The following is a 72,089-nucleotide window of genomic DNA, read 5'->3' as shown; positions in this document are numbered from 1 at the left end:
TTCTCTTCTCTGCAACTCCCGCTACTGTGGGTGTGGAGGTCATGAACAAGAGATAGTCCTGTAGAGTAGTGGTCCCCCACAGGCCAGATTCACAAAGCACCCTCTCACACCTGCCTGTGCACACACTCAGCTCAGTCTCCATTCTACTTGCCACAGCCAGAACTGTTCAGCCGGAAAACACCTGAGCCTCCTCTTTTGCCTAGCAATTACAACCTCCCCATTGGTGTCTGCTTTCACAGGTGTTCCAGCCTGGATTTCCTGTCCTCTTAGTTGCTCCATTTAGATAGCCCTGCAGTGACTCAAATTTGTCAGAAGAGACAAATCTCATTCTCTCTGCCCCACTTCTCTGTCTCTCTGGGGATGCTTATCATCTTTGGGCTTGTCAACAAATCATCCCTTCCCTTCACGCCCCACCACCAAGCTGTTGCCAAATTCTGATTATTCCTCCTTCACTTCCCTCAGTGTGTCGCACTCTCCACCTCCCCTTGAATCCATTAACCCCAATCAGGACATCAATGAACACAGGTTATGGAAAATTACTCCAGCTTCTGATCACTGTCAAGTTCACTGTTCCTTCCTTGGATTCAATGAGCATATTCGAGGCTTACAAAAATCTCCTGCCCTGTTCCACCCCACCTCAAGTCCCCCTAATAGAGTTTAGAAGAGAAAATATCCCTGGATGGAGAAGCAGGCAGAAGTGAATGCTGGGCTCAGCTGCTTTTGCCACATAGACTTGCTGAACATGTGGAAAGAGGAAAGCCAGGACACAGGGTGATGTTACTGGATGCAGATGGGCCAATGTAGCCAAAACCCCATCCACCAAGGAGATCCTCTGATAACATGGTGAGCTCCTCAGGTCTGCTGTCAATTCCACAAGGCAGCATGCTGACAAGTCCCCATTAACCACCCACAGCATCCTTCCAATTCCACGAATTTGCTTTTGAGTTCCCAAGGGAATTCCTAACAGGTGTGATCGCTCAATCTTACCTATAATTCTTAGCGACAGAAATCCCTAAGGATCACTGTCTCCATTTTAAGATTCAGAATATGTTGTGACAGCTAGCCACACGTGCTTTAGGCCTCAGAGAAGACCTATTCCCTCAAATTCCTCCTCACCCCTCTTTCTGGCACTGCCTCTTGCTCCTAGGTCAGAGTGATAACTATAGCCACTATAGACAGTAGGTCTCAGGCTTTGCTTGAGCGGATGCCCTGAGTACTTGCCTATTGACACATAGCTTGTGGCCATCAGCAATTCTCTCTCCTCCATGTGCAATGAGTAGAAAATGAAAGGAAGGAAGGAAGGAAGGAAGGAAGGAAGGAAGGAAGGAAGGAAGGAAGGAAGGAAGGAAGGAAGGAAGGAGAGAGAAAGAAAAAGAAAGAAGGAAAGAAAGAAAGAAAGAAAGAAAGAAAGAAAGAAAGAAAGAAAGAAAGAGAGAGAGAGAGAGAGAGAAAGGAAGGAGAGAGGGAAGGAGGGAGGGAAGGTAGGGAGGGAGGGAAACAAGAAAGAAAATATAAAGAACATGATCTTAGGGAAAGTTTGATGATTCATGCTTATAATTCCAATGACTCAGGAGACAGAGATTGTGAGGATTATTGTTCGAGGCCAGTCTAGGCAAAAAGTTAGTTAGACCCATACCTATCAAGCCAAAACATGAGATCCTACCTGAAGAAAACCTAAGCATACAATGGGTGATGGTGGCATGGCCTAAGTGGTAAATCACAGCCCTGCTCCCCACTCCCACCCTCGCCCCCAGTAAGCACTAGGCCTTGATTCCAAACCCCATACTGCAAAACAAATAAAACAAAACAAAACAAACCTATCCTGCCCTAAAAGAAGCTTCCTGAAGGATGTGATGATTAAATTGAGACTTCAAAGATGAATATGATACAGATAGCAGAAGCACATGAGTGTTTCTGGTGCAGGAAAAATGAGCAAACACCGCAAATTAAAAAAAAAAAAAAAAAAAAAAAAAAGTAGAGCTGGGAAGGTGGCTCAGTGGTAGAGCGCTTGCCTTGCATGCCTGAGGCCCTGGGTTCGATTCCTCAGCACCACATAAGAAAAAAGAAAAAAGCCGGAAAGTGGCGCTGTGGCTCAAGTGGTAGAGTGCTAGCCTTGAGCTGAAGAGCTGAGGGACAGCGCCCAGGCCCAGAGTTCAGGCCCCACCACTGGAACCAAAAAAAAAAAAGTATGAAATTACATCTAGGAGGGCAGGGAAGTTGGCTCAGTGGTAGAGTGCTTGCCTCGCATGCATGAAGCCCTGGGTTCGATTCCTCAGCACCACATAAGCAGAAAAAAGCCAGAAGTGGTGCTGTGGCTCAAGTGGTAAGGTGCTAGCCTTGAGCTGAAGAGCTGAGGGACAGCGCCCAGGCCCAGAGTTCAGCCCCCACGACAGACAAAAAAAAAAGAAAAAAGAAATTACATCTAGGATGATTTCATTAATGTAGAGGAAAGAGGGAGAAAGTACACTGGGAGAACAGGTCTAAATCCCTCAGCAAGCCAAAAGTGATGGAAAAGAGCAACGCAGGTCAGCCCTGTAGTGTGACAGGCAGTGGAATGTGAGCTAGAAAGGCTAGGTGGTGGGGTGAGGGATGCCAGTAACTTGTACCAGAAGAGCCTGGGTAATACTTTAAAAATGAGGACTGACAAGAGGTTTTGTTCTTTGTTGCTGTCTTCTTTTTTCTTTTTGTCTTGTTTGTTCCTTAAACTGTCTTTGAGAGGGTAAGCGGGACAAAAATGGAGGGATAGAGGGTGAAAAAATAAAGCAGTGGTACTCACTAGACGATATGTTGAAAATGAACTATACAACTTGTGGATGAGATGGGAGGGGAAAACTGAGAGTGGAAAAAAGAAATGTCCCAAAAGAAGTGTACTGTTTGCCTGACATGTAAACATAACTGCTCTGTATATCACTTTTATAACAATTTTAAAGAAAAGAAAATGAGGAATGTAGTTGGGCCTGGTGGCTCGAGCCTGTCATCCAAGCTATGGGATAGGCAGAAATCAGAGGCTAGAAGTTGGCAGTCAGCCTGTGCAAGGGAAACCCAAATAGGGGAAGACCTGGTTTGCTAGGGCATAAAGTAAGACCCTATCTCTAACAATAACCAACACAAATACGGTTTGTAGAATGACTGAAGTAGTAGAGGGCCTGCAGGTCATCTAAATAAAATAAAAGTAAGTTTAAAATTAAAAAAAAACAAAAAACAATGGTCTGGGAAGGTGGCTTAGTGGTAGAGTGCTTGTGTAGCATACATGAAGCCCTGGGTTCCATTCCTCAGTACCACATAAACAGAAAAAGCCAGAAGTGGTGCTGTGGTTCAAGTGGTAGAGTGCTAGTCTTGAGCATAAAAGAGACTCAGGGACAGTGCCCAGGCCCTGAGTTCAAGCCCCAGGGTCCCCCCCCCCGAAAAAATATTAATAAAGGAATAGGGCAGTGGAGTCTTGGAAGGAAGAAGAGGTCCCCTTTGTGCATATTGATTTTAAGTCATACAATAGTGTGGAGCTAAACCTCCCACTCTTCCTCAAATGTGTCCCTGGCCACAGGAATCCTCTTACCTACATTTTTCTAAGGAGTACAGAACAAGGTTGAAAAATCCCAGTATAAACCATCCTAACTGCTCACCCATCCTCCATACCTGTCATTCTGACAAAAGGAAATTAGATTCATCAGATCAGCTTTTTCACCAAGTAATGGATAATTATCCAGTGCTCTGTGGTCTTCTAGATGTTTGCAAATTGATTTGGGGATCATTTGTTCCAGTGATTTTCCAAGTATTCAGTGTTTTTCCAAACTATTCAGATTTAGAAAGTGGGTAAGCTACAAATCATACCTGCCTTCCCTTCCCTGGAATAATATGAAATTTCCATGTTACAATTATTTAGGATGTTCATATGCAACATTCGACATGCTCTGAGAGCACATACGCAGGAATGTATATGAGTGTAGGTCTGCTTGCTGAAGGGTTAAAAGCAATCTTCACACAGAGTTTATAGCGTAGAGTTTATAGCTGTGTGCAGAACAAGGCATGGAGACATATGGTTAGTTCAAATACCCCAAATCAATTTAGTTCTCCACTCACTAGAAATGTTTATGTGGTGAACTGAAAAAAAAAAATCTCTCTCAAACAGGAAGAGTACTTCTGTGTACAATAGCTATACTGTGAACACTGATCCAAAGTAAAATACAACAGACTTTAAAACTCATCTCTGGCTGGGCACTGGTGGCTCACACCTATAATCCTGGCTACTCAGGAGACTGAGATCTGTGGATCATAGTTTGAAGCCAACCTGGGCAAAGTCCATGAGACTCTTATCTCCAATTAAACACACACACACACACACACACACACACACACACACACACACACACACACACACACACACACACACACACACACACACACACACACACACACACACACACACACACACACACACACACACACACACACACACACACCACTTGAGGAACATTATCAGTCAGCACAAAACCTTAGGGATAGTGCCCAGGCCCAGAGGTCAAGCCCTGGGACCAGCAAAAAACAAAACAAAAACCCCTCATCATCTCTGTAGTCAAATATGCAGAAATTCAATATTTTTAGTATATAATCTGCTGTAGTTTGAGGTGTCCCCCAAGGATTCATGTGTTACATAATCCCCGCTATTAACAGGACCACCTTGTGTAGATGTTTGGCTTCGGGAGTGATCAGTTTTAGAGAAAGTCATCAGGGTAGAGCTCTAGGATACACAGCTTTAGAAGAAGAGGGACATTTACAGGAAGGACCTGTGTATCCTATTCTTTTGTCATGAGGGTCTTGCATCTCTTTGACACTGTGCTGGCAAGACAGCCATTCAGACTTTGCTAAAGATCAAATCAATGAAGCTGCTGCACATTTTTGAACTTTTTTCTTCATTTGTTATAGCAAATCTAAAGTGCAACCTGAGACAATCAGAGCAGAAAAAAGTAGACTTTTCATGGGCAAAATAAAGGTTCAGTTAAATAATGCCAAGAGCCTTTACAGCTCAAAAATTCCAATACTCTAGAGAAATGATGATGAAGATAATTAATGAAAATTATGATGATTAATGAAAATTATGGCAAAAGATTCTGCAAAAAAATGAAAGGTCACAAAAATGCCAAATAGAACTTAAATCACTGGGTGGGTGCCAGTGGCTCACACCTGTAATCATAGACACACAAGAGGCTAAATCTGAGGATCATGGTTTGAAGCCAGTCAGGGAAGGAAAGTCTGTGAGATTCTTCAATTAACTCCAAAAAAAAAAAAAAAAAAAAAAAAATCTGGAAGTGGAGCTATGGCTCAAGTGGTAGAATGCTAGACTTGAGCAAAAAAGCTCAGGAACAGCATCCAGGTCTTGAGTTCAAACCCCAGTACTGGCACAAAAAGCAAACAAATAAAAAATGAACTTAAATAACCACCTCTCCACAAAGTGAAAACTCTGAATGCATTAAATACTTTAGGAGCTTGAGCCCCTTGAATATTACAAGCATTTAAAGAAGAGCTTTGAAAAATCCAAGAGACCAAAAATGTATTTTGTGAAAATGAATGATGGGTAGATGTGATAGATTTCATTTGAATGGAATTGCCCCCACCATTTGAAAGTAGCAAGCTTTAAAACAAAAACCACACAGTTCCTGACTCGCAGTTCTGACTATCATGGTGGCGAGCGACCTTTGCTGCCCCAGAGCCCTGAGGGCTGTTTCCCCTTGCTCTCCTACACTCTAAAAAAAACCCTTAAAATTCTTTTTATTGAGCACTCTGCTACTAGTGTGTCATCAGGCTCCTACCAGGTCCTGTTACAGGGGTGATGATGTTACCTAACAATAAAATAAGGGCTACATTGAAAAAGGTGTATAAAATGCTTAGCCTCATTCCTAAAAGCTGAAATAAATAATGCCTATTATGTTTAAGGATTTCTTTTATATTTTCTAATCAATTCTTCCCTGCTTGGTTCAATACAGACAGAACACCTGATGGTTAGCCAACTTCCCCTCCTGGCTCTGCATCAGGACTTGTGAATCACATGGAGCTTGCCTCACACCTTCTTCATGAAGATGGCCTTTGTGTCCTTGACACTCAGAGCCTTTGACAGAGCAAACTTCGAAGCCACACCGACGCCAGTGTCCTTGTCAGAGGCGCTTTTCGGTGTTCAAAGCGGGGTAGCGTCCTGAGAAAGGACACCAGGCCTCCAGAGGCTCTTCGCCAGTCTGGAGAGGCGGCACCATAAAGGGCTGGAGCCCACAAAGCACTCATTGGGGGGACCCCGAGCAACTGTCACAGAGAAGACTGTGGTTCTACCTGTCGTGCGATAGCACATGAATTCTGGAAGCCCGGGGTTTGGGGAGGGGAAGCGGGGGTATCTGTAACAACCCCATTCTCTTCCTCCTCCTCCAGCCGCCGGAACGGCGAGGGCCGCGTGGAGATCAGCGCACCGCAGGCCCGTCGGGCCTTTCCGGAAAACCCTGCTCCCTTCCGGGCCAAGGCTCAGCAGCAGTGGCTCGGCCTGCACGCGTTCCCAAGTCGCACCGCTCACTTTTAAACAGGAGCACCTTCGGACACTGGCTCCACGTTCCCAGTAGCAGGTGAAGGGCCGTGAGCAAGAAACGGCTCGCTTTCACCTGCTGAGATTCCAGCCCCCTCCGCCTGGACTTCACGGCCGGGTCGGCCGTGCCTGCTGCACCAGGCGGAGGCCGGAGCGCGCTCCCCGGCGCATCTGCCGCGGGCGTCTGGCCGCTCTTGGAAAGCATTGTAACTTTTTCTAAAAATTCTTCTTTTGCCGTTAAAGGAAAGCTAAGTGTTAAAAAGGTGGCGTTCCCACACCGGGAGTCGAACCCGGGCCGCCTGGGTGAAAACCAGGAATCCTAACCGCTAGACCATGTGGGAGACGACGAGCTCACGGAGACGCTTAGGCAAATTGAGTCTCTATCGCCAGCTTCCGCTCGTCCAACCTGGTCTAGTCCCGCCCACCGCCAGCTCGAAACCTCCTCCTGCGCGTGCGCGTCCTCTGGGGCTTAACCCTTTCCGCTCCACGCTCAGTTCCCTCCGCCCGTACCGAGCCCCTTGAACTCTCCTCCGGCCTACACCCTCGCCTTTTGTGTTCTTTATTGGCCAGTCGGCGGTACGGACCACGTGGACGCTAGGTTGGGTGGACCACTGCTGGTGCTTCCCACCTCGAACTCCTGCAGAGCATCGAAGACCCGGTGTGTGGAGTTAAGAGGGTTCTGAAGCAGGAACGCGCTGGAGAAGCCCTAAAGCCTCGGCCAGGGAGGCCAAAGTGACCGGCGGGTGCCACCCACCCAGCCTGCGCGAGGGGCGCCCTCCCCGCCGCCCTCCCACCCTCCCCTCCTTCCCACTCCTCCCCCGTCCCCCACCCTCCCTCCCGCCCTCCTCCCTCACCCCCGCCTCTCCTCTCCCTCCTCTGTCCCCTCCACACTCAGGATCGAGGCTGGCCACACACACACCACCCAGGTCTCTGTAAAGAAACAGAAACCGGAATGAAGACGGGCCTGGAACATTCCAGATTCTGTTGACTCAACGGCTGAAGGCTGGACTCGTGTCACTGAAAGCAGGCTGGGGTGGTCTGTCAATGGAGTTAAAAAAAAAAAAAAAAAAAACCCAACACCCAGCACTGAGCGCGATCCTCACTGCACACATTCACTGGCGACGGGTGAGGGTCCCAGGCGGGGCGCAAAGCCCTTCCACGCGAGGCAGCGAGCAGCTCCCCGGCAGCAGGAGGTGCCTTAGCCCAGCGTCGCGTTTGGACAAGGGCAGCACAAAGAGCCAGTTGTTGGGGGTGGCCAGTGTGGGGTTGCTGAGGCTCCAGCTTGAGCTGAGCGGTTGGCTATGCCTGCGGCAGACACTTCGCCTATTGAAAAACTCAAATCTCTCCTGGCACCTCTCCTGACTCTGATGGGGACTTAAAAGGTCCCTCTGACTGTGGCGAAGGCTTCAGTTGTGACACTCATCAGCAAGGAAGGGGTGCTGAGAGCCCCAAGTTAACTGCATTCATGATGGCCACAGAGTGTATATAATCCAACAGAATTACAAGGGAAAACTGACTGCAAGCCTACTATGCATATCAGATGCGTTTAATACTAATGGTATAGCTATGAGGTAGGTCTTGTAGTCACTTCAGATGCTTCTTTTGATACTTTTTCTGGGTGTTATTGGGGTTTGAACGCCAGGACTGGTGCTTATTGTGCATACACTCTACCACCTGAGCCAAGCACCCAGTCTTCTCTCTACTGTCTTTGAGCAGTCTCATTTGTTTTGTTTTTTAATCAGTGACACAGCTGCTTCCCTTCTGAAAGCACCTGCTTTGGAACAACAAAGAACATCTAGCAAACCAACCTTATCTCCAGAAGTCCTTGCCTCAACACTTGTTAGTTTGGGGAGGCCAGAGATTTCATGTGTCCTTTGCAATTTTATAGGCCCTCATGTTGATAATGATATTTTAATAGTATTTATTTTATTGTAAGGTGAGGTACAGAGGGGTTACAGTCACATACGTAAGGTTTCTGTTGAACAGTGTTGTCCTCTCCCCTGTTTTCTCCCTTCCCCCATCCCTTTTCCCCCCAAGTTGTAAAGTTCATTTCCAGTGTCCTGTAAGTATCGCACGCAGTTGCATTGATTCACCCTTTGTCCTTTGTCTCACCATTTTGTTATGCCTCTTCCCTTCCCCAAATCAGATAAACATTTACAAGTCACAGGGCACCAAAATAAAAAACAATGACAACAGGGGATAAACCAAAGGGGGGAAAAAAGAAATAACTTCACAGAGTACATTAAAAAAAACCCTCGTTTCCATATCTTGGAGTTCATTTCAATTAGCATTTTATATGGTCATATGTACATAGCTATCGAGCTATAAAAGCACCTATGGAAGCTGGGTACCAGTGGCTCATGCCTGTAATCCTAGCTACTCAGGAGGCTGAGATCTGAGGATCACAGTTCAAACCCAACCCAGGCAGGAAACTCTGTGAGACTCTTATCTCCAATGAACCACTAAAAAACCGGAAGTGGCGCTGTAGCTCAAGCAGTAGGGCGCTCACCTGAGCTGAAGAGCTGAGGAACGTGCTCAGGCCCAGAGTTCAAGCCCCACAACTGACAAAAAAAAAAAAAAACAACTACCTATGGAATGGACACTGGTGGTTCATACTTGTAACCCCACCTACTCAGGAAGCTGAGATCTGAAGGAACCTGATTCAAAGCCAGTCAGGGCAGACAAATCCACAATTTGTTATTTCCAAATAACAACAAAACCAGAACTGGAGGTGTGGCTCAAGTGGGAGAGGCTCACACTCGAACAAAAAAGCTAAGCAAGAGCACAAAGACCTAGAGTATAAGCCCTAGTATTTGAAAAATGAAAAGAAAAAAAACCTATGGTTTGAAACCATCCTAAAGATATAAACAAAATGCAAGTATATTTCAGCCTCATTCTCCCTAAACTGAAATTAAGTCCATTTTTCTCTTATGCACTGAATGGAAACTTGAACAGGAACAGAAAACTGTAAATAATAAACTTCAAGTAATGGTATAGAAAGCAGTTAAGGACATTACTCAGTAACTCAGTCTTTATTCTAGGTGATTCTCCCACCTTTACCTCATCTTCCACATTTCCTGCTTGGGCATGATTTCAGGGTAGAAGCAATGGTTCACTGTGTCTGAATGTTTTTCTGTGTGTGTAGCTCACACTGGATCACAAGTGTCTATTCTGGACTTTTCTGTGTTCAGTGACATCACATTAGTAGCTTGAGATGACCAATCTGAGAGCATTTATACCATAGTAATCAAGAAATGCTATAAAGCATTCTTATAACACTATAAAGCATACAGAGTTGGTGAGCTGTTTAAAATGATATGCTGGTTAAATATCATACCAGGACTTCCCTAGGAACTTCTGGGCCTTTACACTATGAGTGTGTGTGTGTGTGTGTGTGTGTGTATGTGAGAGAGAGTGCACGCGCATGCATGTGCGTGCACGCACGCATGCAAGCTAGTATGGGGCTTGAACTCGGGGCCTGGATGCTATCCCTTAGCCTTTTCCCTTAAGACTGGTACAGTATCACTTTAGCCACACTGCCACTTCCAGCTTTTTGGTGGTAGTTAATTGGATATAAGAGTCTCATGAACTTTCCTGCTTAGGATAGCCTTGATCCTCCATCCTCAGATCTCACCTCCTGAGTAGCTAGGATGTAGTATACAAGCATATACACTCTCATTGTACTTGGTGAGTTCTTTAGAGGCAACCCTGCTTCACCCCTGGTTGCAGTGTTTGGCCTAAATCAGTGAAACTGGAATCACCACTGGCTCTCTATATTTCACTTTCCAGCCCCACCCACAGGGATTTCCAAAAGTCACCTTCAGGGAGCAAGGCCTAGAAATGTGAATCTTTGTGAGCATGCTCTCATACATGCCACTGGATATTGGATAAACACCACCAAACTATAAGATTGTAACTTCAATCTGCAAAAGCTCATGATCCCCAAAGCCCAGACTCTCTGATCTATTTCTATCATTTCCCTTTCCTGCTGACAGGCCTGAAAAAAAATGGCTTCTAGTTGTCTAAATTTCCTGGCCAAGCTTTTCCAGCGTCCATACTTTGACCCTGACATAGCCTGTTAATATTATCCTCCAAGCCCATCTGCAGGGAGCCCACAGTGCAGACTCCCACATGCTCCTCTACCAGGCTCTTCTCTCCACTTGTGACCCACAACTCCAAGGCCAGCTCTCCCCATGAAACCACCTCCTGTCTTCCTCCATTATAAGACACCCCCCATTTCCTCTGAGTAGCCAAAGCACAGGTCTTTCAAACATGATGTGGATTGTCACCTTCTTGATTAAACTACTTTTATAGGACGGCCCATGAATAAAAATCAGATCCCATAATCTCCCTGGGAACCTAGTCCAGAACTCAATCATTCTGCCATCCAGTCTTTCCTTTTCTCTAACTTAAATACTTCCTGTTGTATTGCTATGTGAAAGCTGCCACCTTTTAACCACCAGCATGAACAAAATGCTCCTGGGAGAAGTGGGGAACACACACACACACACACACACACACACACACACACACACACACACACACACACACATTTTTGAAGTTTAGCCAAACCAGTGAGCTGCTACATTTCTTTAACTCTAAACACACACACAAAAAAAGCCTTCTTGTTGACACAAGGAACATTTATTCCTGTTCCCATGCATATAAGGCACTGATTCTCTCTGGGCAGCTCTCCCATTTTATCCACCATTTGATATTGGAAAAAAGCCCCAAACATATTGCACTTGCCAGACATCTACATTAGCCAACATGATGCTGGTGTAATTCAGGCCAGTTATTTAGGAGCAAGGTTAGTTTCCATTTCAATGGACCAAGACTCATCCTTTATAATGGCACAAAAATAAATACAGGTTAAACTCTATTCTCCCAAGGAAAGATCTGGTCAGCACCAATGCTCAGCCTGAGGCACAAAGTTACCCTCAGAGCTCTTTTGAGTAATAGCACCTGCCTCTGCCTTCCAAGCAGGGGAGTTCATCTTCATGGCCTAACACTGGGTTCAGTTTCTAAAATTGGATGTGATCTCCAAAGGCCATTGTGATGACATGCTTCCTCAAGAGCTTGGTTGGATCATATAACTGCTCCTCACCTCTCCAAATCTAGTGACATTCTACATATCTGTTGACTCAGGACGAACATCCTTGAACCTCTCACACTGGGTTAGGTGCTTGTTCTGTGGCCCATGCCATCCACTGTTGGGCTGGCCCTGTTTCCCTGCTTCTGTCTATGGTAGATCATACATTCCCTAATGGCAAAGTCTGGTTCTGTGATCCATTTGAATGTGTGTGTGCACGTGCATGCATTTGCACTTGCACTTGTGTACTGGAGCTTTAACTCAGGAATCTGTGCTCTAATGAGGGCCTTTTATGGCTTTTTGTTCAAGGCTGGTGCTCTACTTGAACAACTCCACTTCCAGCTTTTCAGTGGCTAAGACTTTTCTGCCTAGGCTGCCTGTAAACCAGGACCCTTAAATCTCAGCTTCTTAAGTAGCTAGGATTACACACATGAGCCACCAGTGCCCAGTCTATTTAAATTTTTGTAAGAAAGTTTAAAAATGGGAGGACAGGTAAGAGAATATAAAGAGTAATAGGAGTGTTGAATATGACAAAAATGCATTGCAAATATGTACAGAAATATCACAATGAAACCTCTCATTTTGTACAATTAGTATGTACCAGTAGAGGAATTTGGGAAAGCACTGCTGGGTTTGAACTCTGAGTTTGAAATATATATATATATATATATATATATATATATATATATATATGTAATATATATATATATATATATATTTTTTTTTTAAAGAATCTGGATGCTGGTGGCTCAAACCTGCAATCCTACTCAGGAGGCTAAGATTTTAGGATTACGGCAAGAAGGCAGCCTCTAGTTAGGAAAGTCTATGAGACTCTTATCTCCAAGTAACCCCAGAAAAAACAGAAGTGGCGCTATGGCTCAAAGTGGTAGAACATTAGCCTTGAGTGAAAAGCTCAGGGACAGTGCCCAAGCTGTGTTCAAGCCCTAAGACTGGAAAGAAAGGAAGAAAGGAAGAAAGGAAGAAAAGAAAGAAAGAAAGAAAGAAAGAAAGAAAGAAAGAAAGAAAGAAAGAAAGAAAGAAAGAAAGAAAGAAAGAAAGAAGGAAAGAAGGAAAGAAGGAAAGAAGGAAAGAAGGAAAGAAAGAAAGAAAGAAAGAAAGAAAGAAAGAAAGAAAGAAAGAAAGAAAGAAAGAAAGAAAGAAAGAAGAAAGGAGGCAGGGAAGGAAGGAAGGAAGGAAGGAAGGGAGGGAGGGAGGGAGGGAGGAAGGGAGGAAGGAAGGAAGGAAGGAAGGAAGGAAAGAATTTGGCTGGAAAGAAGCTAACTTTGTCCTGAACCCTTAAGTAAATGTGATTTGGGATGAGGGACATTTACTAGAACTTCCAGTTAACTTCCAAGCGGCTGATAAGCAGTAAATCTCTACCCTACTAAGTAGAGCTGTAGCTCAAGTGGTAAAATGCTAGCATTGAGTGAGACAACTCAGGGACAGTGTCCAGGCCCTGAGTTCAAGTCCCATATGCCAACACATGCATTGCGTATACATGCATGCGTGCATGTGCATACACACACACACACACACACACACACACACACACACACACACACACACATTCCCTACCTCTGGAAGCTGTGGAACAATATATACCATGGAGCTGTTCTTGGGTAATAACTTTAAAAGAAGACTGGGATGTTCAAATGAATTTAAGATGTCAACTACTGATTACTGGTCCCACAGGAGCTGCATATTCTCTTAGCAGTTTGAAAACAACCGCATACTCTTCAGACTGCATTAGTCTCCCATTGCCTGTTCTATTGGAGCTCATGTTCTTCCTGCTTTACTTACAGGAAACAACCCACAGCATTTCCTAGTAATCTTCAAAAATAGATGCCCATCTGCATTACTGTTCATCCATCTTTCCCCACTATTTCTCTGGGTAAAATGCCCAGCCTAAGTCAGACTATGCTCAGCAGAGATGCCAGGGGGAAGCAGCCAAGCGGTGGATCAGAGCAGCAGCAACAATGTACCTGAAGATGAGCAATGTGAGAGAGGCAATGACTGCTCATTTGGAGTTTGCTGTGCAGGTAGTAAACCAATGTCACTTGGGTTTGGGGTTCAAAAGTAGCAAATGAGTGAACATTAGTGTAAGAAGCAGGGAAGGCTTTCAGCTTGTTGGCTGGGACTAGTGGCATGGGTAAGCTGGCAGTGGACACTTGGAATATTCTATGGGATTGGTTTGAGGTACATGCTCAGCTTCCTCTGGTTGGTCCTTAGTTGTAAGTGGGGACCATACATAGGGACAGAAATGGTTGTACACTTTCTAACAGGTGCAAAACCCTGAGTTCAGTCCCAAGTATCAAACACACACGACCACTAAAACAATAACAACAAAAAAGCAAAATGCAAAAGCTTAAGTGATTAAAAAAAAAAGACCTTCCTGTAGAATTCTGTTGGTTGTTTCTTAGTGAAGTGCGTCCAGGTGCAGGTGTCTAGAGGATGGTCTATGCAAGAAGGACTCAAAGGGTGATCCTCAGGCCATCCTAGGAACTGATTAGGCATGCACATTCTCAGGCCCCACTTAAAATCCATGAATTGGGAATTTAGCAGGTGGGGCCCAGCAAGCTCTATTTCAGTAAGAGCCCCATAGGAAACTGTATACACAAGGCAATTCCCAAACTTACCTGACTGTCCTCACCATTGGGGAAGCAGGTATTCCCTGGTTAGCACCAAAGTCCACACACATGAGAATCTGTGCAGGACTGAGGAGGCCATCTTCAAGACAATCAGCCCAGGTTTAGAACCTGGTCTATAGCAAAGTAATCCATTGTCTGACATGGTAATTAATTTCCAAATGTTATTTGTCTCTATCAGGAAATTAAGTGTAACACGTACCTCAGGCTCTATAAGCAGATTCAGTATATAATTTGATTGACAGCTTCCATCTTCTTAGCTCTTTGATTTGAAAACAGTATCTTTCAGAGATTTCCTATTTTGACATTTATTGCCAGTCTCTTGTTTCATCAGTCATTGCCCACTGTATCATACTTAGTGCTTACCAAAATTTAAGTCTTCTTATATCTCCAACTTAAAACAATCTATTCTTGAAAACACCCCAGGCAAAATATTAAAAGGAAATGTATCAAAATGTATCAAAAAAAACCCCAAACAAACAAAAACTACATTTTGTACACTTAAACTGGGAATCAAGACTCCACCTCTGGTTTGCTATATGCCCTTGGAAAATATACTTCCCTGAGCCTTAAGTTTCCCCACTTGTTTGCCTACGTGAAGAGAATAATGTTGACCTCATTGGATCAAGTTTAAAAAAAAGGAAATGTATCCAGCCTTAAAACATAAATATGAAAACAATTCATTTTCTTTTTCCTGCTGCTGAGAGGAAGTAGGTTTTCTATCATAGTGATTCAGCAAGTTTGTTAACAGAAATTTAGGACAGCTAAATTGATCTCAGGTTCTTATGTCTGGCAAGAGAAAAATTCAGGCAAGGTAAGAACATAAGATGATAGGAAAGTTTATTAGAAAAGAAATACAGCCAAGAAAGAGAGCATGTGGCACAGACAAGCCGTGAAGATGGCACATCAACCCATCTCTGCCATCTTGCTGGAACAAAGCCTGTCATTAATCCTTAGGTCACTTTGTCACTTTATGACATTCTATAGCCTCTGTGGCAACACAACTGGTTTTTCACTCCTGTCTCAGTTTTAAATATACATAAAAATAATTATAGATGGAATTAAGAAAACATTATGTTTAAAAACAAACTAAAACTTCCAGAGCCAAAATAAAAAAGATGTTGGCATTTCTATACAAGGGTATTTTAAAGAATTTTATCACTATGAGGTTTTCTGATATTCTTGGATTTGTGCATCTCACCTGCCAATAATATTGCTTGGCCTCATTGTTAAGTTCTTAAGCAAAATAAGACAACATAACTTACTTCTGCCAGGATATAAGAAGAGTGGTCATTTTAACGTGTGTGTGGTGTGTATGTATGAAGGTGCAAAACCTGGTTAGGATGTTTTTGGACAATTTAGTGGTTAGAGCTAACAAGCTTTATGTAAAATAGGAATTTGCCAAGTAGCTGCTGATACCTCTCTGATAAAATAAGGAAATGATTTCAGTTGTTTTAAGAAAATGGAAACGAAGATAGGCAAGAAGAAAAGGTACCCCTGATTAAATTACTTTGCCCTGGAGGATATCAAGCAGAAATCACTAACCATAAAGCTGCATAATCATAATAATGGATTGTTTCCTGTGGTAGAATATCAGGATCTTCGAAGAAACAAAGACAAATCAGAATCCTTCTAAAGAGCACGAAACCTAGAAGGCAGTACCCTTAAAAATAAGAGGATTAGTGCGGGAGAGGGGGGTGAAGGGAGGGAGAAATATCCACAGCCCTCTTCTCTTTCTATAAATAGGGTATAAGAAATAAAAGGTGTCAGACTCCTTATATCATGCCATATGCAAAATAGATTAAAGACTGAAATGTAATAGAAGAAAAATATTAGAAGAAAAAGTATCCATTTGGTAATGCCACAAAAGCACCAAAGAAATAGAAATAGATCTGATCTCATCAAAAGCTAAAATACTAGCAAGAGCTTTAAATAGTCAATGAAAGATCAAGATGTATATATAGTAAAGTGGTTGTGTGGATCAAAAAGGCAAGCAATCCATCAGGAAAATAGAAAACTGAGTAGAACAGACAATTCAACAGTAGCATAATATAATAATAATAATAATAATAATAATAATAATAATAATAATAATAATAATAATAATAATAATAAAAGAGGGGGAGGAGTGGAGAAAAAATTCATAGCCTCCCTGGTCTCAGGAAAATGTAATTTTAAAAAGCCATTCTCCTACTTGACAGAGTGACATTATTTGCTGTTGTAGCACATGACATCCCTCAACAAATTCCTCTCACTATAATGTTACACTGGACAGTTTCACCGCTGTGAGCCTGGAGGTCCTGCACAGCTGTACTGCGTAGAAGGAAAACATACCCCCAAACCTTCAGGGCAACTTGTGGAAAGGAACACTGCTTGATCCTTCTCCCAGTTGCACATCATTCTAAAGCACTTGAATGGTAAGCCTCAACTAAACTAAGGAAATATTTGTAATACACTGTTAAGAGAATGGGTAAAAGAAATCTTTATGTACTTGTCAGAAAATGATTTTTTTAAAAGTCAAAAACATACAGAATGTGCAGATCAAGAAAGTTAAGTCAGGAGTGGTGGTGCATACCTGTAATCCTAGCTACTCAGGTGACAGAGCTGGAGGATCATAATTCAAGGCCAGCCCAGGCAAAAAAGCCTGCTAGACAATTATTTCCAAACTAACCAGCAAAAAAAAAGCACAACTGGAGGTATGGTTCAAGTAGTAAGGGACTAGTTTAAAAAAATCTAAACTTAAAACAAAGTATAAGAGACATATGAACTAAATGTAAACCAGATTGAATAATCAAAACAACTCATGGGGCTGGGGGCACAGCATAGTGGTAGAGCACCAACCTAGCAAGTGCAGGGCCGAGTTCAAACCCCAGTACTGAAAAACAAAATAAAACATCCATGGAAAACCAAGGAAATGGAAATAAAGCCTATCATTCAGCTTAAAAAGTAAATAAATCAGGAAAACAAACACTAAACTGCAATATGTTGTGACACAGGAAATGGTGGTACCTGCTAATAAGCAGAGAACTGGCAGACCCTGAAATAGCTACAAAAGTGACTGAAGACATCCATCTCCCCTGAATATGTACAGAGACTGATTTGAGTTGACCGGATGGATGCAGATCAATAGGAGCTTTGTGTCCTGCTGAGAAGACCCAGAAATTGATCCAACATCTGCTGTCATTGCTGTACAGCACACACCGTCCTCAGGGTAGTTGACAGTAATTGGAATAATTGGAACTTTTCCTTCCTGAGGTCCTCTATATGCTGAATGTCCATCTTCCTTATTATCCTATTTATTCACCCTCACCAATTCTCTTCTTTCACAACTTCGAAGAAGCAATAATCTCTTGTTCCATTCCACTCCCAACGAGGCAAGAACTATACTAAAGGCCACTGTTTTGGAGTAACTCCCTCACTGCCTCCCTCACCCCCAAAGCAGCTGTGGCCTCTTCCAGTGACCATTCTCTCTATCCCAGCCTTGCTCTACAACTGAGCCATGGAGTGTTGTTTTATTCTTGCTTATCAGGGATGAAATGATGGATGATAAGCAAGGTAACTTTCAAAGGCTGATGGATGTGGAGGGTCAAGCTGCCCTGACAGCTCCCTCAGCTCTGCTCCCTCCCACCCAGGACTTGATGGACTTGGCAGCGAGAGAGGTGAACTCTAGTACCCGGTGCCATCACTTTCACATTGAAAGGTTGCCAGCTTCTCATCTCCAGGTCAGAAGTTTTCTCTTCCTTTCCTTGTGTGTGTGTGTGTGCACGCGCGCGCACGCACGCACACACACACACACACACACACAGGCAAGTTGGTCCTGGGCTTGAAATCAGGGCCTAGGTGCTATTCCTGAGCTTTTATTCCTCAAGGCTAGTGCTCTATTATTTGCACCACAGCTCTACTTCTGGCTTTTGGGCAGTTATTTGGAAATGAGTCTCTCAGATTTTCCTACTCAGGCTGGCTCTTTGAACCATGATTCTCAGATCTCAGCCTTCTCAGTAACTAGGATTACAGGCATAAGCCACCAGCACCCAGGAGTGACTTTTACCAGTAGATGCAGTAAAGAGCAGTGCTTTTGGAAATATGTTCAAAATATAGTATATGGTCTTGTTTTTATGGTATCTAAAACAAGGTGTAAATAAAATATTATAGTATGATCTCAGTTAAGAGTGCCAAGAACTTAATTTGATAGTTGAATGATTAAGCAATTAGAAATTAATGTAATTAATTCTTAAAAGATAGCCTTTGAAAAAATTAAAAAAAAATTAAGACAGTCTGGTGGGCATCAGTGGCTCACATCTGATCTGAAACCCTAGCTAATCAGGAAGCTGAGATCTGAGGATCAAGGTTTGAAGCCAGCCAGGGCAGGAATGTCTGAAACTCTTATCTCCAATTAATCACAGAAAAAGCTGGAAGTGACACTGTGGCTCAAGTGGTAGAGTATTAGCTCATTGTGAGCTCAGGGACAACACCCCAGCCCAGAGTTTGAGCCCCAGGACTGGCCAGAAAAAAAAGACAGTTTCTGTACCCTAGCCTGGCCTTAAACTTGGGATTCTCCTGGCTTAGCATCCCAAAGCTATACCAGCAAACTGAGAGATAGGGTGTTAAAAAATAGTTCGAGGGGTCTGAGGCATGGCTCAGGTGGTAGAGCACCAGTCAATGAGCAAAAGCATCAGATACCAAGTTAAAATCCAAGTTAAAACAAAAAAACAAAGTTTGATACTTGGGCATTTGCTCCAGTATTGCAGTGGTGGGCTACATGTAAATAAAAACAAGATTGACCATGTTGTGACACAACTGTTGAAGCCACATGTTGTTTGGGAAGGTGTTATTACTTTCTATGATTTCATATGTCTGAAAATTTCCAATAAGTTATAAAAAGAAGACTTAATACAAAGATGCTTGCTCAAAAAATTGAATTACAAATGAGGAGATTCAGTTCAACAGTCTTGAGTACCTTAAAACAGTTGACTACATTTCTCCTTTGGCCCCAAGTCCTTTGAAATGATGGATTTCAAACTAGATGGATATAAGGATACTATGTTGAAAATTCAACTTCTGAGTAGTGGGTACAGGAGGGAAAAACTAGGAGAGGGCAAGGGAAGGGATGACATTGTCCAAAAAGAAATGTACTCAGCTGGGCACCTGTGGCTCATGCCTGTAATCCTAACTACTCAGGAGGATGAGATTTGAGGACTGTGGTTCAACGCCAGCCCTGGCAGGAAAATCCATGAGATGCTTATCTCCAATTAACCACCAGAAAACAGAAGTGGCTCTGTGACTCAAAGTGGTAAAGTGAGCAAAAAAAAACTCAGGGACAGTGTCCAGGCCTGATTTTAAGCCCCAAAATGACCCCCCCCCAAAAAAAAAAAGTAAAGAAAAGAAAAAAAGAAAAGAAATGTACTCTTTACCTGACTTATGTAGCTATAACCACTCTGTATATCACCTTTATAATAACAATTTTTAAGAAGTGGGAAAAATATGGAACTCACTGGAGAATTAGGGTGACACAGAGCAGAAAGGCCTGTAAGGTGGTTACGAACTTGGGAAACAACGGCTAAACATGAATCTTCCCCTTAGGACTATGAAGTCACTGGTGTACATGGAAGATGTTCCAGGGTTGTAGGGAGAATTAAAGCTTTCTTGAACACTGATGACAGCTGTCTTACCTTTTCCTTGAAGGCAAGATTCATGAACTTCAATGTTAGATAAAATTAATTTTTCAATTATAGCAACATCCTAGTTAACAAACAAACGTAGTCCCTTTGAGCTGTACAGCAAAAAAGGAACACAAGACTACAATTTAAGACCAAATCCCCTGTTGTCACAGGAGGCAAGATCTGGGTACTTTTCATTTACTTAAAATGTTTAAGAGGATTCAATCACTATCTTCACAGAACAAATTTTAATTAAATCTTAAAATGGAATTGACTAGTCACACTGCCATAAGAAATATAAGATGAACCTCAGCAAATACTACACATATTTTCTTAGAGTAGGTAAAAAGATCTGATTTAAAAACCATATTTTGAGAAAAAGCGCTAATTAAAGCTAAACAGAGATCCTATCTATATTAATATTTCAAACATTCAATATTTAAGCTATGTAAGTGGAGCCAGTATAAACAAGTAAAACTTAAATTGAGACTTTCTGATGTATGTGTTCATTGAGTATTAGTTTATTTTTTTAAATCCTTGCTAGAGTTAAAAGAACAATTCTTCCTCTTCTACATTAAAAACAAAACTTATTTCTTTGCCTAATTTTGCTGAGTTCAACTAAGGGTTTTGCTATATTGTACTAGTTTATCTTTTACTGGTCTTTTCTTTTTTTGGGTGGGGAAGGTGGGGACAGTCCCAGGTTTTGACCTCAGGGCCTTGTGCTTGTTAGGCAAGGGCTCTATCTCTTGAGCCATATCTCCAGCTTTTTAAATTATTTTTCATAGGGTCCCAAAATTTTGCACAGGGTTGGCCTGCACCACGGCTATCTACTATGGCTCCTGTGTGGCTGTGATAATGGGCAAGAACCACCACATCTGACCAGGAACTTCAATTCTTAACTAGCCCAACCACAATGTTCCTCATATGAGGATAATATGTAAAATTCAACACAAAGAGAAAAATTCTCCCAAATACCAACAATGCAAGCAAAGTCTTAAAAAAAAAAAAAATCAGCTCTGTGTTTATTTGCCAGAATCAAAGTTAAGACTTGAAAATCCAACATCATATCTTATGAGACTTACAATTTCATTACATAATCCAGTTTTTTTAATGTTTTTTGTTTTTCCTGATTTGAGGTTGACAGTATTTTATATACTTTACTTATGAATGTTGAACATTTGACACTTATACATCTTTAGTTTTCTCAGAATTAATATTGAGTCCAAAAAAGTCTTTTTTGATAATGTACCGAACACACTGTAAAATCACATTTCTTTCATGTCGAATGTCTGGAGCTAGAAGCTAAAAAACAAAACAAAAATATTAGCTGGTTAAAAATTATGTATGTCCACAAAAGGCAATCTAAAATATCATATGCCTAACTCATATAAAGAATACAGAACAATGTGTTACATATTTACTAATGTGTTATATTATATATTTACTAATTGCTAAATCAGTAAAATGTAATGCAAAACCCTTTCCTTTGCCTTTTAACTTATACCAAGAGTACCTGGATAAGCTTTTTAAACAGCAAAAACATTCACATTTGTACTCCTCTCTAGAAATTATCTAACAAAAGACAAGATAGCAAATTTAAGTCTATCATTCTTTTTTTGTTGTTGTTGTTGTTGTTTATGGGGCTTGAACTCTGGGCCTGGGTGCTGTCCCTCAGCTCTCCAGCTCAAGGCAAGCACTCTACCGGCCACTTCCGGTTTCCAGTAGTTTACTGAAGGTAAGAGTTTCACGGCTTTTCTTGCCCAGGCTGGCTTGAACAGCAATCCTCAGATCTCAGCCTCCTAAGCAGCTAGGATTACAGGCGTGAGCTACTGGTGCCTGGCTAAAATATGAAAACCTTTTCTGTTTGCCAGTCATGGGCTTGAACTTAGAGCCTGGGCACTGTCCCTGAGCTTTTTTTGCTAAAGGCTAGTGCTCTACCACTTGAGCCATAGCACCACTTCCGGCTTTTTCTGTTTTTATGTGGTACTGAGGAATTGAACCCAGGGCTTCATGCATGTTAGGCAAGCACTCTACCACTAAGCCATATTCCCAGCCTGTAATTCTTTACTATAAAACCTATGTTACTCCCCCAGTCGAGCACAGTGGCTCCTAACTGTTGTAGCCTCAGCTACTTGGGAGGTGGGAGAAACACATGAGCCCAGTGTTCAGGGCCAACCTGGGCAACATAGCAAGACCATTTCTTAAAAATAGATAATAATAATAATAATAATAAGAGAATTCCCTCAAATCAAAATTATACATAGTATAGAAATTCAAAGTATATTTGTTGGGCTGGGAAGTTGGCTCAGTGGTAGAGCGCTTGCCTTGCATGCATGAGGCCCTGGGTTCCATTCCTCAGCACCACATAAGCAGGAAAAAAAAGCCGGAAGTGGCGCTGTGGCTCAGGTGGTAGAGTGCTAGCCTTGAGCTGAAGAGCTGAGGGACAGCGCCCAGGCCCAGAGTTCACGCCCCACGACCGGACCAAAACAAACAAACAAACAAACAAAAATCAAAGTATATTTGTTAAAAATAATTTATTTTCTTCTCAGTTTATTTTCTGACATTACTATTACAGTTTAGTATAAACTGTATAGTATACTATAGCAGTGATATTTTCAAAACAAGAGTATTATGATTCAGGTCCAGTATTCATAGAATAATTAAACTACGGCATATATACTTAAGTAAAAAAGACTTTTCAGGGAATGCCAGCTGTTTTGCCACTGCACTGAGGAATATTTCTTTTTTTTTTGGTTGGTTGTGGAGCTTGAACTCAGAGCTTAGACACTGTCCTTGAGCTCTTCAGTTCAAGGCGAGTGCTCTACCACTTGAGTCACAGCATTACCTCCAGTTTTCTAGTGGTTAATTGGAGATAGAAGTCTCATAGACTTTCCTGCCTGGGCTGGCTTTGAACCTCTATCCTCAGACCTCAGCCTCCTGAGTAGTTAGGATTACAGGTGTGAGCCACCAGTGCCCAGCTGCCCTGACCTCTTTTGCTTAAGGCTAGCACTCTATTTCTCTAAGACATAGCTCTACTTCCAGATTTCTGGTGGTTAACTGGAGATAAAGAGTCTCACAAACTTTCCTGTCCAGGCAGGCTTTGAACCACAATCTTAGATCTCGGCCTGAGTAGCCGTTCATAAGCCATAGCTCCCAGATCACAGTGGAATATTTCTATTACTTTTTTTTTTTTTTGGGTCCGGTCGTGGGGCCTGAACTCTGGGCCTGGGCACTGTCCCTCAGCTCTTCAGCTCAAGGCTAGCGCTCTACCACTTGAGCCACAGCGCCACTTCTGGCTTTTTTTTTCCTTTTTGCTTATGTGGTGCTGAGGAATCGAACCCAGGGCCTCATGCATGCAAGGCAAGCACTCTACCACTGAGCCACCTTTCCAGCCCATTTCTATTACTCTTAAAGGCAGGAAATTAGAAACTTCAGTTTCTTTCCATTGCTTTATGGTTTTCAATAAGCATTTCTATTTAAATAACAACAAATCCTATTAAGGATTTCTTAAAAGCCTGCTGCTGTAGTAATCTGGAATTTTTGTTGTTTTGTTTTGTGCCAGTCCTGATGGATGAACTCAGGGCCTGCGCACTGTCCCTGATTTTTTGTGCTCAAGGCTAGCGCTCTACCATGTGAGCCACAGCTCCATTTCCAGGCTTTTTATTTTTTTAAGTCTCATGGGCTCTCCTGCATGGGCTGGTTTTGAACTTCAATCCTCAGATCTCAGCCTTCTGGGCAGCTAGGATTATAGCTGTGAGCCACCAACTTCATCTGTATTTTCAATGGACAATTTCACCTCATTATAAATTTCCTTAAACTAATGTCTGATTTTAAGCAGTCCTGAAAACTGGGATCATTTCACTTACTGAACAGCAGCTATATCCCAGCTTCAACTTCAAAATTAAGATATATAGACAAGTGTTCAAGGACCCTAAGGTTCTGCCCTACCTTTCTGACATATATAAACATCAGTGTGAAGAGCAATCACTTACCATTTCCAGGAGATAGGGATGATGTGTTCTTGGTTCAAATAATGTTTGATAGTTGCGAATATTTTTTTTCTTCTTGGGGTTTGTATTTCTACAGCTTTTCTTTGTACTTCCACACTGGGCTCCTGAGGAGTTCTGAACAGTTGCTACAGCATTTTTACTTGGACTCTTGGGAGCAGTGCTCTGCAGAGCCTGATTCTCTGCCACAATGTCTGCTTCTGTCTTGATGGGAGTTTCTAAGTTTTATGAAAAACAAACACAAAAGTTAAACAACACACAGAAAACAGGTAGAACTTTCAAAGATGACCAAAAGAGCCACAAAAATCCTCCTAGCCATCATATTGGCTACTTAGTTAACTGAAGACTAGGAGAGATTTTGCAAAGCATTTGTAATGCATTCCAATTTTTTTTTTCAAATTTAAAGCTGTAACTGCCAAGAATTGAGGAGACTACCACAAATTAGGAAATAATACCCAAAGACACTTGATCTATAAAATAAATATTAAGACAGGAAACAGAAATATGTGATAAACACAAAACATATTTCCTCTTATTTGAAAAAAATTAAACATAATTGACTAAAGTATTTTAAAATAGTGAGTAGGATTTATAATATCTGTAGAAATAAATTCTATGGTAACAGTAGCACAAAGGAAAAGAGGACCAAATATTAAGTATATTGGCTATAACCTTTTTCCTTTTGTGCTGGTATTGGGGCCTTGCACTCACTTGATATATAAAAAATAAACATCAAGACTTAGGAATATGAAACAAGGGCTTTCTCTTCTAAAGCAAGGAATTTTAAATAATTAGTCAAAATTAATTTATACAAAATTAGGGGCTGGGAAGGTGGCTCAGTGGTAGAGCGCTTGCCTTGCATGCATGGGGCCCTGGGTTCGATTCCCCAGCATCACATAAGCAAAAAGAAAAAAAAGCCGGAAGTGGCGCTGTGGCTCAAGTGATAGAGTGCTAGCCTTTGATAGAGTGCTAGCCTTGAGATGAAGAGCTGAGGGACAGCGCCCAGGCCCAGAGTTCAGGCCCCACGACCAGACCCTCCTCCCCCCCAAAAAATCAAACATTTATTTTATCACAAAGTGTCCTTTGCTACCTACAAGATTTCATATTACTGTTCAGGAAGACAACAAATGACATACAAAGGCGTTAAGGGAAAGCAATATAATTGGCCTCTATGGCTTTTAAGTCTGCACCTTGTTTTTATATCTGTTCTGCCACAACTAACATAGCATACTTAATGCTATATGACCTATAAAGTAAAGATATGAGTGTAATAGTATTTTTATTTATTTATGGTTTTTTTTTGCTGGTCGTGGGGCCTGAACTCTGGGCCTGGACACTGTCCCTCAGCTCCTCAACTCAAGGCTAGTGCTCTACCACTTGAGCCGCAGCACCACTTCCAGCCTTTCTTGCTTATGTGGTACTTAGGAATAGAACCCAGGGCCTCATGCATGCAAAGCAAGCACTCTACCACTGAGCCACCTTTCCAGCCCTGTAACAGTATTTTTATCTTAAGAAAGAGAAGAAAGAATTAATTCAGCTTGTCTTTATGGGATTCAGTAATCTGATAATAGTTTGCTTCCCTAGAAATGTAATATGTGTTCAGAGAAAGACTCCAGGTTCAAATCAGTATATTTGAAACAAGAGTAAGAAATAAGTTGTTTTCCCAAAATTGATATAATAGGCCACTATCTGTTAAGGAGGACTCTGATAAATTAGTTTATACTTCAAATTTCAAGTTGTTTTTGGACAAAACACACCACAGGCTATTAATTTAAAACTTCCCATGTTATATTCATATTTCATACTGAAGCCTAGCTCTTCTTACTCAACATCCTCCAACTATCCAAACATTAGTTATCTCTAGCCTAATCAATACTAAATGAGCTGTTATTTTCATGAAACTACTTTCAAATCTTCATTCTAAATAAAGGCTAAGACTGTATTCTTACCTTTAGCACAGTCCTACATTGACTGTACTAAAGCTACTGTATTTTGACTACATTTCTCCTGAGACACATATGCATAAGTTCTCTCATAGTTGGAGAAGCTTAAATAAAATTACCATACCGAGTATCCATAACAGGACATAGGTTTACTCACCAAATATATGTAGAATTATCAATACAAACCTTGGGTTAAAACTTTTCTTTCTAGCTAGGCATAGTTCTCACACTTATAATTCTCAATGCCCATGGGGTACAAATCAGGAAGATTGTGGTTTGAGGCCAGCTTGAACATAAAGTGTGCAAGACCCCATTATCAACCAATAAAGTTAGGTATGGTGGCCCACACCTGTGATCTCAGCAACACAGACAGCACAAATAGAAATGAGGTCCATGCTAGCTCAGGCATAAAACAGCCAAAGCAAAAAGGCAGTGACAGTGTAGCTCAAGTGGTACAGCACCTGCATAACAAGCACAAGGTCCTGAGTTCAACAACTCTAGTACCACCAAAATCCAAAACAAAACATCACCTGGCATCATATCAACAGTCTATTCACAGTACTTGTACGTATCCTCCCTCCAAAAAAAAAAAAAAAGCTGCTGTCCATTAAACTCACTTGTCATAACAAATTTCACTGTAATCATCCAAGCACCACTGGCCTCTCAGAAAGATTCTCAAAGTATTCCATTTCTTGTATCCAGTCTATTTCAACCACAAATATAGGGATGTATTTGCCAAGTGAGATAATTTATGTAAATGTTCTCCATAAAGAGCAATGCCCCTATAAACATTAGGTGTTATAAACTAATATTATGACAAGGATCCTTGAGAGCCAAGAATAAAGGAATTTAAAGATCAAATAAAGACTACTCATCCTAGTGCTATTAACACACACTGAACCAAAGGCAAAAAGACACCTCATACCAAGAGAAGCCTTGACTTACCTTCAGGCTCACTCTCTGATCCTGAGAGACTGCCATAGCTGCTCATCAGTGAACACAAGGCTGGAGTCACCTCCTTAGGAATGACTGTCTGTGGTGGTTTCTCTTCCTTATCAGATTCTGAACAGATGGGGAAAAAACAGGATTTAAACAGCATACCCCCAAACAGCTCCCACCACCACAAGAAAGCTGGCGTCTACTCTTTCATCTGTTAATAAAAGTAACTTGTTATCATTTCCTTGATCTTCCCAAAAAATGAATTCTAGAAGGCTTGACAAATTTCTGGTTGGTTTAAATCTTAAGCAAAGAAGTTATTTGCTCCAGGGCAGGGACAGGAACAAATGGAAACTACACATAGCTCAGTTAACTTACCATGCTTCACAGGTGATGGAATTTGAGCCATCCCTAAATTAACTTAATTACACAGTCTTTGCTATTAATTTACATGTAGGGCAAAAGTAAAAAATTTACTTAACTTTACTGGATAAGGATCATTAACTCTGAAAATCAGACTGAGGAATAAAATAGTGCTGTTTTTATTGTTGATTTACGAATAAAATATTGTGGGTTTAGGACTGGTTTTCCAGAATCAAGTAAGATTTAAGCCATTCTATGGGCTTAGAGTTTTACTGAAATGCCTGTCTCAACCTTTTTATTATTCAGAACTTCTAAGAACTTAAGTCAACAAGCCAACCATGAGAGTTTCACAAGCACTAAAGAGCCTGCCAAAGGGAAAGTGTTTGATCAGAGCCCAGCAAGTTCCACCAGAGCCGTGGGACACCACCTATTACATTTATTTTTGGCAGCTCTAAAAACGCATTAACTCTATTCTAGACAACCCATAAAAATCAAGCTGGATTGAAGACAATAAGTAACTTGTCTCTTTAATAAACCAATCTGACCCACAACCAATATGAAATGTTTCAAGATGGAGTATTTAATGTTCAAAACTGGGAAAGGGAAAGCAAACATTCTACAGGAAATGGAAATACCACTGTATGAGAATGTTGGCCATGCATCTCCAGTGGAATGAAGACATCCCCTATCTTCTACTATCCACACAAAAATTGCTCCTTATCAATTTACCTTTTCCTCTGGATTAATGAAGGGAAAGGAAACTATGTAAATTAAGCAGAAAACTTGTATGTTAATGTGAAGACTGTCTATCCATTATTCAAACAATAGCCTTCAAAAGCCTATAACATCTAAGAATAAGAGTAATTGAGGCTCTTCATTTTACATTTAAATACAAAATAGAATATAAAATAAAAACCTATCACAATTAAAACTTTGAAAGAGGCACTGTGTGCTTTGGCACTATCAAATCATCTTCTACAATGCCATCATCAAGGGGGGAGGGGATTCCCCCAAAGTCCCATGCATTTCTAACAGCATTTTTAGCACCCATCCTAGAAGGACGGTCAAAGGCATTCAAAGACATTGTACTGGCTAACAAAAAGATACTCAAAAAACTCCCCCCTCCCTCTTCTTTAAAGAGCAGCTAAAACACTTCTCTAAAAATAACAGTATAAAGACAGTAGCAATCAAGATGATAGAAGTAGACTTGAGAGTTACTATATAATAAACCAAAATATACTCTTATGTGTGTGTGCGCACAGGCGTGCACATGCTATGTTCACACACAAAAGAAAATACAGTAATTAATAATGAACAATCACCTCAAGGCTAGATCTCTTTCTTTTTCCCATTTCTCAATATATTACATAGAACAACTCACAAATACTGTACAGTTGAAGAGAGGTGCTGGTTGAAGTAGAGACAGGAATAGAACTTCCCGGGCTGCCTTCCCACTAGGACCTCTCATATGCTCAGCTCTGTGGAAGCGCTACAAACTCTCCTTTTGTACTTTTATACAGCTTCCACTATATAGGCATGGCTGGCTAAATTGTAGGCCACTGAAAATCAACTTAACCTTCAGCCTTTCTTCTCTCCCTGGAAGTTGGAAGGTAGAGATGAAAGACCTAATCTTCTAATCTAGCACTGCCCTTTCCAGTGACCAGTCCCCATTCAGAAAGTATCTAAGGGCTGCCAGCCATCCTAGACTGAAATCAGGGATGACTCTTTAAGTCTACAGCATTTCTCTGAATTACAATGCTGAGCAAGCAAAATGTTGAACCTCATAAATCTCCTCAAAAACAAAAATAAGAAAAAAGAATAACCAAATCAACCATGTATGCATATGTGTGCATATATATGTATAGAAATTATCAATATCAATGTCTTATCCAACTCTACACACCAGCTTCCCATCCAATTTCTTTCTATAACTTATTTCTTTATACATTGCTGACTGCCATTACTTGGTTTTGCCTATAGGAGAAAACAATTACACTCTTTAGCCCACAAGAAGATCTATAATTAAGTCTACTAAAGAAAATGCAAAGGTTGGGAATGGAGCTCAGTGGCAGAGTGTTTGCCTAACATACACAAAGTTCTGGATTCAGTCTTCTATAGTCTCTTAACTCTTAAGACACTCAGGGCTGGGGTGTGGTTCAGACAGTGCTTGCTTAGCACTATTTAGAACCTGGGTTTGATTCCTGGTATCATAATACAATCAAAGACATTTAAGGATGGAGCATTTTTTGCTAGCTATGGTTATTTTTACCATCTACTGTTTAACCAGTAAAGCCAACAGATGTTCTAATGCTCTATGACAAGAGCTATATTTATAACAAGTGACTAATGAGTTAGATTGTCATTGTTTTATGGATGGTGAGGTTCTACAGTTGAAGAAGGTTGTGGCTACCTTACTGAGTAGCTGCTTTTATTCTAACTCAGATAGGAGACTTAAATTTTTAAGAAAAGTTAAAGAACTTCTTGCATTTTTATTTACTGGCTTTTGTTCCAAAACTACCAAAGAGCTGCTAGCCATCCTGGACTGTGAGTTTCACTATGTATCCTAGGTACGAACTTGTATAGCCCACAATCCTCCTGCTTTAGCATCCTGAATGCTGCCATTACAGATTATACCACCAGGTTATTGTATATATATTTAAACTGTAAAAAAAAACACCTCAGTCTTAACTGACGAATATCAAAAAGAGATTTAAACAACAACAAACTCTTAAGTAGGCTAATAACCAAGAATATGTAAAATTTTTAACATGGAACTTATATTTGGGCTACAGGTTATTGTATATATATTTAAACTGTAAAAAAAAACACCTCAGTCTTAACTGACGAATATCAAAAAGAGATTTAAACAACAACAAACTCTTAAGTAGGCTAATAACCAAGAATATGTAAAATTTTTAACATGGAACTTATATTTGGGCTACAGATGACATTTTGTCACCAAAATCACACATTGCAAATCTGAAGATGTCTCTAAAACTAAAATGAAGAAAAAAAAATCACTGTCCAAAAGTAAACTCAGCACTGGCTAAAGTATTGTATGCCTTTCCTTAAACTTGTTCTCACATCTCCACTATCGTAGGATCGCAGTATTTCTGAGAAAACTTCGAACTTCACCTATGGAGGACATGCAGGATACTAGTGGAATCAGATTACTGAAGTCAAATTCAGGCTCTGCTACTAATCAACAGTATGGCTAAGGTAGATTATCTGTGTTCCTCATTTCCAAAGCAGAAGTTGTAATAGTACCTATGTAGATGGTCATCATATGGAAGAGTTAATATTCATAAAGCACATAGAGCTTAAGAAATAACCTTACTCAATAACTGTTAACTGGTGTTAAACTTTTATTATTACCATCCCTACTAAACCCAACATTTCCTTGTGCCAAGATCCTTCTGCATCCTAATCCAGTCAGGGAAGGTTTCCCTCATTTCTTGCCATCTCTAATAACTTTTACCATGTGGTTGTCATAGAAACTGTCATCCAAGCTGAACAGAGACTAGAATCAAATCTATGATAAACAGCAGTTCACTCACTAATAATTTTTCTCTTCTGTAGTAGAAAGCATATATAATTAAAGCACAATGTTACATACATTTCCATTTCTCTGAAGGAAAACTGGAGTCTCAGAAGCTGTACATGATAGCAGTATTTTAGTGCTTTCAACCTTTTTCTTAAGTCTTAAAGAGAACATTTGAATAAACTATGGATACATATAAGTATACTTTTAAGTTCTGAAGAATATAATTACACAAATAAAATAAATAGGGCTACTTTTCCAAGGAGAGTATGCCTGTGCTTTGGAACACAAATAACACTGGCTTCCAAAGCATTAATGCTTTATAGGTGGAATGAAGGAGAAAAATGACATAATCGAGCAAATTTGTACAGACAGTAATGAGAAATAACCTTAAATAAAATCCCCAATACTATATCATACTTTGGAAATTAACCAACAAATAGTATCTTTCACTATAACTTGCTTGTCCCATGTACCTACACCAAGATGCAGAAAGAATTTCTGAAATGAGGTTTTTGATAAGATATTCCTCATAAAAACAAAAATTAAGCTGGGTGCTGTTAGCTCACACCCGTAATTCTAGCTCTTCATTAAAGGCTGAGATCTGAGGATCACAATTCAAAGCCAGCCTGAGCAAGAAAATGCATGAGACTCTTATTTCCAATTAACCAGCAAAAGTCCAGGAATAGAGTTGTGGCTCAAGTGGTACAGTTGTAGCCTTAAGCAAAAAATCCCAGGCATAGTGCTCAGGCCTTGAGTTCAAGCATACTACCCTACCCCCCACCCCCCCTCTTCCCACAAAAACCTGTCAGGCACTAGTCATTCAGTCCTATAATTCTAGCTATGTGGGAAGATGAGATTAGAAGAATCATGGTTCCAACCCAGCCCAGGCAGAAAAACCCCATAAGATTCTATCTCAACAGAAGCAGCTGGGTATGGTAGTGGCATACACTTGTCATCCCAGAAACTTGGTCCAAATATTCAGCCAGGCAATATGCAAGACTTTATGTAAAAAATAATCAGTACAAAAAGGCGTAAAGGTGCAGTTTAGCAGTAGAGTGTTTACCAGGTAAGCACAAGGCCCTGAGGTAAAACTGCAGAACTGCAAATATAAAAATGAAATAATCACTTCATTTGTATGTATTTGCCATTATATCTCCACAAACAAGGCTATGGATAATCAATTTAAGCATCACTGTCCACATACTTATGTACATACTGCTTTCCTATTGGCTTACCAGAATCACTGTTTATTAACACACCAAGAGGATCTTCATTTGCCTCTGCTGGACCTTCAGGCTTTGAACCACAGCAGTGACTCCCTGATGAAGTGACTGCTCCATGGGTAGCATTGCCATTGTTACACTTCTTGTGTTTGCCAGGACTTCTAATCTTTACCATTTGTGAATGTCTGGACATTCCTTTCATCTTGCTGGGGAAAGAAAAAAAAATACAGTTCAGTAAAAAATGCAGTGACTTCTGCAAAAAAAAAAATAATAATTGAAAAGGAGTACTGAGTGTAAAAGAAACTAGATGTTAAAGTGATCAAGTGTAGCTTACTAAACTAAATCAACCAAAATAAAAGAAACTGTCTCCCAAAGACAGAGAAGTTTACAGTAGTCCGTTAAATGAACAAATACCACACAATCTACCAATCTACCAATACTACATAATTTATCTTACTCATGCTCAGCTACACACTCCCATTCTTATGTTTACCACTCTGACATTTGGCTCTGTTGTGCAATCATTCGATCAATTTAACTTACATTTAGGAATATAAAAATATACCTTGGAGTTTACATGGTTTTGTCTACTCATTTTAAAGGAGTCTTAAACTTTCTTCAGCATTTAAAAATACGTTACCTTTCCTTTTGCACAATGATCTAAAGATAATTTTTAAAAATATGCCACTTTATTTGAGCTTCCTGCTGAACTTTCAAGTAGATTAGACAGGGACTGCTCTCTGCCCAGCCCCACAGCCAGCTCAGGTGCAGTGTGCTTCTGGCAACTGCATCAACTTCATTTAGAAAGAAAACAAATATTTATGTGAGCATCTTCTAACTTTATGTTTAAGAAAAACATGGTATTTTTCAAAAAGCATTTATGAAGGATTTCTCAGGAAACAATACAAAGTATCTTTTTAGAGGGACTAAATTTACTCAAAGAAAAACTATTTGCCTTTTATCAGGCAAAATTCTTTAATAGTGGAAGTACAAAGAATTAGAAATCTGAGCCTAAATTTCAATTTTGCTCCTTACTCACCATCCCTCTTAGACAATATTAATATCTTTTATTGTTACTCCTGTCTGTAGAATGAGAATCATGCGGACAGAAAGAATTAAATAAAATGAAGTGCTTTTGGGAGTGGAGCTATGGTTCAAGTGCTAGAGCATCAGCCCAGACCTGACACACACACAAAAAAATACTTTGCATTTAGGGTACAATAACTCTGAGACTGAGCCCTTAGTAAGTGAAAGGTATTATCTTGTTTTCGTAATAATTAGTTAAATTGACACGATCAGTTTAAATCTACAATGCAAGGGCTTGCTATAATTTTTAAAGAATTTGATGCCAAAAGAATCATATATTCATATATTTATACAAACATACAAAAATATGTGTATATATATATATATATGCACACATATACTGCTATATACACAAAATATGTATACACTCCCAATTTTCTACACAAAAGAATAGAGAGCACTAAATTGGACCTGCCTATCTATCCTAGCCTATCAGCCAACCAGTCCCCAATAGCACCGAGCCTTATCAAGAACCACAGATGTACCTAACACAGATGTGTCTGAAAAATTACTCACTCTTGTATGAAAACAAAGGACATTCATTAAGAGAGTAGAAAGGCAAGACAAAGACTGTTGTATCAGTAATACATATACTCCAAAGAGAAAAGTGTATCTAATAAACAGCTCCTACAAGTCAAGAAAAAGCAACCTCAATTAAAAACTAGGCAAAGACTCAAAGTGGCGGTATAGCTCAGGGATAAGAGTACATGCTTAGCAAGCATGAGGCCTTAACCTCAAACCCCAGTACTGCAAAATACAAGACAACACAACACAAAATAATAGTCAAAGGCTTAAACTGATACTTCACAAGAGAATATCCATATGACAAGATGTTCAACATCAATAGTCAGAAGGAAAATAATGTAACATGGGAGAGCAGTATAACAATACCAAACAATGACCAAGACACAGACAAAGCAAGAAGCATCAATTGGTTCAAACTACTTTTGGTAAATGTAAATGGTTTAATTGTTAAACCTATTAAAGCTAAAGATGGATAACCTATGATCTACTCTCTATATGTATCAATGAAAATGAGTACTAATTCCCACAAAAGACAGTGTTCATAAGCTGAACATCAATGGCTCACATCTGCAATATTAGCTAAGAGACTCAGATCTGATGATCATAGTTTGAAGCCAGCTGGAGAAGAAAACTCTGAAACTCTCTAGTTAAGCAGCAAAAGAGCTAACTGGACTAAAGAAATGGTGCAACTGATAGAGCACCAGCCATGAACAAGAGGCTAAGCAAGAGAGTGAGGCTCTGAGTTCAAGCCTTGGCACATGTACATACACCAATATTCATAGCAGTTTTATTCATAATTGTCCAAACTGGAAAGAACCTAGATGTCTATCTAGAGAAAAAGATATATATTCTCATAATTGACTTCTATACAACAGTAAAAATGAAACTATTAACAGCTACATATAACAGATAAACACAAAAATAATTTTGAGCCATTGAAATCACTGTAAATCATAATTAGTATAATTCTAAGAACATGCATTATATATCTGTGATGATAGAAATTAGAAAAAGAACTTCATGGTTAGACACTGATCAGGAGATGGCTTAAGAGAACTTGGTGAGGTAAAAACACTATAAATGATATGGAGGCCATGCAATGTATAAAGGAATGTGTGTGTGCATATGATATATATATATATATATATATATATATACATATATATATGTATGTATATATATATATAACACACACTCACATACACACATATAAAATTTCACGCTGTGCATTTAACTGGGCTGGGAATGTGGTTTAGTGGCTGGAAGTGGCGCTGTGGCTCAAGTGGTAGAGTGCTAGCCTTGAGCAAAAGCTCAGGAGTCCAAGCCCCAAGACTGGCCAAAAAAGACAGACAGACAGACAGACAGACAGACAGACAGGACAAGACAGGAAGGAAAAAAGGAAGGAAGGAAAAAAGGAAGGAAGGAAGGAAGGAAGGATGGAAGGAAGGAAAGAAGGAAGGAAGGAAGGAAGGAAAAACATAATATTTAACCTCAGCAGATCTACTTCTAGGAATCCTCAGGACTCTTTTATGAAATATATTATGTAATAGCAACTTGATACCAGTAAAAGGCTGGTAAGAACTTAAATGTCTGTGTGGGAAACTGGTTGAAAAAGAAAACAAAAATACCACAGTCAGTTTAGTTTCTTACACATCTGTAAAACATGGGGATTATTGTAGATTACAATATGGGGCAATCACCAAGTCAAATTTTCAGTGTTGAAGAAAGCAAGATGCAGAATAGTGTCAGAAAATGAGGGGAAAAAGACTCAGCCATGTGCTATGGAGACTGAAAACCTCTGGAAGGAGGAGACAATTCAGCTGAGAGACAAAGGTTCAAGGAACTTTATCTTAAAAAAAAAAAGAACTCCTATGAATACAAGATAATACTCATTTTAAGCTACAATTAAACTTTCTTTAAAGTGAAAATTTTAAGCTACAATTAAACTTTCTTTAAAGTGAAAATGTTACAGATGCAAAGGATTCAGAACTGAGAATGAAGAAATGGTAAGGGCTGGGAATGTGGCTTAGTGGTAGTGTTTGCCTAGCATGCATAAAGCCCTGGGTTCTATTGCTCATTACCACATAAACAGAAAAAGCTAGAAGTGGTGCTGTGGCTCAAGTGGTAAAGTGCCAGCCTTGAGAAAAGAAGGTCAGGGACAGTGCCCAGGCCCTGAGTTCAAGCCCCAGGACTAACACAAAAGAAAAAGAAAAAAGAAACTTTAAGTTCATGGTTTCTGTTCCTTTACTTACTCATAAAAGTATTGTCAATTACATCACACCTTGAGAGTGAAGTTTTATAAAACTTACCCATACTGTGTTGTCGTTAATACTTCTCCTCTCTTCTCCTTCTCAAGTTTTAGCTTTTTCTTCCTTTCAATATTGGACAGAGTTGGGTAGTTTCTAGAAAATAATGGAAGTTAATTATAAAAGGGTTTTTTGTGTAAAGCTTTAAGCTACCTAGCAACTAATAGTTGCTAACACTCTAGTAACTAAATTTAGCAATTTTTGTTAAAAAACTAATATTACCTCATTATAAAGTGCTACTAGTTTACAACAGATAAGCTTTACCAGATCAGATTATGTTAGAATTGAAACAAAATATGTCATATAATATGTTCAAACTGATAGAATCTAGTTGGCAAGTACCCTAACACACTTGAAGAAATAACAAGTCTATTGAGTAACTTTTGCAAATGCATGCTGGATTTACTCAAAGTCACCGAGATAGTTCTCAAAATATGATACACCAGGAAGGGCAAGAAAAGCAGAGAAACAGCTATAACTAGAACAAAAATATTAACAATATAAATACCCAAGAGTATAGAGTTGGGGTGGGTAGAAAAGAAAGATTATCAAAATGGAAAAATCCAGAAAGAAAGAAACATGAAGGACATTGGTCTTAAATTGACTTCTTAATATAGAAAACAAGCTTCAGTGATCTAAATAGAAAAAATAATGCAAACAAACCAAGACCACAGAAAGTGTGATATTCGCACATATTTGTAATTATGTATGAAATACAATACATTTATACACGATGGCACAGAAAGAGAGGTTCTGGCCAAAATGTGCCTTGTGAGATACTTTCTCAGATGAGAAAGTTTGTATATAATTCAGCAGGTAAAGAGAAGCCATAAAAAGTTATAAGCAGAGAGACATGTACAAGACTGTGATTAAGATTAAATCTGGGGCTGGGAATGTGGCTAAGGATAGAGCTTACCTAGCATGCATGAAGCCTCGGGACGATTCCTCAGTACCACATAAACAGAAAAAAGAAAAAGTCTTAAAGAGCATTATGGCTCAAGTGGTAGAGCACTAGCCTTGAGCCAAAAGAAGCTCATATACAGTGCCCAGGCCCTGAATTCAAGCCCCATGACAGGCAAAAAAAAGAAGATTAAATCTGATGGTAATGCAATATAAATTGCTTTCTTTGTTTTGTAGCACAGATGTAAGGAGATGCAGGCCCTAAACTCTGATAAGAGAGATCAACCTCTGGAGGTAAAACATGAAAGGAGAGAACACCAGTCTCATTATTCAGCTTGACTAGTCATCAGAGGAAAGTTTGAGAAACATTAACAAACTGTGTTCTGCCACTGTTTCTAGGACACTTCTCCAGATTCACCTCTAAAACAAAAACAATAAACTACATCACTAGCTTGAATAGCACAGACAATATGAAGCCCATGAGTTTAGCCAAGCTGGAAGAGAAAAAAGGAAATGACATTGGGTAGTGGTGAAGTAATCAGGAAAAAGGCAATGAATTTCAATAAGGACAGTGAAAGGCAATATACCCAGCCAAGAAAAACCACCTCTATAAACAAAAGATGATGAATGTTCAAGCTACAAATAAACCTAAAAGGAAAGGATCAAGGTCATACAAGATTAAAAAAAAAATCTGATAGCTGGCCAATAACATACAGCTATGCTTCTAAAAACAAATATAATCTAAGGTTGTATGAAGTGGACTCTGACTCTAGTACAAGCGTCAAAAGCTTTGTGATACTCAAAGTGGCCAGATATTCTCAGAGCACTGTGTCAATGTGATGGAAATGAAATGACAAGGAAAATACTTGGAAGGGAGTCAGAAGAGTCTCAAAGATGATTAAAAGGTTGAAAAATAAAACCTCTGAATAAAGATGAAAGAACTATTTGCAGCCTCTTAAAGAGGATGAGAAGTGACAATAAAATAAGTCTTAAAGAAAAGATGGTAGCCAGCTGTTCTCAGTCTAAAGACAGAACATGTGGAAGTAGAAATGATGACAAAAGAAGTAATCATTTTAGCCAGCCCCACAGCGGTGGGCATGGAACGTAAAGAGGCACTCAGGTTCCTTCACAATCTCAAGCTTACATGTCCATCCTAACAGTTCTTTTTACTATTATTGTTCTGAATCTTGCAATCTATTAACATGGTGAACCACAGATTAAACAATATGATTTGATATTTCACAATGTTTGACTTTATCATATATATGTAGGCAGATATTACATATGTGCTTTTCAATATAAAGGATTTAAACATTTTATAGGGATTTTCTAAATAACACAACAAAGTCTTGGAGAAACTCCTTTGGAAGAAGTCTTTTTTAAAAAAAAAAAAATAGCAAATGTTCTCTTTCTGGTAGATTAAATGATCATGCTCCTGCAGGTAAGAAATCTCTTAATTTTCCTTCCAAAATTGCAAGATTTTAAGTTTCAGCTTTGAAATCAGTCAAATCCTCTTCCAAAATTTATATTATTATCATTTATACAGAACCTGGAGACTAAAAAATAGAGAAAAATAAATATACTAGAAAACAAAATTCTGCTTCAGAAAGGGAATCAGAAATACCAGACCTATTTATATACACACCTATAATCAGGAGCCCCTCTTCACACATAAAACTGAGGTATAAGAGTAAGGAAAAGGAGAAGCGCCTTGAGTGGCAGAAAGCCAACAGCGAGCAAGAAAGCCAAGAGAGATTGTGAGACCAAGTTCAAGCCACAGTACTGGCACATACAAAACAAACACTTTATCTTTGGGTGAAAGAGTATGAATATGGTCAAAATAGATTGTCAGTATGTATAAAAATGAAACAATGAAATCTGTTGAAACTGTATTAGGAAGGGGGGAAGACTATAGCAGGAGTTATACATTGTATACCTGCCTAGGAATATCATAGTGAAATCCCTCCTTATATAGTTAAGGTTTGCAACTAAAAAACTAAAATAATGAGTGAGGAAGAATAAAAAACATATAGTTCAGGTTAATAAAATACTCTTTGAAATAATAAGACTACTAGAGAAAAACTTTAAGTTATATCTTATATTGCATAATTATGTACAGATGTAACTTACCTCAATATTTCCTGTTAGAGAATGGATGTTAAGACTTCTAACAGGGGATATTTCACAGCATGATTCTCTGCATTTTGATCTAACATCACTTTCCTCCCCATACTTCTATCTTTCCTCTATCATGAGGGATAAGTCCTGACACCAAACCTTTTTCTCTTCTTCATTTCTTATCCCCTCTAGCTAACGATGCCTTAAGTGACTACCCTTAAGTACAACAAAACTGTGCCAACCATTATCTCCACATATTCCATCCTACTGTGATTTGCTCCTCATTCTCAAATGATTATCCATTCATTGACTTTTCTTCTAGGCCAATCTTCTGTAACTACAAATCCTTTTTATTCTCACCAAAACACAACTGCTTCAACACAGCTATGCCATTATTTTTCAAGTCTTTCTGAACTTCAAAAAGATGTTGCATTATTAAAGAGGAGGTAGCCTCTGTTCTTTAGTTTGAATGAATTTGGGATACAAATCAAATGGATTTCCTGAGCTAAAGTGAATACTGAAAAATATTACAAAATCATGCCGCCTAGTGGTCATACTGTGAAGTATGGTCTACTTTCTGAAAGCCAGTCTATAGAAACCAACCTCTACTACATTTTCCTCAATGCCAATATAGCATTTGTACCTCCCACTTGTTTTGTTTTTGGCCGGTTGTTAAAAGAAAGTTTTACAGTTTGCGAAGGCTGGGGGAATTTTGTTGCTTTTTCTTTGGTTGGTCATGGGGCCTGAACTCGGCCTGGGCACTGTCCCTGAGCTCTTCAGCTCAAGGCTAGAGCACTTTACCACTGGAGCCACAGCACCACTTCTGGCTTTTTCTGCTTATATGATGCTGAGGAATAGAACCCAGGGCTTCATGCAAGCAATGAGCCACCTTCCCAGCCCGGGAATTTTGTTTTAATTGGGTAGATCTTGCTAACTTTTGTCTGGCCACTGGCTTCTGCTTCTACCTTCCAAATCTATTCTTGTCTAGTTTTCATGACTTTAGCCATAGACAGCAAAAGTTTGCTTTTAAAAATACAAAACATTTGCTTCCAATTTTCAAGCTAAATTAACACCAAAAAATTATTAAGGATATCATAATTTTTACTAATATACATTCAAAAGTTGATATTTCTTTTTTTATTGTGAAAATACTGTACAGAGGGGTTACAATTACATGGGCAAGATAATGAGTACATTTCTTATCAAGCATTGTAGCCTCCTCCTTTGTTTCCCCTTCCCATCCCAAAAGTTGATATTTCTTACTAACAGAAAATCAAATGTATCTTCTATCAGGAGGTTTTATATAAACATACACAGTAATAATACTGCTTAAATTTCTTAAGCTAGTAGAAATATTTCCTTTTAATTACTTGTTGCACAGAACCATGGAAAGCAGAGTTCACCTTCAACTTCAGAAAACAATGCTTTCAAATAGACATCAATTTGGTTTGTCTCAGTAATCTGTTCTATATCAGGAGATTTTTGATGTTAAAAAGAAAAATCACAGTAGTTACTGAGTACCAATGGCTCAGGCCTGTAATCCTAGCTACTCAGGAAGCTGAGATCTGAGGATCATGATTTGAAACCAGCATGAGGAGTCCGTGAGGGTCTTATCTCAATAAACTACTCAGAAAAAGCCAGAAGTAGCTCTGTGGCTCAAGTGGTAGAGTGCTAGACTGAAGCACAAAGAGGCTCAGGGACAGCACCCAGCACCTGAATTCAAGCCCGAGGAGCAGCAAAAATAAAAAAATAATAATAATTCAACTATTTACATATATTAACATTTATAAGCCTCCCACATATCTATGACACAACAGTATATAAGCAACCATGTAAAAGATGGGCTTATTACCTTCAAGGCTGACAATTTATTCCAGAATAAAAACAAATGAAAAAAATGATAGACCAATAAAAGACATCTATGCTAAGCAGAGGAGAGATACAGTATTCAAAAATATGGGAGACATTCTTCTAGGGAGATGAAGAAATGCATCCCCCAAAACAGCAAGATTTCTGCTGGGCAAAGAAGAAGGAGTAGAATTTGAAGATGAAAAATGTTAAGATTTTCTAGAAGTATATGAGTTATCATAAATAACAAGTCTGGCAAGGACCAAAAGCTCCCATAAGTAAAACATGCTGAAATAACCACTGTCATGGATGGCCTTGAAAGTTAGAGGCTGACCCTGCACTGAGGTGAAAAACACCAGAAATCTGGAAGTAAAAAGATGTTGAACGTTTAAGAGCATATACTCTGTTACAGTATCTTGTGTGTTATAGCAAAAGTTTAGCTCCCACTACTGAATATTACCAGTTTTAAAGACCTTTGTTTTAATTAGCATTTTGGCTAGCTAAGAGAAAATCAGCTTAAATTTATTTTTAAATTTTACACTACACACTCATCTATATAACAAGTAAGCACAGACTGAACACTCGATTTTCTACCACAAAACAATGAATACAAAGAATAAGCCTAAGCTTCTCATTAGCCAAGTCAATTCCTGAGGTCAAATCACACTGCTGAATATTCACTTGCAGGGTACTTATCAATGGTGTGGTTTTCTGGAACAGGACCTAGCAACTGAGCCAGAACTAAGACTTGGCCAAGTGGGTAAGACGAAGGGCAATGAGTGAGGGAGCTGAGATACTGACAAGAGTGGCTGAAGTGAGCCAAGTCAGGGAGAGTGACAGAGGTGGCTGACATCACAGAAGTTAAAGAGTTAAGGAATGGTAAGCCTTAACTGGTCCAGACCAGTTGGAAGTGACAGTGAGAGCTGGATAGATGGATGAGAACTTATGTCCAAGTTGACAATCTAGAGTGATAGCCAGGAAATTAAAAGGCTAAAACTGCATAGTGAGGGACTCTGGAAAAGGGAAGGTTAAAAAGGTACTCAACAGATTCAAAGTACACATACTTCCACTGCAGCATCTAATGTGCCACAGACTGATTGAAAGCAATAGAGAGATATGGAAAAAAAAAAACAAAAAACTTGAGGACAAAGGCTAAGGAATCACCTGGAATCCACATCAAGAAGCACTACGTATTTCACAAAGCCAGTCTTTTTGGTCTTGTTTTATTTGACCGATCCATAGCAATCCACACTGCCAACCTTCTTCCTTCCTCTTCAGTAGCTTCTATGATACACCAAAGTCCCATTTCTTCCTCCTTTCTGGCTCCCCCCTAGCCACATTGTTGCTTTTTACGCTCTAGTAGGCCTTTCAATAGAGTTAAAGGAGCATAGACTCAATGCTCAGCATTGCATCTCCTTTCACTCTTTGCCACATTTGTAGTTATTGTGATGTTAAAAAAAAAAATCTACACGCAGGCCAGTCTTTAATAGATGTTTCAGGATCTTGTCATACTCAAGTGTCCAAAATCAGCACCTCACAATCCTGTTTCCTCCAGAGTTCCCTATCTCAGGTACCACCTTTCACTGAAGGGCTTAGAAAGAAACTTGGAAGTCTCCTCAAAAATCCCTTTCTTCTTTAGCCTCACAAGCATCAGCCACCAAGTACATTCTGTGTTCTTCCAGGTTATCTCCATTCCAAGTGCCACTTTATGACACTTTTATCTTGTCTTAACCTACACTCACAGTTCCTTGAATATGCCAATGTCTGTCCTCTGTTCCTGGCTTTTGTTACCTCATCCTCCTTTGTCATAGGAAACCCTAACTTTCCAGCCTAGATGAGGTCCTCTTCCTCTTATAGGCTAAGAGAAAGGGAGGAAGAGTCTGGGAAAGCACAATAGCAACATAGACACTAATTCAACACTGGTCTTATTTCCCCATTTATGTAATTATTTAATTTCCATACCCACTAGAGATAAGAAATCCAACTGGCAAATGAAACTCATTTCCGACCTTTCTTATTGCTTTAAGAGAACTAGAAATTTGGGAGATTCACAAGAATTAAATTTATTTATACAACTTAGTTATTATGCAGAATTTGTTAACTACTGACCACTGTCAGTGCTCTAGGAAGAATTAAAGTTAAAAAAGGGATTAGTACCACTGAACCACAACAGCCTCTAACTGACCAAAGTCAGAGCTAAGTAGCAGAGAAAAAATAGTGTAAACAGAACATTTCCATCCCATCTAAGATACAATCTTCAATACCATCACTGACAGTTTTTTAAAACTCTTCTTCTGTGTTTATTCCTCTGTGCAAAATAGGAAGAAAAAGATAGAAAAATAGATAAAAACAAAACGAAAAGCAAGCAAAGCAAAACAACAAATAAGATAGTTGGGGAGGGGCTGGGAAGGTGGCTCAGTAGTAGAGTGCTTGCCTTGCATGCATGAGGCCTTGGGTTCGATTCCTCAGCACCACATAAGCAGAAAAAGCCAGAAGTGGCTCAAGTGGTAGAGCACTAGCCTTGAACTGAAGTGCTGAGGGACAGTGCACAGGCCCAGAGTTCAGGTCCCATGATTGGCAAAAAAAAAAAAAACAAGATAGTTGGGGAGTAGTGATTTCAGAGGAAAAAAAGGGACCTGTAAAGAAGCATCATGGAAAGTAAGGAGCTTTGTATCCAATGAATGAAAATTTTCCACTAAACTATTTTGTGGTCCAAACTTTGCCTTCTAAGTTGGAACCTACAGCCATCCTTATCATTGTCCAGGCTGAGTCTTCTTTTCACATAATTCACTCTTTAACAGTAATTCAATCGACAAATATATATATATATATATTTATATTTATATATATATAAATATATATATATATTCATATGGTAAATTTTAAATACCATACAAAATTCAGCAGAACCACAGACATCTAAATCTATGCCAATTACCGTATATGAAAAATGCTGAGGTTGCATTAAAAAAGGTTAAATTTGATTCAGGGACTGGCAGATAATCTACATACTTGAACCAGAGTTTAAACCAATTATCGCTAACAACAGTTAGTTCAGTTGACATTTTCTTTTCTTAGCAAGATTTTCTCAGTGAAGAAAGGTACAAGTTCTTTTTGTTACAGACAGGTACTCTGGTAAGGCTGTAATAGGAGAAATGAAGAATAAGAAGATAGTAATAAGCCAGGTGACTGCTACAATCTTGTTCACTGCTCTATAGGGAACAGAATTTGTTATATGACCAGCATATAACAGTCATTTGACAATTTTGTGTCAAAAATAAAATGAATGAATAAACAGTAAACAATTATACTTTCTGGCCCATCCCGGTACTTGATCTCTGGGCCTGGGCACTGGTCCCTGAGCTTTTGTGTTCAAGGCTAGTACTCTTCCACTTGAGCCACAACTCCAATTCCAGTTTGTTTTTTTCCTTACTGGTTAACTGGAGATAAAGTCTCATGGATTTTTCTACCCAGCTAGCTTACAACCATGATACTCAGATCTCAGCTTCCTGAGTAGCTAGGATTATAGACATGAGCCACCAGCACCTAGGTAAACAATACATTTGTAAATAACATTACCTAACCCATTACTGTGTCAGTCACTAAACATCAAGTGAGCAGCATATACTAGCTCCCCTCAAAAAATAAAATATAATAACATTACAATAGATGTCATTTAAATAAGAGTTCTATTAACTCTCCCTAAAGCTACACTCAATGCTCCCCGCCATGCAGCTTACAGTCCTGTGCCATAGTACCATAGAACTTCCTCCAATAAAAATTGTATTTTTAATGCATGGTAACATATACAGGGCTCAATGTATTTACACACAAACTGACTAACGGTGGTTATTCTTGAAAGGTATTGTTTATCAAAACAAATAATAGGAAGTAGAAACATGTTTTTGGGGTGTTGGGAAAAGGGGGGTTCACAGGAGTGGAGAAAGGAAGAGTGAGCAAATGTAGTCATATTCAATGTACATTATGTGAAGAATGAACTACGTAATTTGATGGTAGGGACAGGAGGAAGAAAATGAGGGAGAGTAGTGAAAGGGTTGACACTGACCATGATGCACTGTACTTATAACTTGACTTATGGAATTGTAACCACTTTGTACAACTACTTAATAACAACAATAATAATAATAAAATTGTATTTTTAAATAATCAAGTAGCAATTTTCTAAATGTCATTATGTACCAATTCTGAAGAACAAAAAAAAAAATCAGCGCCAATAATTTCCAGTTGAATGATCACAACATTATAAAAGATCAATTTCAAATTTCCCTTTTGGTATTTTACATTAGGATGAGACTGTCATTATTTGCCACAGTCAAAGAAAGTTACTGTCTCTCAGCTCTTTACTCACTTTCTTCTTTCTTCTCTCCACCTTGCAATCTCCTCTGGTGTGTCTAACTTGATCTTCTTCATCCCAGGAGCATGCATCTAGGGGAAAAAGCCTACTGAACATCAGGAAGTATAGTGTATGCTCTAGATTATGTGGATGACTTTGAAGCCAACAAGAAGTTTACAAGCAGAAAAAGAATTTTAGACTAAGACGCCCGTATTTTCCAAGCATATTATGATTATTCCTTTAAAGGAAAAGGAGTGATTTCTCATGTATTTAGCTTAATGCTACTGATAAGGGAATAGGAGTAACCTAATTTTAGATATAGGAAATGACTAAATTATTTTTTCTGACTTACAGTGAATACTGAAATGAGTGACTTACAGCCAAATTTGAGGGTGAAAGTTAAAGCAGTGAGTAGACATGACAATTTCCAGTAGCGTAACACAGAATTTAGAGTCAAGAAACTCCAGTGAAAGAATCAATCTTGATACCTTAGACAAATCATTTGTTTTTAACCTATTAAATGGAGCTATTGACATACCTGGCATAGTTCTTTATAAGGATAAGATTGAGTAAGATGTGAAACTCCCTTACAAAGTACTCCATTAGTGCTATTAGTCTGCACAAATGAAGAACTGTGAAGGTAATACATCAATAAAATAAGAAGAGCATGTATCAAAAAAAGTTTTAAAAAAAAACATAAAAACTTACATTTCTCCAGTGGAACTGTACAATCTTCTCATGTGCAGTAAAAGAGCAATCTGCCTCAGGACACTGCAAGAGTTTTTTTTTAAAAAAGACAATTTAAGGTTTCCCACATTAAATTTGCCTACTGTTCATACAAAGGTAAGTTGTCATGTACACAGTTTTTCCATCTTTATGGTATCATCACTTGATAACAAAGATTGCTCCAAAACAGAGCCATATTTAGAAAGGTAAGATATTTTCACTGTCAACAGCACAGTAATACACCTCATTTGTTTCTCCATTGGAATGAAAGCACAGATCAGCACCATGTAAAATGTTTTCAGTTTTTTTTAACTTTAACATTTTTCATAAAACAGGGTCTTGCTAAGTAGCCCAGGTTGACCTCAAGGTCAACTCATGAGCCTCCAACTCAGCTTCCTGAGTGCTAGGATTATATGAGTACTCCAATATTTAAAATTTGTATCATCCTTAAGAGGGATGAGCTAATTACAGAATGGGTATAGTCAAGGAAGCCTTACAGGGAATAAACTCACAAAGAGGCAGAGAGTATGAGAAGAGAGGTAACACTCTTACCAAGCAGCAGAGGTGCACACATACAAAGAGCTGCCAGACTGTTCTTTTTTGCTGCCATCTTACTTTTCCCAAGAGCAGTGGGTCCCCACCCTCAAAATCCAAATCCCAGGCTTGTTCCCATTGGTCAATCAAATATTTCTATGAAAACTATAAACCTGTAAGGAAAAGCTGAGAATTTCAAGAGAAGCAAGAATACCTACTTTTGTATGTTCAGACATGTGGGTATCATACTTTTCTTGATTTTTAAAACCACGATCACAAGTATCACAAAAAAAGTGAAAAACTGGTTCCTTTCTTTTCTGCTAAGAAAAACAAACAAGGATTAGACTCTTGGTAAAAACTTTGGTCAACAATAAAAACATAACTCTCCTTCTAGAAACACATTTTATTTTCATATACCCCTTATATGTAGAAGAAAAATCTAATTATATTTCCAAGATTTTTGTTGCTGCTGCTGTTTTTGTTGTCTTTTCCTTTTGTTTGCTTGTTTATTTTTCCTTGGGAAGTTAAGGGGAGGCACAGAAAAGATGGGACAAAGAGTGAATACAATAGTGGTACTCACTAGACACTATGTGGAAAATGAACGATACAACTTGTGGGTGGGGATGGGAGGCAAAAATGGAGAGAGAGAGGGAAAGGATGACATAGTTCAAAGCGAAATACAAACATTACCTGACTTATGTAATGGTAATCCTCTGCATATCACCTTTACAACAATATATATATATTTTTTTAATCCAACCCCCAGTGTATTAGGATCTTTGGAATAAATAACTGGTTCTGTTTTTTTAAAAGATGGATTCTGTTTATTTTTGGCAAAGTAACAACATAAACCAGGTATAAATAAAGTTATTTTCTTAAAAATTCACAATTTGCTATTTTCATAAACATAAAACAAATTATTACTAGACTACATACTATATAAAAAGTGGTTTCTTACTTTTTAATATAAAGATTGTTAATAAGCTACATATATACCAATCATTAATATAAATTGTTTTTCAAGCTATTCAACTTTTCATGTCAAAATGAAGAACATCAACTCTATGCATTCAACTAATTCTAAACTAATAATATTATGTTTACTGTACACTTCAAATTTGAAAGATTAGGTATATAAGCGAAACTTGAATAAAGGCAGTCTATTTAAACAGTTTTAGATTTGTGAAGCATAATCAAGAGTATTCAACATTAAAAACAAACAAAAACAAAAACAAAAAACTTTCATGCCAGGCCCCAGTGGCTCATGCCTGTAATCCTAGCTATTCAAGAAGTTGAGATCTGAGCACTGAGGTTTAAAGCCTGCGTAGGCCATCAGACTCTTATCTCCAATTAACCAATAAAAAAGAAGTAGTAGAACCCTGGGTTCAGGAGGTAGTGCACTAACCCAGAGCAAAAAAGATCAAGGATAGTGCCAAAGCCCTGAGTTCAAGCCCCAGGAACAACACACACAAAAACAAACGAACAAAAATTTTCACAAACATGACAAATTCTATTAAAAAAGTACTGATAGCAATCAATTAAGATAAACAACAAACATAACAGTAATACAAAAAAGTCTGAATTTCACTTTTTGTGCACAATAAGACTAAATATAAACTATTTCAAGTAGAAACACTACATTTAATTTTACCTGAATTTAATACAAAAAAAGAAACAGAAAAATTGCTTTTTGTTTTTTGCTACAGAGATCTATGTTCCTATAAGACCCTTCTATGTTAAAAAGCAAAAAACAATAATGGAAAATAAATGGTCTGTGTAATTATAGTTTGATCTAAGTCCATGCTGTATTAAGAAAAAACTTAGACTTCTACCTTCCAGAATCTCATCCCTCACCTCCCAATGTGCCACTGATTTAAAAAAACTTATCAGAATTTAATAAGATTTATATTTATTTGTAATCATAGTTCTCAACTATTTTTATTCCTGATTCTTATTGAAACAGCTAATGTTTTCTTTTTTCCAATTGCTCAAAATGATTTTAAGTTTTTCTTTCTTTTTTTTTTTGAGTCTGGTCATGGGGCCTGAACTCTAGGCCTAGGCACTGTCCCTCAGCTCTTCAGCTCAAGGCTAGTGCTCTACCACTTGAGCCACAATGCCACTTCCGGCTTTTTTCTTTTTGCTTATGTGGTGCTGAGGAATCGAACCCAGGGCCTCATGTATGCAAGGCAAGCGCTCTACCACTGAGCCACCTTCCCAGTCCTTAAGTTTTTCTTTTCTAGCTAAGACCCTTAAAAAATCTTATTATACTGATGTAACTGTAACTCCGCTGTATATCACCTTTATAATAACAAAAAATTTATTTTAAATCCAACTATAGTAGAGTTCCAATATCTCACTAACAAAGACACTTAAAAAATATGACACAATAATATGAGAACCAAAGTTCATGTTTAACAATAGTTTACAAATACCTTTTTTTTCTGTTTTTTATTAGGAGGAAAATTGAAGTCCGTAAATTTGGTACCATATTTTCGTGGAAAATAAGAATTTTTAACTAGAAAACAAAGAGAAATCCATTAAAGGTTGCAATTTACAATAATATAAAATTGTATTTACTCTGACATAGCATAGATACTGGAGTAAACGCATTGGTACACTACCCCCTTTAGGAAGAATGGTTAAAAAACAAACAAACAAACAAACTAGCACTGGTGATTCACACCCATGATCCTACCTACTCAGGAGGCTGAGATCTGAGTGCTGACCATAGTTCGTTGTTTGAAGTCAGCCTGGGCAGAAAAGTCCACGAGACTCTCATTACCAATTAACTACTGGAGAACCAGAAGTAGTGCTATGATTCAAGTGGTAGAGCACTAGCCTTGAGCAAGAGTTCATGGGCAGTGCCCAGGTCTGAGTTCAAGCCCCATGACCAACAAAAACAAAACAAAAAACCTAGCATCAATTACTACATTAAGCATTTTTCAAATAAAGTAATACAAGTGAGACTTTGTGACCACTGATGCTTACGTAAAAGAATGAACAATATAACCTAATTAGATTATTTCAGCTATTTCAACTGGTAGGAATGTTATCAGTAAATCCTCTAATCCCGATCCTTCCTTTCATACTAGGAAAAGAGAACCAAGTAAAATACATCTCAAATCCCACCGCGTCTTTCTATTGTTATAGCTATTATCCTGCTCAGAAACCCTAATCTTTCATCTTACATTCCCGTGCCACTCTCCTGAATTGTCTTGAATCCCTAAACCCTTCCAACAGATCCTGCATACCTACACCACAAAAATAATTCTGCAGTCCTGTCATAGCCCAGAGCCAGTATCTACAAATGGCTCCTAGAGTTCTCTTACGACATTTCAGTTCTTACCCCGCCTTTCCCCCACATCTTCCACATACATTGCTTCAGTCACACTAGAACTCTGCAGTCTCCAAAACTTATCTCTAGCTTACCCCGCCTTTCCCCCACATCTTCCACATACATTGCTTCAGTCACACTAGAACTCTGCAGTCTCCAAAACTTATCTCTAGCTATGTAAGTATCCCTTCTCAAATTCTACACTACTCTTAAGACACTACCTTCAAAATCTTTTGCCAACCTCCTCTAAACTCTAAATTGCTTTTGAAATGCCTTTATTATCCATCACACTGTACTATGACTTAGAGAATCTATCTCATCTGATTTAGTCAAATTAGCATTCCTAACATCCAGCAGTAAGTACTAGTTGTGTGGATTCAACTGAATGGAAACTGGATCTCATATAGTTGGATAAATATATATCCCAAAAGTTTCATGGCTTAAAGTACAATCTAAATGCCTGCAGACCCAAATTTACAACTCTACTAACAAATTTCCATCTGAAAGTATAGCTAACAAATGGCTAACAGGCTATTCAGAATCTCTACTTGATCTAAACATATTCCAAACTCAATCTTGGTCTTCCAAATCTGCTCCATTCACATTCTTCCCTATCTACAACTCTATCCTTCAAAAAACTAACAACAACAACAACAACAAAAAACAACCTTTGTTACCCATGTCTCCTCTTTATCTCACACCTCACATCCCAGGCTTTTTGACTGTGTCACCCTACACATACACTCTTGATTTTAAGTCACTAGTATCTCTCACTAACAATTCCAATAGCATCCTAACTGGTCCCACTTTCCTTCAAGTTCCATCAGCTGCCAGAGTAATCTTTTTACAGGGGTGGGAAAGCCTTTTTGCTGCCCAAATCCACTTGAATATTTACATCATTACAAGCCATACTAAATGATCAATACAGGCAGACAGCTCTCTGGCAGTCATCTACAAGGAAATGTGCCTGCCCCTTCACATATCAAGTGATTTCGTGGGCCTGAGAGGGGTGAGGAATTAAAAGGTTTTCCACCCCTACTAAAAACATGAATCAAATGGGTAGAACTCCCCTGGACTACGCAAATCACAATACAAATCAAAGTCCCATCATCTACAAGGAACTACCTACCAATCTGTCCTCTCACTCAATCTTCTGCGCTGGACCCCAGGGCCAGTATTGATCTAGCCACTCTAATTTCTATTCTGACTTACAGCCTTTTCACTGGAACTTCTTTTGGCCTGTTTCCCTGCTTACAGTTCTAATCTCTCACCTCTTGAAGTCTATACTCAAATGTCACTTTCCTTGTAAGTGACAATAATATTCAAAATTGCACTCGTTTTTCCTTTATCTCTTCACAGAATTCATTACCATCCTTTTTTGGTCTTGTTTTTTTTTTTTCGTTTTGTTCTAAGGCAGGATCTTCCTATGTACCCCTACAATGCCGTTGAACTCCTGTCTCAGCCTAGAGTGTGCAAGAAGTACAGCTAGGATTACATGCCCTACTATGTCCAACATGCACCTTCAAACACATACTTTTATTTGCCTAATTGTCTTCCCACTCTCGGAAGATGTTAAGTTCCATAAAGATAAGGATTATTCACAAGGATAAGGTTCACGCCTGCAATCCTAGCTTCAGAGGCTGAGGATCGAGGTTGCAAACCAGCCAATTAACCAACCTAAAAGAAAAAGCGCGATGTGGAGCTGTGGCTCAAGTGGCAAGGCAGCGGCCTTAAGCAAAAGAAGCTAAGGGACAGCGCCCAGGCCTTGAGTTGAAGCCCCAAGACTGGCATTTTTTTTTAAAAAAAGCATTTTATTTGACGTTTCCGGAACATAGCTGAAATTTAAAAATAATAGCCAAACGGAATGAACTCCAGTCGGACATATTTTAAGACATTACCAAACATCAAGAATAAAGCACAGAGTTGAGAGGCAGGGGAGAGAGAGAAAAGAGAGAAAAGGTAAAGGGAAGAACGATCAGAGGGATACCGGCCTACCTGGAAAGTTGTGTGCGTTCTGATGCCAGGGAAAACCATCGGGAGACTGTCTCCAGTACCAGGATGTCGAAGCCCGGAAATCCCAGGAAGGCTGGCCGCTGAGTTGAGGCTGAGAGTCCAGGGGGTACTTGGCGTCGAAGGGAGGCTGAGCCCCGGGAAGAATGTGGGCGTCAAAGGGGGGCGGCGCCCCGGAGAGAGGCTGCATCTCCCCGGCGAGCTGCGCCTCCTCCGAGGAAGGCTTCGACCCGTCCACGGGTGGCGACAAGGGAGGTGGCGGTGGCGGCAGCATCGCCCAGAGCGCCCAGCTGCCCTGTGGCGAGGCGGTGTTTCTCAGCGGCCCCACGGTAGGGTTCATCTCCGGGGCTGGAAGCCACCCGGTTGACGGCACGAAACCGCTAGCAGGCTCGGCCATGCCACCCCCGAGCCTGGGATCCCAGTGTGCGGCGGTGGAACAGACTTGAAACGTCACCTCCGCTATGCTAATTACACCGTCTCCACCAACCACAGGCTGCAGCGTCATCGGTCGGCGCCGGAAAAACTTCCGACATTCGCAGCGTTAGCGGACTGCCTTTTAGCAGGATTTGACGTGCGCGGCTAAACTTGTGTGCCCGAAGCTTGTCCGCCGCCGCGGATGGCGAGGGACCTGATCGGACCAGCGCTGCCCCCTGGCTTCAAGGCCAGCGGGACCTCGGAGGACGAGGAGCGAGACCCGAGCCCCGGTAAGCGGCCGCGTGTTCAGCCCGACCCTGTGCCTGGAGGCAGTCTGGGCATCCGAGGGCGGCGGAGTGGGGTTCCAGTGCACCCCGACCGGAGCCAACTCTCCTTCCCTGGCCGTAGCGGGCGGGGGGGGGGGGGGCGGGGGGAGAGGCTCCTCGGGAACTGCTTCAGCTTGAGGGAAAAACAACAACAGCAACACCACAGCACTGAACAGAAGCTGGATACCCTGCTAATTGATCAAAACGTATTCAGTCATCTAATCCTCCCAAGCAACTTTATAAGGAAAACGGTGTTATCCTCATGATACAAATTGGGACCTTGAAGCTGGGGAAGAGTCACAGATCACACCCTTATTGGTGAAGCTCAAAATAGAACGAAGCCATTTCCCTCTTCTCTGTCCCAGGTTGCCTCTCGCCTACTAGATCAGTGCAGAAAACCCCATGTCCTCCAGCCCTAGGCCTGCCTTCCTAGCCTGACGCACCGCCTAGCACCAAAGCAAAAGTGTCCGCACACTTCACCAACGCTAAGCTCCCTTTGGTCTCTGATTGGATTCTTAGGTAAACCAATCTACAAACTCCAACCAATCCTGAAACTTAATGTCACCATTCTAAACTCTCCCAAACGTTTTTGTGCCTTCCTCTTTATCCTCAGCGTTTTTCTCTCTGTAATCCACTGTATCTAAATAATTTGTTGATGTTTGCATCTTCACTATTTCCTTATGGTCTTGTTTCTTGAAGTATAACGGGCACTCTCGGGTGCTTCCAGCAAGTTTGTTCTCACTTTTATACTAGGAATGACATTAAGTTGGCTCAGTGGTAGAGCGCTTGCCTCTCTTGCATGAGGCCCTGGGGTTTGATTCCTCAGCACTACAAAAAACCAGAAGTGGCGCTGTGGTTCAAGTTGTAGGGCCCTAGCCTTGAGCTGAAGAGCTGAGAGACAATGCCCAGGCCCAGAGTTCAGCCCCACAATGACCGACCAAAAAAAAAGAAAGAAAAGAATATCCCACTGCGTGCCAGTGACTCTCACCTGTAGTCCTAGCTACTTCAGAGCCTGAGATCTGAGGATCAAGATTACAAAGCCAGCTTGGGCAGGAAAGTCCATGAGACTCTTATCTCCACTTAACTACCCAAAAGCCAGAGGTAGAACTGTGCCTCAAATGGTAAAGCGCTAGCCTTGAGCAAAAAAATATTCAGGGCTAGAGTCCATGCCCTGAGTTCAAGCCCCAGGACTGTATGGGGGGAGGGAGGATCCCAAGGGGAGATCCCAAACATTTATGAATCCAATATTGCTTTTTTACCTCGATATGGTGTTTTTACTACAGGTTTCCTTCCAGCTTTCATTTCTGATAGAGCCATTTTAAAAGGTCTTCTTTTTATTTTAGCAAAGAAATTTCTATTCAACTTAAGGTTGAAGAAAAGTGTGGGTAAATTCCATTGGGTGACCAATTCTGCAATTCATTTACTCATTTTACTGTTGACCGGCATTTTAGTAGTTTCTATTTTTGGATGTGTGGCTCATGCCTGTAATCCTAGCTATTCAGGTAGCTGAGATCTGAGGATCATAGTTTGAAGCCAACCCATGCAGAAAAGTCCATGAGACTATTGTCTCCAATAAACAACTCAGAAAAAGTCAGAAGTGGTGCTGTGGCTCAAATGGTAGAGTGCTATCCTTGAACACAGAGAGGCTTGGGGACAGTGCCCAGGCCCAGAGTTCAAGCCCCAGGACTGGCAAAAAATAATAATAATAATGATTCTTTGCATTATAATACATGTTTTATGTTAGATACCCCAGGGTTTGAAGTCCTGTCTATTTAGCCAAGTTCTTAGTATGTATAAGAACTGTAGTTGTTTGGTCTATATTTTGCTTAATATTGGTGGTACAATTTTGATAGGTACAATAATTTGATGTTACCAGAGAAATTATATTTTTTTATGGTTTTAAGTGTGGGCATTAACGAAGTTTTTTAAAAATTTTATTAAAAAGATGGTATAACGCCAGGTGCTGGTGGCTCACACTTGTAATCCTAGCTACTCAGAAGGTTGAGATCTAAGGATCTCTGTTCAAACTCAGCCCAGGCAAGTTAGTCCTTGAGACTCTTATCAACTAATCACCAAAAGGCTAGAAGTAGAGCTATGGCTCAAGTGATAGAGCACCAGCCTTAGTAAAATACCTAAGGGGTAGAACCAGGCCCTAGTATCAGTACAAAAAGGGGGAGAGGATTATAAGATAAAGTGATTACATTCCTGGAGTTGGAAAGGATAAAACCACTGTGCATGAAACAGGACCAAATCTTATGAAAGTCCATAAAAAACTATCCATAGCCAGCTGTGACTTTCAGAAAAGAAAGTGAAAACTTAGTGAGGAGGGTTCAGTGAAACAGTTGTGGCTGCTTATGTTACATGCAACAAATCTTCAGTTGCAGGACCAGCTCTGCCCCCTAATTATAAAAGCAGTAGTTCAGATTCATCAGACAGTGATGAGGACAGTAGTTCTTTATCTGAAGAAAGAAATCAAGAATCTGAAGACGACGACAGTGGGCCAACTGCAAAGTAAGTCTTTTAAGTTATATGATAAATCAAAAATATAAGTTGGCTAGAACACATAGCTTGTAAAGGAATATGGATTTGGATTTCTACAACATGGGAAAAAATAATCTCATATATAATTTGATCATAAACAGAGGAGTTTATTGTAGTGATATATAGCTGTCGAGATATCTAGAAATTCAGTAATTTTTTATGATGGTGAGGATTATACATGGTAGGAAAGTAATCTCTTAGTTATATCCTCATCCTAGCAAAATTCTTATATTACATTCTTATATTACATTCCTGGAGTTGTTTCCTTAAGGTATTATTCAAATGAGTAAATATTCTAAACATTCCAGCCGTAGACTCTTTTTAAGAGGCTTTTCTATTTAAATACTAGATGTGCAATTTATTAGTTATTTATTTCTTTAGAAATTAAAAATTTCCACCAGGAATCAGTGGCTCACCTTTAATCCTAACTACTCAGGAGGTTGAGATCTGAAAGATCATAATTTGAGGCCTGCCAGGGCAGAATAGTCTATGACACATTATCTCCAAAATAGCCATCCAAAAGTAGCATGGGTAGTGTGGTAGAATACCAGCCAAGCAAGCAAGTAGAACAAGTTTGAGGCCTTAAGGTCAAACTTCTCTCTCTCTCTCTCTCTCTCTCTTTGAGAAAAGTTTCTCAACATAAAGTTACACTGTTATGTTTCCAGAAAACAAAGGAGAAACCAGGATGATGATGACGATGATGATGAGGAAGGATTTTTTGGACCAGCCCTTCCTCCTGGATTTAAAAGGCAGGATGATTCTCCACCAAGGTGATAATTAATGTATGATGTTTCAGGCCAGTGTTTTTAAAATATTGCCACCAGTGTCTATTAATTCATGAAAGAGTTGTCAAATTGTTTTTTTAATATACATATTTCCATAGCATTGAAAAGTCGTTCATAGGGGAAAGTAGTTGTTTTTTTAATAATAATAAAAGTGATGATTATTTGCACATTTATGACATAGATTATAGAAAACTTCCATATCTCTTAGTTTCACTCTCACAAAAGTGGTGGGAGGCTGGATGGGACAGCACCCTTCCTCCCTTTCAAAAAGATAAAGTAATACAGGCAAGCATGTACAGACATTATAGGTGTAGAATCTTTCATCTAAAAGTCTAAAATCCAAAATTCTACAAAATCCAGCACATTTGAGTACCAACTTGATACCACAGGTCTGATGGCTCAGTGTATTCAAACCTTGTTTCATACATAAAAAAATGTTTAGTATTGTACTTTTAGGCTATATGTATACGATGTGTATGAAACATGGGTTTTAAGGTTAGACCTGGATCCTGAGATATCTCATTTATATGTATATATTCCAAAATCTGAAATGTGGAACACTTCTGTTTCCCAACATTTTTAATAAAGGATATTTAACTATATTTAGATTTAAAGCAGTTTCTTAAGAATTACATTTTAACAAAATGATAAAAATCTGCATATATTGAGGGTCAGAAGCCTCTAATATAGTCATAATCATGCTGTAGTTATGTTTACTATATTTTAAGATTTTTGTATACTGTTAGTTTTATCTCCACAGATTCCCTCAGGCCAGAAAAATAAACTATAATTGTATGTGTAGCTGTTATGAAAAATGTACTAAGAGCAGGGTCCTGGTGGCTCATGTCAGTAACCCTAGCTACTTGGGAGGCTAAAAATGGAAGGATTATTGTTTGAGACTGACCCCAACAGAAAAACTCAAGAGACTTCTTTTCAGCCCAGAGTTGGATGCAGTGGTGTGTACCTGTCATCCTAGCTTTGTACAGGCTGAGATCAGGGAGATCACAATTTCATGCCAGCCCTGGGCAGAAAAGTCTATGAGACAGTGTCAGTGGAAGAAGCTGGACATGCTGGCATGCACCTGTCATCCTAGCTACCAAATGAAACATAAGCAGATTGCAATACAGGCACAACCTGGGAAGGAAGCAAGACCCTATCTCAAAGATAGAGTAGAGGCATGGCTTAGCAGTAGAGGATTTGCCTAGCAAGTATGAGGCCCTGAGTTCAAACCTCAAAACCTCCAAAGAACTAGAAAATTGTACTCAGAAATAAAAATGTATAAAACAAGTATGCTTCCTTTAGTTAATTGAACCTTTCTAACAACACCAAACTTCCCTGTCTTTCATATGCAAAATTGTTAAGCTTAGAGAGAATTCATGAACCAAAACAGAAACCAGAATTTCTGATGATTCTCTAACTTGAACATATGAGAACCTGGAAAACTTGGCTTGGGACTTGTCATCTGGACTGGTGACATACACCCAGTGACAACTGTAGGAAAAATATTGTCATAAAAGCAAGGATGAAGAAGCTAAAAAGTATAAAAGAGAATAGAAAATATGTTTTCTCTTTTATTTTTTCACTACATATAGTAAGGTCCAGAATTCAGACATTCTCTCTTTTGACCTGATAACAGTCTCTTCAGCATGTGGCAGTGAGCAGATCGAAAGACTAGGAGGCCAGGACTCAAGCTCCAGCTCAGTCACTTATAGTTTGTGTGTATAAAATTTTCCCAAAGTGGAGTGTGTTATACTGACCTGGGCTGTGTTTAGGAAATAGAAAAGGGCCTGATTGAAATGTGATTAGCACTGCATCTTTTTTTCTATCCATAGAACTCAGTGAAGTAGGGAGTTAAATTCTTCTGTACTTCCATGCTGTTGCTGGATTATTAGTGAGGCCAGGGTGTAGATCTGTATCCTGTCCTGGCACAGATTACTGGCATCTGTTGTGTGCACATGCTCTGTGTGTCCTCAGAAAAATCCAGTTTAAACTTAAGTAGTTCTGACTGTAATTATAATGCTCTTAAGGTACTTTTTAGTGGACATGAACATCAAAACTAAAAAAAGAGCCAAGGTACGAAACAGAAAAAGACCTCTACTAGTTAAAAGTACATTATAAAGCCATTATGAAATAATATTATCCTTCTTTTTTACCGAGTATAATGCTTTTAGAAAGCATGCATACACCAGTATCAAAAGATTGCAGTAAGTTTTATAAACACATAGTAAAAATAATGTATTAATTAAAATGCTTATTTTGAACATGGGTTATTATCTAACTTTATTATTTTTGTGAACTGTTATTCTGAAAACAGCTTTTTCGTCAGGGAGAATGACAAAGGTCCATTTTATTTTTCAGGCCTATAATAGGTCCTGCATTGCCACCTGGTTTCATTAAATCTACTCAGAAAAGTGACAAAGGCAGAGAGGACCAAGGACAAGCATCAACATATTTCAATTCCAAGGTTTGGAACATTTTCATTTAACAAATAAGAGATAAATAACTCAGAACCTCAGGATTAGATTGAGTAATGTAAGACTCAATTATATTCAGATTGGTTTAAGATCATAACATAGGTAGGTGAACTCAAAAGCTATCCACAAATCTGAGGTTCTGTTGGTGCTATTTATCTTGGAAAAGAGAGTTTTAAAGCATTAGGAAAGTAGAACATGATGAAAAATTTAAGGAATCATTGTGATTTGACCTGGAGGAGAGAAAACTATGGAGTTTGTTCTTCAGCTTGAAGTTAGCTCTCTCTAACCAGATCTGTTACCTACAGATAACAAATAAACTTGTGAAGAAGTGATTTTTTTAATAAAATAAATGATTTTTATAGTAATATATGAAGGCTCGTTTTCTCCTAGCTGAAATGTGTATCATTTGTAATGTTTTTTCTCCACGTGTGGATCTTAACCTCTGCCCCAGACTCATGAAATAGATACTATCTGTAGCTTACAGATAATAAGTGAAAGACTAAAAATAGTGGGTAACTTACCCAGGTTTACACAGTGTCTATTTATCAAAGCCAATTTTTATTTAGCAAACACCTCTTCCTACAAGTGAATTCCCGCTCATCTCCGCTGAAGAGTTAACAGTTAAAATGAGATTGTGAATGGAAATAAGGTGCAGTTATAAAGACTGAACTTCAGAGTTATTTCCTCTGAGAAGTTTCTAAGAAACCAGCAAGGTGCCAGACACATACTCACAAAAATTAATCTGTCATCAAATTACAAGAAGGTTTTCTACAGATCTTCATTCACATTTGTTTGACCAAAATTTTATGTCCATGCCCAAGCTAGTTAGATGGGCAGTAAGACTGAGACCAGAGTGATCGACAGAATTATCAACATTTTTCCCAGGAGTTACAAAAGAGGAAGAACAAAATGCTAGATTCTCTTAAGTTGTTGGTGGGGAGTATTTATTATCAGCCCCATCTGAAACCATGAAAACCAAGGTTTAGAGAGGTTAAATAGGGGGCTGAAGGCATGGCTGAAATGGTAGAGTGCCTGCCTTGTAAATGTGAGACACTGAGTTCAGTTTCCACTGTGATTTTTTTTTTTTAAATGTTTAGCAGGGCACACATGGTTCATCATATAATCCTAGACACTCCAGAGCATTCTCTGGAGTAGGGAAGGTTCAAGATTGAAGATCCACCCAGGCAAAAAAAGTTTACTAGACCCTATTTCAAAAACAATAAGCATGCCAGGCGCCAGTGGTTCATCTCATGCCTATAATCCTAGCCACTCAGGAGGTGGAGATCTGAGGATAGTGATTCAAAGCCAGCCGGGGCAGGAAAGTCCATGAGACTCTTATTTCCAATAAACCACTAAAAAATCAGAAAAGGCACTGTGGATCAAGTGGTAAAGCTCTAGCCTACCACTTGAGCTGAGGGACAAAGCCCAGGCTCAGAGTTCAAGCCCCATGACCAACAAAAAGCAAAAAAACAATAAGCAAAAAGCATGGCTTAAGTAATAGAGCACCAGCCTAGCAAGTTAGGAGACCATGAGTTCAAACCTTAGTACCAAAAAAACAAAAAGGTTAGCTAACATGTCTGCAATTACAGGGCTAATACCATTGTATTAGTTAATTATAATGTTAATAATTACAAATGAGGTCTTTAAGTCTAAATTTACAGTCCTTTATGTCCTAGAAGGATGCATAATATCTTGTTTTTCTGAATTAGATTAGTGTAGATTTGGACTTGAGTTTTCTGTATTATGTCCATTTTTCCTATTGCATCTCCATTCTTCCATTTAATTTATGTTTCTCTTTATTTCTGAAAGTTTCTATCAAGACATGAACTTTCATAAAGCTGTCTTTTATCAGATAGAAGTAATCATACTATTAGCTTATCCCACCATCTTAAACAATAATATATCCATTACATCTTTTATAGTTGCCCACTTTATTTCCTCAGGTATGTGTGGAATTAAAAATAAAGATAATGTCTGTGATATCAAGAAATTTCCTATAGTAGAGCTAAGCTATAAACACTTAAAGTTAAATCACTAATAGTTTAAGAAAAGAACAGAGGAACTGCTGCCACTCAGTAAAGAATCCTGGACTGGGAATGTGGCTTAGTGGTAGAGTGCTTGCCTAGCATGTATGAAGCCCTGGGTTCCATTCCTCAGTACCATATAACCAGAAAAATCCAGAAGTGGCACTGTGGTTCAAGTGGTAGAGTGCTAGCCTTGAGTAAAAGAAGCTCAGGGATAGTGCATAGGCCTTGTTCAAGCTCCAGGACTGGCAAAAAAAAAAAAAAAAAAGTCCTGCCTTTAGTCATGGAATATTAATTCTTAGATTCTAACTTCAGGCAAGTTGTGTATCTTTTCTTCATATGCTTATTTAAGCTTAGGTTTACTCAAAAAGTTTTCTAAGGAATAAGTATGGCATTTTAATGCCAAAGTTCATACATACTAAATGTGTGGGGAGGATTTAGAGAATAAATAATTGCTGAATTGTTGTTGTAAAAACAATCAAGGTTCAGAGAGAAGAAAACTCATTGAAAGTAAACTACACTTGGGTGATTTGTGGGGAATGAAAGCAATATGCTGGGCACCAGTGGCTCACTCCTAGAATCCTAGCTACTTAGGAGTCTGAAATCTGAGAATCTCAACTTGAAGCTAGCCAGGGCAGGAAAGTTCCATCAGACTATTATCTCCAGTTAACCTCTAAAAAACCAGAAGTGGTATGGTGGCTCAAGTCACTAGCTTTGAGCAAATAAGCTCAGGGACAATGAGCAGTCCTGAGCTCAAGCCTCAAGCCCCAGGACACACACACACACACACCCTGAGCTCAAGCCTCAAGCCCCAGGACACACACACACACACACACACACACACACACACACACACACACACTGAGCTCAAGCCCCAGGACACACACACACACACACACAGCCCCAGGACACACACACACACACACACACACACACACACACACACACACACATACACACACACACACACACACACACACACACACACACACACACACACCCCTCTCTCTCTCCTGATCTGACTAGTTAGAAGAAAAAAAAAATCATCTGACAGTGTGAAGGATGATCAGATTATTGTTATCCATCACAAGAAATCTCTGGGAGGACAAGGAGAGCCTCCCAAGCCTACTGTATATAGCATGTAACAGACCCACAAAGAGAAAATGCTTATCATATTTAATAAGAACAAGCTGAACTCCATGATAACAATGCTATTTTACCTTTGGGGTAAGTGAGGTACTCTGGACCACTTCGATGTAGGTCAGTGTTTTGTGTTATTACACAGTACTTCTGTTTCATGAAGGCTGAAAAATATGCCTTGCTTGCTGACATCTTCCAAAGCACTCTTTATGTACCAGCAGTAAAATTTGATTTTGCCTGTGTCATCACTGATAATTGGTTAAAAAATAAAAAGGAATACTTTTGATAATTCTGAGTCTGTATCTGTAAATACCAAGAGGAAAGTTAATATAATTGAATGGAGTCTCCCATAAATAGGAGGGGTGATAGAATAGCCTACTTGCCATGGGTTTGTCATTTCTGCACGATACACTTGAAAAGGAAAAGCTCATCATGGTTTAGGGATGAGCCAATAAATTGTTTGGCTTTTTGTTCTGTTGTCTGTGGGTAATCCACTTCAGTTTGAGTAATGTAGGATCTATTTCTATACCTGGTGATCTCTTTTAAAAGGACACAGAGAGCAGTGAAGATGAAAATGAAGATATTGTTGGACCAATGCCTGCAAAAGGACCAGTTAACTACAGTGTAACAGCAGAATTTGAAAAAAGGGCCCAGAGAATGAAAGAAAAATTAACGAAAGGAGATGATGTAAGTTTATAAAAACTTTTAAGAAATAAACTTCATAGATCAAAATTCTAAATTTTAAAAACTAATATATACCACTTGTAATCTTAATATTATATGTATATGTATGTCTGTGTCTTTTTATACATGTATACATGTTGAAATTTAGGATCTTTTTTTTTTTTTTTTTTTTCTGGGGTCCGGTCGTGGGGCCTGAACTCTGGGCCTGGGCGCTGTCCCTCAGCTCTTCAGCTCAAGGCTAGCGCTCTACCGCTTGAGCCACAGCACCACTTCCGGCTTTTTTCTTTTTGCTTATGTGGTGCTGAGGAATCGAACCCAGGGCCTCGAGCATGCAAGGCAAGCGCTCTACCACTGAGCCACCTTCCCAGCCCGAAATTTAGGATCTTTTTTTTTTTTTTTTTTTTTTGGGTCCGGTCGTGGGGCCTGAACTCTGGGCCTGGGCACTGTCCCTCAGCTCTTCAGCTCAAGGCTAGTGCTCTACCACTTGAGCCACAGCGCCACTTCCGGCTTTTTTCTTTTTGCTTATGTGGTGCTGGGAATCGAACCCAGGGCCTCAGGCATGCAAGGCAAGCGCTCTACCACTTAGCCAACTTCCCAGCCCCGAAATTTAGGATCTTTATACCACAGAAACTACAAAGAGAAAAATTGGTGACATTGTCTACTAAAAATATTCTGTATGGCAAAAGATAGACAAAAGAACAAATTGGGTGAAGTATTTCCTAATATATACTGCAAATGTATATCATAAAAACAGTCTATTCTATTGAAGTTTTTAAGCAAATTTAAAATCTCATTTTGAAAAACATAATTATACAATATTCTCTAGATATACTGTCCATGGTGCTTTCTTTCTGTTAAAGGATTCATCTAAACCAATTACAAGAGAATCATGGATGACTGAGCTTCCTCCAGAAATGAAAGATTTTGGTCTTGGGCCAAGAACTTTTAAGAGAAGAGCTGATGACAAGTCTGGAGATCGATCTATCTGGACAGATACTCCAGCAGACAGGGAAAGGAAAGCTAAGGTGGGAGATTTTATTTGTTTGTATATTGGTCTACTTATGAATTTTATCTGTGTCGGCTCAGTTTTGCTAAGGCCAAAGTATTAAAATATTCTCCTTTGGGGAGTTAGGATTCTAAAGGAAAAATACACATTTTCCTCCAAAGAGTAATTATGAGACAGGAAAGTCATACTGTTACTTACATTTTCCAATCAATAGTCTCTCATAAAGCTTCAGCTCTAAGTCACGGGTTAGTTTACCTTGTCTTATAGTAGAAGCACTTTTTTTCTGGGGCTGTCACAAAAATCCCATTTTTGACTTTAATAAATCCAAACTTCCTAGTTTTTATATTCCATATACTGTCTGTCTGAAAATGTATCTTTTAAAATATCTTGAAAAGAAAACCAAAATTTCAGATTAACTAGCAAATTCCAACCTAGAGAATCTCCCAGAATGACTGGAATCAGTTGTGCCAAAGTCCATGTGACTGCCAACATAGGTAAGAAGCATCCTTATCAAAATGCTACAGTATAAAAATTGTTTTTTTCTGCCTCGTCTGAAGTCTTCCTGTTTGTTATAAAAATGAAAATAAAAAACTCAAGTGTCCTTGGCACTGCCCCTTAAATTGACACTACCTAAGGGTGTAATTCCCATGAAATGTCCCATGTAAGACTTAAATGCTTAATTTTGATCTAAATAGTCCCATACTTACTTCATCTGCTATTTACTGTGATCCTTACTCCTAGAATTCTCAGGATCATTATTCTCTTCCTGTAATTATGAGATCAGTACTTGTGTCAGGCATGTTTGGTGATGGTAGAAAGGTGAAATAGCTTTTCTGAGGAGCTTTCTCTTGTAAAGAGGTGGTTATGAAGTGGGAGGGTTATTTTTATGTTGCTAGTATTTTTGTGGTTATCCTGGGGTTGAAATCACAGGTTCCCTGATTCATTGAAATCTCTACACTTTATCATTTGCTTGTACATTTGACAACATTACAAATTCCCTTTGATCCTTAGATTCAAAAAAAGTCTCAGAACAGTAATTGAATGTACATGGGGGAGATAAAATGTATACATGAGCCACACACATTAAAAGGTTACTATTAGAAGCATTTCTTAGCTGATTTTTTTGAGACTGAACTCAGAGCCTCATACTTGCTAGGAAAGTGCTGTACAGTTGGAGCCATTTCCTTTGCTTTCCATTTGTTTTCAGATAGCACCTTGTACTTTTGCCCAGCCTTCCTCAGACTATGATTCTCTTGTCTCAACTTCCCTGGGATTACAGGCATGCACCATACAAGACTTGTTTGTGAGATCGGATCTTGCTAGTTTTAACCCAGCTGGCCTTAAATGAAGATGTTTCTGTCTCTTCCTCCTGAGTAGATGGGATTTTAGAAATGTGCCACCATACCAGCTCTCTCTATAGCTTCAATGATACTTCTTGCCCCTTTTGCTCTGGCAATGTTTGAAATAGGGTCTCCTTTTTTTGCCTCTACCACTAACTATCCTTTTTATCTTAGCCTCTTATATAATTACGCGACAGGTATGTACCACTATAGCCAGCTTTTTTTATTAGTTGAGACGAGGTCTCATGAACTTTTTGCCCAGGCTAGCTTCAAACCAAGATCCTCCCAATTTCTACCTCAAAATAGCTAGGATTATAGACATAAGCCACCTGCCCCAGCTCTTTTTACTGTTTTTGAAAACAGATGATCAATAGCTGGATGCTGGTGGCTCACACCTGTAATCCTAGCTACTAGGAGGTGGAGATCTGAGGATTGTGCTTCAAAGCCAGCCTGGGCAGGAAAGTCCATGAAACTCTTATCTCTAATTAACTACAAGAAAACTGGAAGTGGCACTGTGGCTCAAGTAGTAGAGTGCTGGCCTTGAGCTGAAGAGCTCTGGGACAGCATCTAGGCCCAGAGTTCAAGCCCCAAAGCTGACAAAAAGAGAAAGAAAACAGATGATAGATTTTTTTTAAGCCTCATTTTCCTACATCTTGTTATTTTTAGTCAAAACTCACTCTAGATTAGTAAATAGGTAATTTCTTCCAGTTAGTTGGTTGATTAGAAATTTTGTTTGCAAAATAGGCTACTCATGAATTGGCCTCTTCAAATATGTAAAAATCTCTAACTGGAAGGAATTTACTAGCCTAGATGAGGTTATAAGATTTCTTTTTATCTTGGGTAATACATTATCTGTGTTTGTTCTTCAGGAAACACAAGAATCAAGGAAGTCATTGGGTAAGAAGGATGAAGACCACATACCATCAGCAAGAGATAAGAGGTTGGCTGAGCAAGTGTCTTCGTACAATGTAAGAACTTTTTAAAACACCTTTATTAAGATCTAATTCACTCTTATAGTACATACAATTCATTGGTTTTCTTACCATAGTCAATTTTAGGACGTTTTTTGCACCTCAAAAAGAAACAGTGTACCCTCATCACAGCCCTCTGTCACACAGCATCTCCTTCCAGCCATAAGCAACAACCGATCTTTCTTGTCTGTCTCTACAGATTCCCATTTTGTAAATTGACATAAATTAATTTCACAAAGGCATTTTATTGTGATATTTCAGTAGATATGTATAATGTACTCTGATTGTTTTTGCCCCTGTATTACTGTTCCCTTTTTTTTTTTTTTTTTGGTGCTGGTCTTTAGGCGCTTAAACTTAGGGCCTGGGCATTGTCCCTGGGCTTTTTAGCTTAAGGCTAGTGCTCTGCCATTTGAGCCACAACTTCACTTCTGACTTCTTGGTGGTTAATTGGAGATAAGAGTCTCACAGACTTTCCTTCCCTGAGCTGGCTTAGAATAGTGAGCCTCAGCCGGGCGCTGGTGGCTCACGCCTGTAATCCTAGCTACTCAGGAGGCTGAGATCTGAGGATCGCGGTTCAAAGCCAGCCCGGGCAGGAGAGACTGTGAGACTCCTATCTCCAATAAACCACCAGAAAACCGGAAGTGGCGCTGTAGCTCAAGTGGTAGAGCGCTCGCCTTGAGCTGAAGAGCTGAGGGACAGCGCCCAGGCCCAGAGTTCAAGCTCCACGACCGACAAAAAAAAAAAAGAATAGTGAGCCTCAGATTTCAGCCTCCTGAATAGCTAGGATTACTGTATAGGTTTGAGCCACTAATGCCCAACTATATTACTCTTTCTTATAATAAATACGAGACTTTGAGTTTAAAAAATAAATGTATGGCGAACTAAGGTCAGTATTCACTTGGCACTTACCTTTTTTTTTTTGTCAGTCATGGAGGCTTAAACTCAGGGCCTAAGCACTGTCCTGAACTTTTTCACTCAAGCAGCGCTCTACTACTTTGAGGCTTAGTGCCACTTCCAGTTTTCCAGTAGTTAATTGGAGATAAGAATTTCACAGACTTTCCTGCCTAGACTGGCTTCAAACCTTAATCCTCAGATCTCAGCCTCCTGAGTAGCTAGGTTTACAGGTGTGAGCCACTAGCACCTGGCTCACTTTTTTTTTTTTTAAGTTATAATCCATCTTACTCTTAAAAAACTGGGCTGGGAAGGTGGCTTAGTGGTAGAGTGCTTGCCTTGCATGCATGAGGCCCTGGGTTCGATTCTTCAGCACCATATAAGCAGAAAAAGCTGGAAGTGGTGCTGTGGCTCCAGTGGTAGAGCGCTAGCCTTGAGCTGAAGAGCTGAGGGACAGTGCCCAGGCCCAGAGTTCAGGCCCCATGACTGGCAAAAACAAAACAAAACAAAACTTAACAAGTGTTCCAGCTCAAATAATAAATGTAAATCAAAAGTTATATAAAAATTGATTTGTTGGGTATATATTAGCCTGAATTGTGAACAATCAATCATATATAAAGCATTTTTGGAAACTGACCAAAAAAATCAACCCTCCAGGGACTTTTATGAAAACTGTCAGCCCAGTGATTGAAGTTTTGTTTTGTATTTTTGTCCATTGTGGGGCCTGAACTTGGCCTGGGCTCCTCAGCTCAAGGCTAGCACTCCACCACTTGAGCCACAGCACCACTCCTGGCTTTTTCTGCTTATGTGATGCTGAGGAGTTGAACCCAGGGCCTTGTGCATGCAAGGCAAGCAGTCTACCACTGAGCCACCTTCCCAACCCCTAAGTGATTGAAGTTTTAGCACAACTGAACACATCACTGTTGGGGTCATTGGCCATAAAGATTTTAACATTCAGGATAATTTAGTGTGAAAGACAACTGGTTGAACCACAAAATGTGTGAAGACTATGCTACAAAATCAACCTGGCAATTGCCTTCCCTTCTTTTTTTTTTTTTTTTTTTTGCGGGGGGGGGGGGTCCGGTAGTGGGGCCTGAACTCTGGGCCTGGGTGCTGTCCCTCAGCTCTTCAGCTCAAGGCTAGCGCTCTATCACTTGAGCCACAGCGCCACTTCCAGCTTTTTTCTTTTTGCTTATATGGTGCTGAGGAATCGAACCCAGGGCCTCATACTTGCAAGGCAAGCACTCTACCACTGAGCCACCTTCCCAGCCCCGGGATAATTTTTAAAGCTGTATATAATGGGAAATTTTAAGCTTTGTGTCAAAGAAGAAATGGTAATGAAAGTTAGAAAATACCTAGACCTGAATGAAAACAAAATTACATCTCAAATCCTATCATATGCAATATATAGTAGTACCTCGAGCCACAGTTTATAAAACAATAATGAGTTATGTTAGAAGAATGGCTTAAAATTAACAAGCTAGCTCATTTTCCAACCTGACTTTCTTAAAAAAACAAACACATCTACACTATGACTCTATAGTATTTACTCTAAGTAAATGTACCCCGGGGTATTTACTTAAGATGAATGAAAATATATCCACTCAACGAATGCCTTATTCATATTAGTCTCAAAAAGACACAATGCTTTATTCATAGTAGTCTTAAAAAAGACACAAAAATGTTCACAGAAGCTTATTCATAATAGCTGTTACTACAGTCCAGGATCCATTGACAAAAGAAAAATCGAGCTGTAAAATACAACAAATTAAAATAAATGCCAAATGTGGATGAATCAAAGTCATTATGCTGAGTGATTAGTCTTACACAGACAAACACATGTTCGTGATTCTGTTTATCTGAAGCTCTATAATATGCAGAATGAATAATACAAGGCATAAAATAACATAATGGAGGTTGTTGGAGTAGGAATATGGGATTTGACTAGGAAGTGGCGTAGGGAACTTTCTGGAGTGATGGAAATATACTAAATCTTGATTCGATTTTGAATTATAAAACAATATGTACTTAATTTTTTGCAAGTTTCATTACATTTTAAGTTTATCTTAGAAAAAAATGTAGAAGCAAATACTTGAACAGTAGTTAGTGAATGTGTTTGAAGTACTTAGGGTGACATGAAATGGCCTGCAGTTTAGGTTAAAATCCATCCAAAAACTAAGGTTTTAATCTCATGCTGATATTCTGGTTACTTATTAAGAAATCGACCTTTTCAAAATATTACTATAGTCTTAAAACTAGAATACTTTATAGTCCTACCTTTTTATAAACTGAAATTTAAAACATGAAAACAAAACAAAAAGCATCATCCAGAATGATGAGTTTACAAGAGCTATTGAGAAAACCATCCCATTCAAAATAAACTCTTCGACGTTTTGGGTTTTTTTTTTTTGGTCCAGTCGTGGGGCCTGAACTCTGGACCTGGACGCTGTCCCTCAGCTCTTCAGCTCAAGGCTAGCACTCTACCACTCAAGCCACTTCTGGCTTTTTTCTTTTTTCTTATGGGATGCCAAGGAATCGAACCCAGGGCCTCATGCATGCAAGGCAAGCACTCTACCACTGAGCTACCTTCCCAGCCCCTTCAACATTCTATAAATGGTTAGAAAGCACAAACTTTTTCTGGTTTTGTTTTTGGTACTCGAGATTGAACCCATATATGCTAATCACATGCCCTACTCAGCTATGTCAGCCCTCATCGTTGTTAAATGATTAACTGTGAAAAATCAGCTAGATTTTTTTTAAAGCAAAGTTATCTCTACATTAATTGACTTTCAACTTGTACTGAGGATTTTCAGAGTACTGTTTTTCTAGTTTTTTTTTAAAAATTGATCTTATAAAGGTGATACACAGAGGGGTTATGGTTATATAAATCAGGTGGAGTACATTTCTTTTTTCTTTTTTTTTGTCGGTCGTGGGGGCTGAACTCTAGGCCTGGACACTGTCCCTCAGCTCTTCAGCTCAAGGCTAGCACTCTACCACTTGGGCCGCAGCACTACTTCTGGCTTTTTTCTGCTTTATGTGGTGCTAAGGAATCGAACCCAGGGCCTCATGCATGTGAGGCAAGCACTCTACCACTGAGCCAACTTCCCAGCCCTAGAGTACATTTCTTTTTGGAAAATGTCAGCCCTTCCCTCTCTCTCTCCCAGTCTTTCCCTAACATCCCCACCTACAAGTTATATAGCTCATTTTCAAAATAGTATCCAGTAAGTACCATTGCTGCATATTTTTCACTCTGTGTCCCTCCATTTACCCTCCTAAAGACATATAAACAAACAGAACAAAAAGAAAAGGAAACAAAAATAGCAAAAAAAAAAACACCTCTTATTTCCATTTCCTGTTCATTTCAATAAATATTATTTTGTATAATCAGACACATATAGGCATTCTGCCTTTCTGTTCCTCTCCTAAGCATTATCCCCCTTTGGTCTCACTGTGTGACTGTCTAGAGACCTGTATAAAATTATTATGTTCCCATGTACTTTAGATCTAGCTTCCACATATGTGCCATTTGTCTCTCTGAGCTTGGCTTACCTCACTTAACATGATTTGTTCCAGGTCCATCCATTTCCCTGCAAATGGAAAAATACTATTCTTTCTAATGGCTGTGTAAAATTCCATTTTGTATAGGTACCACATTTTTTTGGATCCATTCATTTGTTGTAGGACATGTGGGCTGTTTCCACAACTTTGCTATTGTGAATAGTACAGCAGTTTTTCTATGTTTTTAAAGTAATTTTTTAATAGTTGAGCACTAGTTTGGTTCTGTGTGTCACACTGAAAAATCACATCAAAACCAGGCCAACTATATACCTTTAACAACTGATTAAAAAATAAAAATTTATGGTCTGGGAGTATAGTTCAGTGGTAAAACACTTGCCCAGAATGATCAAGCTGTGTACATTTATGAGTTGAATTGTTTCAATTGTAGTTTTGTGTGTTCATTTGTCTCTATTGTTTATCTTATTATTATAAGGAATCAGTACATCAAACAAATCAGTACATAACTCTTATTTTTCTTCATTTTATTTGTATTTTGTTCCATTTTATACAGTTTTGCTCATCAATATAAATCATTTCCCCATTTCCCCTACTTTACTTTAGGTAAATGGGGTCCTTACCACTCCATCCTTTCTCATGTGTCCATACCAGTATTAACAGACTTTCTTCTTTATTTTCTTTAGTTCTTTCTAACATCTACATGCCCTCTCCTTTCATCTTTTTAGCTTGTCATTCTTCCTTATTAATAATTACCTCTTTAGTTGAGTTAAGGCCTTCTGTCTTATTTTGATTAGCATATATTAATTGTACAGAGGGGTTTCATTGTGATATTTCCATGCACATATATAATATCCTTCGGTAAATTTACCTCCTTATAACAACTTCATTAAGGAGTTACCTCATTAGCATGTGGAAATTTGATGATAAGCCACCAAGTTTGTATAGTGTAGCTTTTTTGCATTTAGACAAACTACAAGAAAGCATGACCTCCTCAGTACATATTCCCTCTGATGGATCACCTCATTAGAACCTTGTTGATAAAAGCACCAGTTTCTGAGAGTCCCAGATGCTGGGGAAGTTAATTCTCCCAGTCTGTGGAGGAACTCAGGAATCTGAAGTTCTTTCAGCAGCTCAGAGATAGAGACCAGGGATCTTCAAGTACTTTTGTTTGAGATCCCTATCTACCCATGTACACTTCAGGGACCAGCATTCAGGAAGTTAGTGGAATCCTTTCATAACCATGTTTTGGTTTATCCTCTTTGTTAGTATTTAAATACATAATTAATTTGTTCCCCCTCCATCTTACTCTAATTTTACTGCATGACATGTAGATAATAAATACCTTCCATTTCTGTGGAAGTAAATTTGTCTCTGCTAGATACCTTTTGGGGTTTGGGAAAACCTGTTGGGTTTGTAAACAGCCCTCCTTAGTGAACACTGCTGCCGTATAATTGCTCTACTTTGTGATCATGTTCTCTACATAATGTATACAAGCTAAGGTATTTATTTTTTTGTTTATTTTTTTTCCCTGCTCTCCTACCTCTAGGAATCCAAAAGATCAGAATCTCTTATGGACCTTCATCATAAAAAATTAAAAAATAAGGCTGCTGAAGATAAAAACAAGCCCCAAGAGAGAATACCATTTGACCGGGATAAGGATCTTAAGGTCAATCGGTTTGATGAAGCTCAGAAAAAAGCCCTAATAAAGAAATCTAGAGAACTAAACAGCAGGTTTTCACATGGCAAAGGCAATATGTTTTTATAAGTAAGTATATTTCAGTGAAGTACATGTTCTTACTTATCAATTTAAACCTTTCTGAATATCCTGTTGTCTACAATAATTATGTGCTAAAATGTATTTCCTTTTATAATAAAGTAAATTAAATCTTATTTTCTTTAGAAGTAAGTTGTGATTGTTGAAAAGTCAGCCTTATTGGATTGAAAATGTGAGTTCCTTGAAAAATAATCTTACCTTCATAATAACGTGTGAAGGAGTTGTTAAAAATGCTAAAGATGCCAGGCACTGGTGGCTCACACGTATAATCATATCATAGCTGTTCAGGAGGCTGAGCTCTAAGGATTGTGGTTGGAAGCCAGCCTGGGCAAGAACATTTGTCAGACTCTTCTCTCTAACTACCAAAAGAGCGGAAATGGAGCTATGGCTCTAATGATAGAGCTCCAGCTTTGAGGAACAAAAAGCTCAGGCACAGTGCCTATGCCCTGAGTTCAAGCCCAACAACCAGCCCCAAAAAACAAAATCTAAAGAG

At 39.3% G+C, this 72,089-nt stretch overlaps 2 protein-coding genes and 1 non-coding gene across 5 annotated transcripts; 1 reads left to right on the top strand and 2 right to left on the bottom strand.

Moving 5' to 3' along the window:
- Nucleotides 1-6,828: 6,828 nt before the first annotated feature.
- Trnae-uuc (transfer RNA glutamic acid (anticodon UUC)) lies at nucleotides 6,829-6,900 on the bottom strand. Its single transcript has one exon. It is a non-coding gene; the product is annotated as a tRNA-Glu (tRNA).
- Nucleotides 6,901-20,934: 14,034 nt separating this feature from the next.
- LOC138820301 (FMR1-interacting protein NUFIP1-like) lies at nucleotides 20,935-52,126 on the bottom strand. 2 transcript variants are annotated; one of them, XM_070011976.1, is made up of 10 exons: nucleotides 51,696-52,126; nucleotides 48,799-48,881; nucleotides 46,585-46,686; nucleotides 45,815-45,877; nucleotides 45,122-45,198; nucleotides 35,890-35,982; nucleotides 31,982-32,175; nucleotides 26,849-26,965; nucleotides 23,946-24,178; nucleotides 20,935-21,255 (listed from the first exon to the last, which is right to left on the bottom strand). In XM_070011976.1, the coding sequence occupies exons 1-10, from the start codon at nucleotides 52,105-52,107 to the stop codon at nucleotides 21,139-21,141; spliced, it is 1,491 nt and encodes a 496-aa protein (XP_069868077.1). In that variant the 5' UTR covers nucleotides 52,108-52,126; the 3' UTR covers nucleotides 20,935-21,138. The 2 variants fall into 2 exon arrangements, with proteins under 2 accessions (XP_069868077.1, XP_069868078.1); XM_070011977.1 differs by having other exon boundaries at nucleotides 46,585-46,683.
- Nucleotides 52,127-52,254: 128 nt separating this feature from the next.
- LOC138820306 (GPALPP motifs-containing protein 1) lies at nucleotides 52,255-71,712 on the top strand. 2 transcript variants are annotated; one of them, XM_070011981.1, is made up of 8 exons: nucleotides 52,255-52,414; nucleotides 54,829-54,961; nucleotides 55,657-55,761; nucleotides 58,135-58,240; nucleotides 61,964-62,101; nucleotides 62,959-63,123; nucleotides 65,314-65,412; nucleotides 71,369-71,712. In XM_070011981.1, exons 1-8 carry the CDS (start codon nucleotides 52,327-52,329, stop codon nucleotides 71,585-71,587), a joined length of 1,053 nt encoding a protein of 350 aa, XP_069868082.1. In that variant the 5' UTR covers nucleotides 52,255-52,326; the 3' UTR covers nucleotides 71,588-71,712. The 2 variants fall into 2 exon arrangements, with proteins under 2 accessions (XP_069868082.1, XP_069868083.1); XM_070011982.1 differs by lacking the exons at nucleotides 52,255-52,414; nucleotides 54,829-54,961 and having other exon boundaries at nucleotides 55,742-55,773.
- The last annotated feature ends 377 nt before the right edge of the window (nucleotides 71,713-72,089 follow it).

Source organism: Dipodomys merriami, unplaced genomic scaffold, assembly GCF_024711535.1.
Source record: "Dipodomys merriami isolate MVZ:Mamm:240054 unplaced genomic scaffold, mDipMer1.0.p SCAF_857, whole genome shotgun sequence".
NCBI lineage: Eukaryota > Metazoa > Chordata > Mammalia > Rodentia > Heteromyidae > Dipodomys > Dipodomys merriami.
The sequence above is the reverse complement of the archived record's forward strand: the minus strand, read 5'-3'. Positions and strand labels throughout refer to the sequence as shown.

Bases quoted from the DNA above. Each gene is read 5' to 3' on its own strand.
- LOC138820301 (XM_070011976.1), bottom strand. From the start codon at position 52,107: ATGGCCGAGCCTGCTAGCGGTTTCGTGCCGTCAACCGGGTGGCTTCCA. The intron at 45,199-45,814 runs GTAAGTTTTTAT...TTTTTCCCCTAG, and splicing joins TACAGTTCCACTGGAGAAAT to ATGCATGCTCCTGGGATGAA. The intron at 21,256-23,945 runs GTAAGTGATTGC...TTTGTTTTTTAG, and splicing joins ATCCCTATCTCCTGGAAATG to CTTCTAGCTCCAGACATTCG.
- LOC138820306 (XM_070011981.1), top strand. From the start codon at position 52,327: ATGGCGAGGGACCTGATCGGACCAGCGCTGCCCCCTGGCTTCAAGGCC. The intron at 52,415-54,828 runs GTAAGCGGCCGC...ACAAATCTTCAG, and splicing joins GGAGCGAGACCCGAGCCCCG to TTGCAGGACCAGCTCTGCCC. The intron at 54,962-55,656 runs GTAAGTCTTTTA...TTATGTTTCCAG, and splicing joins GACAGTGGGCCAACTGCAAA to AAAACAAAGGAGAAACCAGG.